This window comes from Hypomesus transpacificus, chromosome 22, assembly GCF_021917145.1.
Source record: "Hypomesus transpacificus isolate Combined female chromosome 22, fHypTra1, whole genome shotgun sequence".
Taxonomy (NCBI): Eukaryota; Metazoa; Chordata; class Actinopteri; order Osmeriformes; family Osmeridae; genus Hypomesus; species Hypomesus transpacificus.
In genome coordinates, this window is record NC_061081.1 from 6,869,288 (window position 1) to 6,930,235 (window position 60,948).

Here is a 60,948-nt window from a genome sequence, read left to right on the forward strand (position 1 = left end):
TGTTTAAGAACTGACACCAATTCCTACCGCACAAGTAAAATAACACATATTTAATGAAACTCTGATAGGAATACTGTCATTAGGAAATAAACAAACAAACATTAAGGGGGGGGGGGGGGCACAGTGGTTCAAATGTTCAGCATATTAGCTGGTGAAGAATATTTACATGGTTTGTCTAAGTAATGGAAACACCGATTGCAAAAAGAATGTACCTTGCATTGACAAATCAACAATGTGTTCTTGCCTAGTTATTAATCTAAAAATAAATACTTGTACTGTAAATAAATAAATAACTGTCATTGGTTCCACCAGGGAGAGCTCCACATACCACTACTGTTACAGTCTGAGAACCACTGTCCTGTGCAAATACTTTTAAGTTTGCTAGTCAGAGGCTTTTACTTTGATAGTTCATCAAAGGTTTTTACTACATCAGGGGGTGTTCACTACATCAGGGGGTGTTCACTACATCAGGGGGTGTTTACTACATCAGGGGGTGTTCACTACATCAGGGGGTGTTCACTACATCAGGGGGTGTTCACTACATCTGGGGGTGTTCACTACATCAGGGGGTATTCACTACATCAGGGGGTGTTCACTACATCTGGGGGTGTTCACTACATCAGGGGGTGTTCACTACATCAGGGGGTGTTCACTACATCTGGGGGTGTTCACTACATCAGGGGGTGTTCACTACATCTGGGGGTGTTCACTACATCTGGGGGTGTTCACTACATCAGGGGGTGTTCACTACATCAGGGGGTGTTCACTACATCAATGGATACATCTATTGCATGGCCTAGAGAGAGGGGAAATCCTGTGTGTTTACAACTTATTGCTATGGGGAGGTTGCCAACCAGCCTATAGTCCACTTTATAATGGAATGGAAATGAATACTAATCTACATGAAATGTGTCCTTTTATTCTGCTTGATTTGTATAGCTTTTTTAACATTAATTATCTCCATACAGCAATCAGGGAGGATGGGATGCCAGGAGGGAGAAATAAAACCATTGGGCCTGTTCAGGTATGTTTAGCATCCATATACTTTGAATGAATACAAATATATATTCCAGTTACCATACTTTTATCTTAATGCTTTACCATGCTTTGTCCTACTGGACACACCGTCTATGCAAGTATGTCCAGCTGACAACACTAGATCATTAGTGTAAGGGCAGGAAGGAGTACTGTCCACCTTGCAGTCTGAGAAGGCTGCATACAGTATGAACCTTATTGACTCCAAGGGCACTGCTACATATACTTATGTATTTATGTATTGCAACCAACCCTTAAGAGAAAAGATTCAGCTTTTGTCTTTTTTTTCTTTCTTTTTTTTGATATTTTTGTCAGTGCTTGAAAAACCTTCCCTGAGAGAAGACCTTCCCTGCCGAAAAACAGTTTTTGCTTTAGAAAGTTGATATCTATGTTTCATGCTTGTCAGGTGTTCTGTTGGAGTGTTTTGCCTCAAAATACATCCTTAAATACCTTGGATCTATTGAGATTACTTTCAACAACTTTCAACTTGAAACAAGTTCCCAAATTACACTACTTACTTAGTGGACATTAGACATTGATTGTAAATTTATATCAACTGATATTCAATTTAGTCAAGTCTTCTCCCGTGTTTAAACCTTTTTTTCATAAAGAAATTGCTGTGACATTCAGTAATACTTGAAATACCTCACATTTTCTGTTGACGTGTATCTGCCAAAAGGTTTAGATAACATTCTTTGCATATTAAATGATGACGCAAGAGCATTCTGATTTTGGAAGCTCCCGCCTCTATGTCCTTGCACTAGAGATTGAAATGGGCCCTTTCAAAACACAGCTCACTGACCCATGCCTGTATCTCATAATAGATGCAAAGTTAACTCATTAGGCAAAATTACGATTTTGCTTAGGTGGATATGAAAACACCTCCACTAAGTTGTGGGCTGTCTGTCAGGCGACTAAGGTTAGAACCTTCACAGAGGAGAGTCATTCATTACACTTCATTTGAAAGGGGTATATTCTGTATGTGTCCTCAATTATCATGACATGTAAATGCATGGAACAATATATGTATTGATATATTGTCTACACATACTAAATAGGAAATCATAAATAGGGGTCTACCAATTTAAATATTTTATAATGGTGGATATAAAATATTTGCATTTAGTAGTTGTGGATGTTAGAAGATTAGTAAATGCAACTTTTAAAAAGATTCATAATTCTCAGACTAAAGGACATGTTTTGAGATGGAGACAAACAGATGGAGACAGTTTTTCAAAGTGCTGAGTAGTTGGGCAAAATCTGTCATTATCTCAAAACTTGACCATCTCCATAATATTGAAATGAAGAAGTCATAGATTGTGATTTTCAGCATTGACTCTCCCTAAACAATCCATCAAAACAAAGTATTAAAGCAATGTGAAATATTGAAACAGTGTCAATTCATCATTTGACACCCACATTCATTGTAATGTTATCTTACAATTGGATACTAGGCTTTGTCGAGCTGTTAGTCAGTGTTCCGGAGTGAATACAATTGTTCCACACTAAATCTAATCAAAGCAATGTGAACTGCAATGTGAACTGTTGAGCTGCTGGTGACTCATCCTCCAGTCACATATTGTTAGTTGAATAGGATAAGTGTTCAGTGAATACATAGTTAAGTCAAGGACGCTGTGAATAGAAGTAATTTGTGCCAAAACAGTGTAGTTAACATTGGTAAGGTGTGTCAATTGCCAAAGGAATATGGATAGTGACCTCACTTTCCAGCTTGTTTGTTTCCTACAGATTTCACACCAAGAAATTGAACGCATTATGACAGGCCAAGAATTTAAGGAAGACAACCATATTCCAGAACACTCTTGGGGAGACAACATGGACAACGAGCAGAGTTCCCCCAACAATGGTGTCTCTGAGGTCAACCATCCTTCCCCAATGTCCACTCTGTCATCCAGGTGAGCTCCAGACACATTGCCATGACAGCACAGCACATGGAATGTACTAGAGATAAGATATTGTCTTCAGTATATTACAACAGAAAATAGTATAGTTGGATTTAACCTCTCCTCTTTAGAGATAATTTATTGTAACTCTCCTCAACATTCTAAATGATCTTGTTCTGGATAGAAATGCACTCACCCATTTACATGCAAGATTTTGAAGAATTGCGTTTCTTTTCACTTCTGCTTTTTAGCTGGGTTTGTTGCCGCAGAAACGACAGCCAATTGAAAAACTGCTGTGTCACAAATGCTGTCCTTAACACTTAGGGTCAACTTTCCCTGTATGACTTTCTCTCTGCATTTTGTTCTTATCTGCACCTTGAAGGATGTAACTATGTTTTTGTCTGGGTCACAGCTCACTCACCCAACAGATGAATGATTGCTCAGTTCTCACTAGTATGTATGAGGACCTGATGTTGTGTCTTTTCGGAACCTTAAGGTCATTTCAATAAAAACAATATTTGTTCATTTGCAGTCGATCAATGGACATCAGCAGCTACAATGCTACCTACCAGGAACAGTATGTTGGCACCCTTGTACCCTTGCACTACCAGTCTCTGCCGCACCTTTTTGGCTACATGGAAGAGTCTGGCCCTTTTCCCAGTCCTGCTCGCAGCCTGTATCCCAAATCCCAGACCCTGGTGTCACAGCTGATGGCTGCTGAAGACCTGGCGCCCCTGGGCACCCCCATGCTGATAGAAGCTGGGTGAGTCTCCATGACACACGGGTCCTGTTGCTGGAAGGTGGTTTCAAAGTTGTTTTCAGCACCATTGCTGTATTTTGGTGGTGTTTGATTGTGTAATTGAGCATTTTCCTTGGAAAGCCCTAAAGACCGGTAACCATTAACCTTTTTAGTTTTCTAGCTGGAAAATACTCTCACTTCTGAGAACCAGCTCACCTTTGTCTTCTCCCCTTCCTCTCCCGACATCTCACCCAGGTTCGGGGTAACCCAGGTGGAGCTTTTTGCCCTGCTGTGCCGTCTGGCAGATGAGCTGCTGTTCCGTCAGATCTCTTGGATCAAGCAGCTCCCCTTCTTCTGTGAGCTGTCCATCGAGGACTGCACCCGCCTGCTCAGCGCCACCTGGCAGGAGCTCATCTTGCTCTCCAGCTTCACCATATACAGCGCACAGATCTTTGGAGACCTGGCAGCCGTCACCGCTAAATACTCACCCTTGGATGACCAATTGAAGGAGTACGAGTTTAACCAGAGTTTGGGGGATTGAGGCAATCATGGTTTTAGACACTGGGGCTAGTAGAAGTCAGGTGCCGATCAAAGAGCTCATGGCTCAAGGACGTCACTAACATCATGAATTCATAATTACTCTGTTTCTGTCTATCCTACCAGGTTTAGCGAAGATGGAATGGATGTAATGGAGAGGTTGATTTATCTGTTCCACAAGTTCCATCAGCTGAATGTTAGCAACGAGGAATATGCCTGCATGAAAGCCATCAACTTCCTCAACCAAGGTATGTTTGACTCTCATTATCACTCATACACTGCATCCATCCTAGATTGAGAAAACACTTTAACAGCATACTGTATTGTTATGTTGCAGTGTTTAACTTGACAGCCATCACTCTTCAATGGAATAGAAGTTTAAAATTTTTAAGATAATGTCTCTTTTGAATATTATTTTATCAGATATCCGGGGCCTCATTAACGTTTCCCAGCTTGAACAGCTTAACAAGCGCTACTGGTATGTGTGCCAAGACTTAATGGAGTGCAAGTACCCACAACAACCAAAACGCTTTACAGAGATCATGATGTGCCTCCCCGAGATACGCTGCATCGCAGGTCAGTATGCCTCAAGAGATACTGCTGGGTTGGGTGTGAAATATTGGTATGAATATCTGTTCGTTCATAGAATAGGAGTTGCAAAGAGCTGAGCTGGGTTCTTAATTCAGTGCTCTTGTTGTTTCCTCCATGCTCCATCCATCCAGGGAAACTGGTGTATTTCCCAGTGGAACAACTCCCCCTACTGTTTAAAGCAGTGCTGCACTCCTGCAGATCAGGCCTCAAGCTCTGAGGAGGGACACTACCTTGCATGACAACAGGCCTGTCACTGTCTGCTGAAAACCCAACTGGTCACCTGAAGGCAAGCCGCAAAGGACAGGAACTTCCTCTCCCCAATCCTATTTGCCCTTTTATGAATGTAATGTGCAACGTGAATGTTTTTCCTAAATGTATTTATGACATGACAGATCTGAATGTATTTTCATCTACGCAAGGAACATGCCACACGCCTGCAAATAGGCTACACAAAATTAACCAATAATTCTTTTGAAGCGTAAGTGTAATATACAAGTGTGTTGATCCTTAGGAATGTAGCTATTTTCCCCATTTCATTTGTAGAAAAAATGTATATTTGGGGCTTCCACTTAAATAATGAATTTGAGAAAGTTGATCAAGTGTATGTTCTGTATTGGTAAAGACAACATCACTATTCATGTGTATTATTAACACAGCATCTGCCACACTTTGTATTATAAAATACATGTAACATCGTTTGCTATAGTGTTCAAGGCCAGATGATGTCCAGAGTGGACATGTCTTTGTTAACACATCTTCCAACATCAAATGAGTTTATTTCTTCGGTTTCCTCTTTTGCCCTCTCTATTAGAGGCATTAATATCAACATGCGCGTGAATCTGCATGTCTGTATTTTCTGTCTCATTATGCAAGTGAAGGGAAGAGATTAAGTTATATTTTAGGTGTATTATCTACAGTTTGGCATTTACTTGTATTCCTTGCATTTCAATCAATCAACTAACTGGTAATTGGTCCAGGCAGTTGTACTGTAGTTGATCTCTATTGGAGACGTATCTGTAGATGCCAAGGAGATCAGAGGGGAAAGATGCACACTGTCTCAGCCCAGGTGTGGGTAGGAGTGGATATATAATAAAGAATAAATGCAAAAATGACATGTAGTATGCGTACAGTGTACACTGCTCTTTGATAAAACACAGACATTGTTAATTCTTTATGTGCCAACAAAAAGCTTAGAGCCCAAAATAATTATGTGGTATTTTCTTACTTTGAGCCGCACAAATTTGTGTTCTTAACAGGGTAAATGTGAGTTTGTTGTACTCAGGAGTTACTCGGGAATCATGTTTAGGAAGTACATTGTAGTATGAGTAGATGTAGCTTTTAGGAAACTTCTTGAGTCCTTTTTAGTAGCCGTCTTGCCTTTTGGGAATTTCTTTTTCTATCTATTAAAGGAAAGTTTGGCATTCTTTGTGAGTGTTTAAACAGTATTACAAGTCAATTCTTTAGTTTTTTGTAAAAAATGATGACACTTGAGTTCTCAATGTCTTTGAAACTGGTTGGACTTGTATTATTTGGTGTCCTATACACATGGCAAATAAGGCCTGTCACTTGACCATTACAATTGCCCTCCCCCATAAAACATTCCAAATCATTTTCAAAATATTTGTTATATCTCTTGAATGTTTACATATTTTGCACCAGACAATGATATAAGAAAAGTTACTGTGCCAAAGTTACCATGTGTTACTGTGATTGATGTTTGATATGCTTTGGTTTTTACGTTCTTAGTCAGAGCTCGTTGTTCGGCATTTTGCTCAAGTCTAGAAGTGCCTCCATCTTAGCCAACTCCGTCAGCCTTGTGTGTTCATATAGTTCTTGAGGAAAGCTTATTCAGCAAATGTGTTTGTATACACCACATTTAACCATGTCTCCCACTGTTAGTTTTATTTGAATTTAAATGTTCTGTATGGATTTTTTGGCTTGTTTGATAAGAAAAGCTTCACTGTCTAAGAATTCTGTATTATTCGAACAGAAAGAGTTTTTGTTGTTATTGTAGGTTTTAAGTCTACGGTTTGGTCCAGTCATGTAATTGACAAAAGGTGTAGTCCTCTCGGAGCTGTAGATATTGCATGGATTCACTGTGAGTAATGCAAGTTACCAGTCTGTAGGGAGACTCTCTTTCTGTTTGTCAGTTAAGTTCTAGTTTTCAAGTCCCATGGCCACTCAGGGAAGTGAAATGGTTGAGTTCAGACCGTTGTTGTACCATGCACAATGTACTCCTAGAATAAAATATGTTTGATGCAGTTTCACAGTGTTTTTAGTATGTATTTTTTTTCAATGTGGTCGAATGGAAACTGCAATAATTTCACAATCTGACATAATGAGGTGAGGGTCAGGAATGATTTTATGTGTGTCTTCCATGACTGTGACAAGGTTGGTATGCATGGTCAACGTATCCTATTAAAGTATTTTTGAGATAAGCTGTCGGATTCTAGTCAGGTCTTAAAACCACAATTCTCGTACAAAACATTACTATAGTTATTCTCTACCACTAGATAATCTGATATACAGTATAGATTTTACACCAGACAACAGTACAGGACAAACATGAATAATGTCAAATTAATATAATTGATTATACAACCTGAGATTTCAAATGTGTGCATAATTAACAACACAGTGCTTACACTAGATTACAATATGATATCCAATGCTTGTGAACCAACTTTGTAATCATCAACTGTTGCTTTTATGAGAAAATATTCTAACCTTACAAAGTACTTTTTTAAATCATTTTCAAAGTAATGAGAAATGCTTAACCTATTGTGACTGAGATAGCTTGAATAAAATTCTGATTATCCCCAATGTGTGATCGTTGTTATCACAATCACTATTTTTAGTCAGTAATAACTAGATTTTGCAGTCAGTGATTTTTTTGTTTATCTTAACAGATAACAGATGTAATGCATACAAATCGACAAATAAGAGAACAATTTAATAACATGCCTGGTTTCCCCTGTTTGTACACGACTTCCCATTTTCCCGTCTACTCCGGTCACTTGGCGTTACTGAAACCTACATTTCCCCTGCATCAATGGTTGTCATCTAATATATTGTGAATTTGGGTTTGCATCTGGGATTGGAGTTGCCATCTCAGCAAAGACTTAAGTGTCCCACTTGATGTGTCCATGACCCTCTGCACCACTGCTAGATCACCAGAACTTCAAGATGGCATTTGGCCTGGTCAAAGGCTGATCACCCATCACACATGGTGCTTATTTTAAACTCTGTAAGAATAGTCCTTGCGAATATTGACGATAGTTGAGGTCATTGAAGGCATATTAGTGTAAACACTGTGTAATATTTACCCAGCGATAGCGTTGTTGACTCAACCACTTGAGAAGCGGCAAAAAAAGAGCAAAGTCATCTCAATAAATTAAGGGAGCCTGTTTGCCATGTGACAGCGGCATCCTGCCTCTGGCTCCTCCCTTTCCTGTGAGCAAGAAAGAGAAAGGGTGCTGTTTTTAGCTTCCATCTCTCATATACAGTAACCTATTTAGGTTGTGGACAAATGATGACTTCCCATGCAGTGTCAAATCAAAATACAAAACCATGGTCAAAGACAACGTCACTATGATCTACAGCTGCATAGAGCTAGAAAAAGAGATATAAAATGCCAAGGTCTCTTGTGACACCTGATTGACTGCAACTATTTTCATCCAAAACAAGGGTCTCTTAGAATTTAGCTCTGGGTCACACTGGAGTCTATTCTGGGACAGTATGTAATATTCAATTGTCTAAAAAATAACTATACATGTAGCAAACTAAACTCATATCATGATAATAGTGCTTCATGGACAGAATAACTTTAGCAGTTTCTCCTGGCTGATGTCTAAAGAAAAACGGGATCTACTCCTACAGTAAACCTTGGTAGTGAGGGCATGATGATTGTATGTTGGTTTGCTATGTCAGACCTGTTTGTACATTAGTATCAGCTTAAGAATGTCAGCTAAGGAGACAGATGTGTGATGCCGAAGGGGAAAATACTTAATGGAAAATGTGTAGGATTTGTTCAATACAAATACATTAGAGTCAGCATTTTCCGAAGTTAGACCTGGGCCAAAATGCTTTCAATACTACAGTATAATGCTTGCATAGCACAATCATAAAAAAAAAAAATCAACTCCCATATGCTCAAAATGTAATTCCCACTCAACACTCAAGGTCAGATTTTTGTTCTATGACTATTTGATTGGGACACCAACCCTCAACACTAACAGGTTTTGGTCAATCCTACAGAAAAATGGTCTGGAGGCCATCTGCTATCTAGGATTGCTCATTACAAGTTCCAAGATGAGGATGGATCTTACTGACTACAACTGGATTTTAATGTCTCATCAAATGTGTATTTATGTGTTTCTGCATTTGTGCTTGGTTGTAAAGGTCAAAGTTGGGGCTCAATTGAAATAAATATCTATAGTTTTAGGAAGACATTTCCATTTCAATACACGATGCAAGACACAGAGTTGATTGGAGCTATAAACATCCATTTAATTACTTACAAGGGTGACATGTTGTAAAAATAGCTCACATTAGGAGAAAAAAGAATTATAAACTATTTAAACATATTTGAGACTCCTCATAATTTACTTTTGTGACTATTCAAGGCACAGCAAGTTTATTTGTAAAGCACATTTCCACACACAATGGCAATTGTGCTTTACAGAGATACATAAACAATTTTAAAGAAATAAATTAATTGTACATTATAAACTGTTTTAAAAGAAATAGATATATCTATAAATTAAAATATGAGAAAAATAAAAGATAAAACAAGGGGCTTTGTTAGTCGTGAAGACATGGGAGAAGAGGTTGGTTTTCATTCTAGACTTGAATATGGCAACAGTAGGGGAGTGTCAAGTTGAGGCACCACTAGTTGGCCTGACTGTAATGGCCTAAGTCAGTGGTTCTCAACCCTGGTCCTCAGGGACCCCCTGCTCTGCATGCTCTGGGCCTAGTCCACACAAATACATTTTTGTAGTTCTGGGGTAAACTTCTAACTGCTGCATTCTGGATTAGCTGCAGTTACAGTGTTGGCCAAGGAGTTGAAACACTCACGTAAACACAATTGTAAAAGCACATTTATTCTGCTCCAAGGTTTCTGACGCAGTCCGAGGTGAAGCTAACCAACGTCACGCCTGCCCCATTTCAGGGACAGCAGGGCTGGTATCCTTGCCATGGAGGGTAACCCTGGCGTGCCACACATGTAGCGTCCAATTGTGGTGCAAGGGGGGCGGGTCTTTTGGGGGATGTTGGAAGCAGCATGCCAAGAATGCTGTGAAACAAGGTTGCATCTGATGGCAACAAGGGTTTAAAAGGGCAGAAGCAGAGGGAGGGACAGTCCTGGACTCAGAGTACACAAGATTGAGTGAAATTGTTCAGGGTCAGGAGATTTGAGGGTTGAAGTACAACTCTGTGTGTGTGTGTGTGTGTGTGTGTGTGTGTGTGTGTGTGTGTGTGTGTGTGTGTGTGTGTGTGTGTGTGTGCGTGCGTGTGTGTGTGTGTGTGTTTGTGTGTGTGTGTGTGTGTGTGTGTGGAAGAGAGAGAAAAGGAGAAAGTATTAGCGTACAGTATGTGCATGTGCGTGAGTGCATGATTGTGTGTGTGTAAGACAAAGAGAACAGAGTAGGGATTTTTTGTGTGTATGATTGAGTATGGGGGTGTTGGATTAAATAGCATTCAAAATAGTTTAAGTCTTTAGTGTGAAAATACAAGTCTGTTCAAATCCCAAACAGGCTAACTGTTTATGATGGAGGCTTTCACAGGTATTTTTTGCACAAGTGTGTTCATTTTCAATGTAAGAGTAAAGAAAAACATTACCTACGAGAGAGCTACGTCTAGGTAGATGCTTTGTGAAAACAAATATTCATTCCCACCAGCACCTGTTTTACATTGTATGTACCTGTTGAATCAATATTTTTGAAGACGTTCCACATTGGGGAAAACATTTTTGGAACCCTCGCTAAAACATTAATAACTCAAAGCACACTTATTGTTAATCAACATCTCTGCCTCTACTATGGACATAGTTTTTTCATTCAGTAAAAAGTAAATGTTCTTATTTATTGCAATGAAGGGCTGGTATGCCAAGATTTTACGACCTTGGAGCAAGTAGCTTTAATGAACACAGGGTAGGCAGGAGGATGGTTCCTTACGCAGTGTGCACCATTTATTTTAGTAGCAGGAAAATCCAAGGCAAAAGTATAAAACGGCAAGGCAAAATCAGAGTCAATCACACTGAATATCAAGGCAGATATGTACAAACACCCAGAGCAAAGGTACAGGCAAAAACTAGGAAAAGATACTTGATTGGTCAAAAAACAGCTACAAGGTCAAAACATGTAATTGCTATCTAGGTTACACGGAAAGAAACCTTCGTATGTTCCATAGACACAAAACAATACCTCACAAAGAAAATGGGAAACTGAGCTGGATAAATAGGGTGCTCTAACAAGCAGCAGGTGAAACTCATCAACCAAAATGAACAACCACACTGAACATAGACAATGGAGAACCCAGAATGTAACCAAGAAAAACTGTAACCTGGATCAGTAAAAGGTTTACAATAAGGTGGGTAAAAACTTAAAAAAACAAAAGCTAAGAATGAACACTACCTTACAATAGCAAAGTAATTAAATTTTGTCCAGGTTTATGCACATCTGTTCCTTTGGAGATAAAATATCAGTGAAGTAAAAAGTAAACCAGGACAAAAAAATACCAGTAAAGTAGAAAGTAAACCAGCCCATATTTATGAGTATCAGTGTTGGATATATGGCCATGGAATATATCATTTCATGTTAGGAAGTATTAGGGAAGTACAAATGATAGGCAGTGTAAAGATAATAGTCAAATGCATGATATATTCTGACACGAAAGGCAAACTGTGGTGTTTGAGGCCCATGAGGTTGTGGCTGTTTCAGCTTCAAGGTCATTGAAGCAGGCTAGCTAACTGGGTGGGTGCCAGTTGGCATCCACCAGAGACAGAGGACAACATTTAGTGGTGGACATTTCAACTGAAGCCTTGCTGGCATCAGTAGTTAGGCTTACAACCATTACACTTGTAACCAAGTATCCAGTTATTTTAATCTCAGATTGATTACTCTGCAGCGCTTCACTATGGCTGACCCATTTATCAAGTCACATGTGCATATTGAGTAGGTTGTGGGTAAGAACATATTTTAAGGTGATTGGGACATGATTAAGTGAGTGTAAATTACAAGTGTTTATGTTGTATGCTGCAACACACTTCTTCTGACACATAAATGTGCAAACAATTCCCCTAAAAAGATTAAAGATTGTTATCTGATAAGAAAGCATCAAATCACATTTCTGTTCAAGTTTGAAATATGTGGGATTAAGTTGCTTTTTTCCTCTGCATACCTGGCTGGCTATTTTTTCCTACATCAAAATGTAATGTTCTGTGCTGAAAACAAGAAAGGAATAGCTTTAAAAAGAAGTGGAAACATAATGAATTCACTCCTGAGTGACTCTGATGCAAGGACGAGGACGACCTTGTCAAAACCTCTCTTTGTCTGTCTTTTGTTGAAGTGTATAAAGAGGAGTTTGGTGAAGGGGACTTTATAGGCAGCTGTTGAATTTCTCTATTGCTTAAAACAGTGTCGACTAGAACCAATTCTATATTTCCAAACAATGCATGCAATGTGTGAAACACCAGCCCATAAACCGTCATCTCTGGTATGACGTTTTATTGTGCACTTCTTTTTAGAATGAAATGACGGTAGCCAGTTGTCTATTACGGAGGTCTCCAGCTATCAATGGTGCGTTCAAATGTTTGCACAGAGATGTGCTGCACTGGATAAAGCACAGGACCGTGATGTGATCTCGTGGCTTGTTTTGAATTGTAATCTTTTTAAAACAGGAACACCGAAGTCTAAACAGTGAAACAACCAGGGCTTACTCTCCTGTGTTTTAGCCTATTTATTCTGTAAAAAAAAAATACTACGTCATTGACAGACAGATTTTACGCCTCATCACATTTCATCACATTCGTAACTGAAGTTGCCTAGTTAAAAGTAAACTGATTATCACATTTCTTTTCTCTTAATTTACATATGGCCTGGTATTGCTCTTTCATGTAGGCCTGTTAGATTTAGAAAGATGATCACTGTTTATTATTCGTCTAATAATAAAGATATGGAATTAGGGCCACACTTATTGACTAAAAGATCAAAGTGCCGGTGTAGGCTATTTAAATGACGATGATGACTATAGCACCACATGAGCTACCAGTGAGACTGGGCTATTCTTAGCAGATGTATTTGTCAATCTAATTAACATTGTATTGAACCGTCTATTTAAAAGAACACAGTGTCCGTGAGAGGCGGGCCGGTGCGTGGTTTATTGTCCAAGCTGCGTGTTTTGTCAATTTAACATTTCGAGCATAATCAGAACGTCGTAACACTAATGTGGCTATCGAGTAGGCTGTCGAATACTTTAGAGAAAAATTGTTGGTTATAGCTAGACACACCATGTCAATACTGACAGCCTACACAATGGGCCAAGGGTGCAAAAAGCCATAGATAGACTTTATATAAACTAAATTGTATGTAAAAGGGCATTTGTATTTTGTGTTATTGTAGCCTGCATGAAACATCTTTAATTCTTAAATGCACTAGGTGGTTGGTCTTGCATAAGTACAGGATTTGATGGCCTGCACCAAGGACAAGAGGAAATTGATCGTGTGACAGGTGAGAAGAATTATGAAATGGGAGAACTGAAAATATTGAAACCAATGTTTCTTTGTTGGAAAGGGTGTTTTTGTGTAGTGTAGGCATAACTAAAACGGATCCTAGCCTATAGGCATGCCAGCATTAAAATAAATCCAAAGATATTGTCCGGGTTTCCCAGATTCGTTAAGAAGCTCTTAACGCTATCGTTAATCGTTTGGCAGCCTATGCTTAGGCTTATATAGCCTACTTTCTGAATATTCATTGTCTAGCAAGTGGGAAGGTTCAGGGTGGCAAATTCGTATGTGAGATGTTGTCCATAATCTGCAATAAATAGGCCTACATAAGTGTATAATAAATATATGTATTTCAGTGATCCCATGAGGAAATTATAGCCAAAGTTGTAGGTGTTGTAGGATACAATTTAGTGTAAGTATAATTATTCGTGATGCGTGTTTTTTTTTTACATAGGCCTCATGAATAAAGGAGAACTCCACAAATCTTTAGACTTATTCGTCCGGCGGTTGCTCTCGAACAGTTTTATTTGTAGCATTTTAACACTAATTTGTACATTTCATATAGACTATGTACCTGTAAATAATGGGCTATGAAAACGTTCCTTGTGGCGTAATTTGAATTAAATATGAATACGTTACAATGTGGGGAAAAGAAACGCTCTGTAGCCTACCTGTAGCCTACAGATGACCCACAACCACCACAACCACAACGATGAACACATTCTATGAAGTATAGGGACAATTAACCAGGGAGGCGTCTTATGTCACTCATTGGCATGACATGGGCATGGGTACTCTAATAAGACCCTCCCATCCATCCTTTTGAATCTCTAAATATGAGGAAATCAAGTCAGTGCACATGGTGTCGGCGACAAAGTGTACGGCGCTGCTCGTTTTCCAGTTACTCGGTTAACGTTAAACCTTCGTGGAATCCCCGTTTATAAGCAATTTCTACAGTACATTTCTACCGCTTTATTTTCATTTGTCCTGGATGCATATCCAAACAGACACCGAAAATTACAGTCATCACCTTGAGGAGAGCGCTGGGGGACTTGCAGGTATGATTTCTTTAATTAAAAGTTTCTGAGTGTTTATCTTTGATAATGGTAAATCTTACTAAAATAAAAACACAACATAATTTGTTTTGGAACATTTGGTATTTTAATTTTTATATATATATATATATATATATATATATATATATATATATATATCCTGGATTTAGGCATTCACGTGCATTTGATAAATACATATTTGTATTCTTATTTACAGGTGTTCCGTTGAACGGAATGGAGTACAGTTATGATGTTGATTTGGAAGAGCTATGTCCTGTTTGTGGTGATAAGGTGTCTGGATACCATTATGGTCTATTAACTTGTGAGAGTTGCAAGGTAAGCTGTGTGCTTTAGTCGTTTTCTAAATTGACACGACTTAATCCTAAATATATCGTGGTAACTATTTCGATTCTTCCCAGTAGGCTACAAAATGTAATAACTGAATAATTTCAGATATTCAAATATTGTTTTGTAATATAGATTTGTTCTTTCATCCACAGGGCTTTTTCAAAAGGACTGTTCAAAACAATAAGAGGTATACATGTGCAGAGAATCAGAATTGTAAAATTGACAAAACTCAGAGGAAACGGTGTCCATTTTGTCGATTCCAGAAATGTCTAAGTGTTGGAATGCGATTAGAAGGTAGGAAATACTCATATTATTCAGATTTTATTGACATCTCTTTGCACGTGGTGTATATACATAAGTTTCATTGTGTAACTTGCTCAGATCTGAAGTAGCCAGACTCTTCAGTTATCATAAACTGAAATAGTCTACACTTTAATAACTAGCCTAAATAAACAGATTACTACTACAGATTACTAGGCTACTTTTCTGTATAAGGGTATTTCGGGATTCTTGAATTTCTTCATTTAATAAAAGCCTCAATATGTTTCTTCAAATTCTGTCTTAAAATCGTTAATGGAACATTTCTCCTTTTTGTTTATATTGTTTGAAAGTTATGTTCACAATGTTTTCAATAATAACGTTTTGGAAAGTCATGGCAAAAATGATTGGAAGATTAATTTAGATTTAAATTGTATGAATAACACTGAAATAATAATGTTGCATTTGTTACATGACAGTAATACTTGTTTTTTTCCTCTCATATTGTCACAAGTCAAGACTGATTGTGATGAAAAGGGCAGCAATGAGACAGCTGTCAGTTGACTGATCATTTCTTCAACCTCATCTTTCAGCGGTTCGTGCAGACCGAATGAGAGGTGGCAGGAATAAATTTGGCCCCATGTACAAGCGTGACCGGGCCCTTAAGCAGCAAAAAAAGGCTTTAATACGAGCCAGCAGCCTCAAGATGGAGACCAGCACCCCTCTGGTTTCTATCAGTCAGGTGGACTACAGCTTCACCAGTAGCCTACCAACACTGCACCCGTTGCCCAAGGGCATCCTCCAGACCACCCCCACCTCCCTCCCCCCAACAGACTACAACCCCAACCTCTATGGACCTCCATCACTGGGGGTACCAGTGCCCACCAACGCCTCCCAACCAGTTTATTACCAGTACAGCTCCTTCCCCAACCGGGTGATCAAGTCAGAATACCCAGACCAATATACAAGTTCTCCAGACTCGGTGGTGGGGGGCTGCGTTTACCCTGAGCAGGTGTACTCAGTACCAGGCTCACCTCAGGCTGTTGGGGTGCCTCAGTTGGTGCTGGAGATTTTGCGCTGTGACCCTGATGAGCTGCAGGTGCAGAGTAAGATTGCTGCCCATCTCCAGCAGGAGCAGAGCAGCAGAGGGAAGATGGAGAGGGCCAGCACCTTCAGTGTCATGTGTCTGATGGCCGACCGGACGCTGTTCTCTGTCGTGGAGTGGGCCCGCAGCTGCATCTTCTTCAAGGAGCTCAAGGTAGGACATCCAACCATCCTGAATATCTGAGTTTGTTTTTGTTGTTATGAGGAATCCTATGGGGTGTTTTTTTCATGTTTACAATATGTATTACAATACTTTGCCTCAAAACAAGTCTTTCTGTTTTAGGCACACTAAACCATGATTTAAATGGTCTTTTGTATGACTGTTCGTTACTTCCTATTATAGTTGTGGTATTTTGTAGTTGTGCTACTGGACAATAATATACATTAAAATAATAATTTGTGAGGGATGGGATCTTATGAGCCTAACTCACTATTCTCATAGCTGTACATGCATTTTCAAGGCTCTCTCTCTCTCTGTCTCTCTGTTTCTCTCTCTCTCTCTCACGCACATACACACATATGTAGAAACACAACCTAAACTCTAAACATTTACCAGTTTACACCTAGACCTGCATGTTTGCTTGCGACTTCCTCCCTTCTGAGGTGTCAAACATGATGAAAACATGTTGACAGGTAGAAGTGAGCTGACACAACACCAGTCAAACAACTGCTTTTATTTCAACCTGAAAAGCAACTCAGCAGTGAAATACATAGCATAAATTAATGTAACTTAAATTAACTTAAATTAACTTGACTTAACCAAAAAAAGATCATGTAAATAATGGAATCTACTTTAGTATATTAATGTACCCCTCATATGTACTTTCAGAGCAAACTAATACTAATTCAGGTTTTTCAAATATCAACTGAGGGAGGTGAATTGCTAATCAGCTTAGCACCCACAATTACCTTCACACGCTAATGAGACATTGTGATTTGGCATGGGTCTGTTGTTAACAATGATACACTGGTTAACTGGTTCATAAACTACGAGTTAAAATCAAGATATGATAATCCTGTCAAAATATTCAAGAGATGTTCATGTATTAATGTAACAATACCAACTATCTGTTAAATAATGAAGTAACTATAGATAAACCATATCTTGTTTTCTACTTCTGATCAGTTACATAATTTGCTTCTACATGGCATGTGTAATAAAGTTGCACTTATGCAATAATATTGACATAAATATACAATGAAGATGTACATATACAGTGCATTGTCAACTACATATATTAAGACAAAAATTAAATGAATCCTGATTGCCGATAGTGAAGAAATACAGTCAATAGAAATATTCATTTTTCATGGTTTGAATAGTTAGAATATCCTAGCTATAACCCAAAGCAGACATGAAGTTATTGCAATAATGCAGCTTGACTTCCACAAGCTTGCACAATTGGATGATTAGCAAATTAGCTGTACAATAATTAACTGTAACAGGTGAAATCAACCATCACAACATACTGGTATGGTGTGTTTAATTACCCAGTTTGACTGCTCTTTGTACCAGAAATATCTTAATGGTGTGCCAAACTGTAGAATGATGATGTTTTTAAAGCACTGCAAATATAACTTGCATCTTTAGACCAAAGGTGTATTTCACTGTCAACTCACCAAAAGAAACATTAAAACCAGTGAATTGTGAAAAATAAGCCTTGTGCAAATCTGCTATTTGTGCTGGTGCAAAAGACATTCCATAAAATAACTTTCATTACTTTCGATCATAGCTGATACTTCTTAAAGGTGCGACATATTCTAGACTATAGCCAATAACAAGGTTCAACAAAATGTTTACAAAATTAACATAGGTCATGGGCATAGACAGATTGATTGGTTATTGATGGCATGTTCTGGGGCTGATGCAGCTTCAAACTTTGTGACTCACATTTTAGATTAAATTCGACATCAAAGTTGTTTTTTACCACCATGAATCATAACTGCTAGCATGCTGCCATGTTTTGTCCATGTTTACCCGGTGTATTTGTGATAGTTTATGGGACAATATTTACTCTCTAAAAGAATGTGTTGATGGGTTGTTTCCAGGTCTTTGTGTCTTTCATCCACATAGACAGGTGTGTGTGCATGTGTGCCTGTGTTCACCCGTTTACAATCAAATAAGACTCTGTAGTGACCTATGTTACATTTACCCCGGAGGAAAATTTGAAAATGTACAACAAGGTTATATTACAAAGATCTGGTATGAGAGTATCTGAGATAAAGGTTAAAAAAAGTTAATGACTTTATATTAAGTTATCTTACCTAAGTATAGAATTAGACAAATATAAACTGTTTAATGCAAACTGTTTCTCTTCACTTGCTTACAGAAAATAGCATGCACCATGCTTTTCAGCAGTTTTACAGCTTTGTCATAATAAAAAAAATAATAAAAGCTGTACTGTATAGGTATCCACTATTTGATACTTTCAATACAAAATTTAGGCAGATGTGGAAAGAGTTGCAGTAATATGCAGTGCACAGTTATACACCTGCACTTACAATGTCTATAATGAGATAAGTCCTATCCTGCAGAAACTGTAGAAAATTGGGTTGTCTTGCATCCACAAGTGGCCTGGTTGCTTAGCAGCCTCACAATGTCAATTTTCACTCTGTCGTTTTTCTTCTCTGAACCTTTTTGTGTGCAAGTTATCTTCAAATGCACGTTAAAGGTATTACGTCTGAGAACAATTTTTTTACATGCAGTGAGTAACATGAGTAATAACCATCTTGTGCGAGAAAAATGCAATAATATATGTAGCTGTTCTAAAAATCCCTTTAACCTTTAATCTAATAATGTCTAATCTAATAACCTGTGCTGCTGTTATACCACACAATTCCATTTCAGTTCATATGCAACTACAACATTGTTACAATTAAATTTGTCAAATTAAGATCAAGTGTTATTGCAAGGCTCATTCATAGGAAGTCAGAAACGGGTTCTGCATAATAGCATGTAAGTTGGACAGCATTTGACTTGTTATGTTTTAGCCATCAGCAAATCTGATGCTAATAAGGATTGAGCATGATACGTGAGGACTACTATGAACTATGCCACTGACCTTTAAGACTGTAGTTTGAAAATTAAATTATCTCCTGGAAAATACACCTACAATAGGTCTATTGTTGATGGACCACTAGGTGTTGTATTACATTCATGTCATTCATTTAATTACTGAATACAAGTCAGACTACAACTTTGCTTTGCCTTTAGGTTGGAGACCAGATGAAGCTTCTTCACAACTGCTGGAGTGAGCTATTGGTGTTAGATTTCATCTCCAGACAAGTCCATCATGGGAAAGGGGGAAGTGTTCTTCTGGTCACCGGACAGGAGGTGAGTTCAGGTGCAAATATCATCCTCAGCATCATCATCATCTCCAAAGTTAGTGTTGTTACACAAAAAGAACCATGGATATTTGACCAGTCTCCAACAAAATCCAATGCATTACCAATGTATGATTACAATGATTCTCCGAAATAATTATACTGCTGTATGTACTATTGTGTTATGGCACAGATCAGCAAACTATTCCCTAACTGTTACGATATACTTTTGTACTTAGCGGCACACATACATGTTCCAGCTAAACACATACAGGTTCCAGATCTTTCTGACTATATTTATGTATATCAGGTAGAGCTGGTGTCCATAGCTTACCAGGCAGGAGCCACACTCAGCAGTCTGGTCCAGAGGGGACAGGAGCTGGTGGACAAACTGCAGAGCTTACAGGTGGACCGCCGAGAACTGGCCTGCTTAAAGTTCCTCATCCTCTTCAATCCTGGTAAGTTGATTTATGTAACCTGTATAACTTAGATATACTGTATATATTTGCAAAAGCTTCACTAATTTTTTACAGTCTGAAAGCTAACATATCATTGAACAACGGTTTGACTTTTAAAATTTTAATATTTGTTACTTGAAGAAATGAAATGGCAGATTTTCAGTTTCCCAACAACGTTCTTAAGATCTAACAAGAAAACTGCTGCAGAGAGTTTGGGCTCTGATGTGTTTACATTACATTTACATTTATGCATTTAGCAGACATATATTTACAGTATACATGTATTTATGTAATGTTTATTTTTAAATGGCTTGTTAAAGATTATTTTTGTGCGATTAGTAGTGTTTACAGGGTAGAGATTTCAATATGGGAGTATGATTAGAGCCACAAGTGAAACAATTTCAGGGTTCAGTATAAGATAGGCATTGGTCTTGAATTCGAACTCACATTATTACAATGAAATTGCAATCTTTAGCAACAGCCTTTAAACCATTCCCATTCATTACATAAAAAACCCATTATGAAGTCCTTCCATTTGATTCAGATCCAGAGCAATTAATTTGAGTGTGATACTGCATTGACTCAAATTTATGTTATTGGGAGTTGGCACATTGGTGCTTTGTCACTTTTATTGGAAAAAGCTTAATGATTTACTCTAAATAGAGAAAAGATTTTTGCACAGGTAATGGGCTTCATTCGAATCAGGGGCCACTCTGAATAGAGTTGTGTTTACAAAGGAAACGATAGGAGTCCTTGTTCTGAACCATGCTCAATAGAATCTTAATGGATTGACCCTAGCATCAGTTGATGGTCCTGATGGACACACAGAGAGTCTGTAGCTCTCGGAGATGGGAAAATGGCCCTTTTATCGTCGGCATTCCCTTAAGCGGTAGAAATTTAGTGCCAAACCACTGTGAACAAAAGCTGCTTTTAATAATGAGAGTGCTTGAAGCCTCATGCACTGCGCAGAATATGGATGTTTGCGTGGGCTTTGGAGGTGCTTATGTGGATCTCTCATCTGCCTTACCCAAGCCAGGTAGTCTGTCACTATTCTTCCATTCTCCTTCTTCGATCCCCTTCGCGTTCTTATTTGTTATTTATTTTTATTTAGCACTGTTTATTTTCCAAGGCAATTTTCGCTTCACCTTTGAGGCTTATACAGGGCTCCCCCTCCCCTCAATGGGAACTCATCCAAGTAGATGGGAAACTATTGTCTTTCTACAAGCATGCCTAATGTCAGACATTTTGAATTTTTGGTCCTCAGATATACCCACAGTGAGTGTGTCAGTATTTTTATGTGTAACACATGTACATTTTTCTCCTGTATTTGTTTGAGCGTTCTATATATTAACTACTGACCATATACAATATACCACTTCAGTTTAATATCCTCAAACCCCTTCTCTCTCATTCCTTCCCACAGATGTAAAGCTTCTGGAGAACCAGTCATTTGTTGAGAGTGTTCAGGAACAGGTGAATGGGGCTCTGCTAGAGTACACGCTGTGTGCCTATCCACAGTACCTCGAGAAATTCAGCCAACTGCTGCTGCGACTCAGTGAGCTGCGCCTGCTCAGCATCCAGGCGGAGGACTACCTGTGTTACAAGCACCTGAGTGGAGAGGTGTCCTGTAACAACCTCCTCATTGAGATGCTGCATGCCAAGAGGGCGTGAGGGTGAGGAGAAGGGGGGAGATCACATGGGGTGTCAGTGTTGCTCAAATGTTGTCTGTAGTGGTAAAAGGGAGAATGTGTGTTGAGAGAGGGACTGGGTTTGCCTTTGCGTGCGTGCGTGTGTGTGTTTGTGTGTGTGTGTGTGAATGAAACACAGAGTTAACTCAAAGCTGGCTAGTTTGGACATTGTGCCGTGGGTTATTACTACAGTTTATTGCTTTAGACTGGTTTGGATTGCTTTCATTCCTGTTCTACAATATATTTGCAGTATGCAACTTATAGACACTTCCAGTTTAACATCTCTTCACTGTGCAAACCACTCTCTTCACCCTCTCTGCTCTTCTTTTCTTTAGATAGAATGGTGTACAAAACTAAAAATGTTTCAATAGTGAGTCGGCCAACACACAAACAGACACATGGGAAAATCTTAGATGACACTTGAAGCTGAAAATGTTTGTTATATAATTTAAATTTGGTTGTATTTAGTAGGTAAGTGTAGAAATCAAATGTAAACATTTTTTAAATCTATTTTGTATACATTTTGGGCAAAAATAAATTGAAAAGAAATGGCAGTTTACATGAGTGCCTCAAAATATGTAATCACATCGTGTACATAAAATAAATTCATTGTTCCGTATTCAAACTACACTGCAGCTACAGAGTATTTCAGTACATTTTACATTTTTACACTGTACACATGCGATTACACTTTAACAAGAGAAACTGCAAAGAAATCCAGAGCTAAAATACATTTTATAGTGTTTTTAGGTGATGAATAGAATAGTTGTGCAAAAATATCAACTAAAGTATTGCAACAGTAGAGGCCAATGACATGTGGGTATACAGCAGTAACAAAACACACACACATACACGCACACACTCTGATGATACTCCCTCAGCAACAAAATTTTCTGAATTGAGCATGAACCTGAAAGGTTCTAACAGTCATGATTTGTAAACATAATACAAATGCCATGTTGAAGAATGAATGTGAATTGAGACATTTGAAACATTGTTACATAATGGACCTAATGGACCTTTTTGTTCCTCACACTCCCTCTCCTTTCTCTTGCTGATGGTACACTTTAATGATAACTCATACAAGCACTATGTTTACCAAACAATATGCCATTACTATGTGAAGTCCAAGTAGACTTAAGGAAGCAAATAATCCAAATCAAATCAAAATGTATTTGTATAGCCCTTTTTTACAGAGTCACAGAAGGCTTAATACACATTGTATTTGTTTTTCCATGTAACTCTGCAATTCTCAAAAAGAACAGAGATTGTGTGTGTGTGTGTGTGTGTGTGTGTGTGTGTGTGTGTGTGTGTGTGTGTGTGTGTGTGTGTGTGTGTGTGTGTGTGTGTGTGTGTGTGTGAGATAAATAAATAGTTTATTTTATTCAGACTATTTGAAATGTTGTTACGATAAACATTCTTACTTTGACCTTCAGAATGTCATGGGCCAGTCGGTTATCTTGGAATGTTTTCAGAAATATAAAAACTGTTGGATTTTATCATAGGATTTTGAATAACTGCCATACTTGATAACCTCAAGGAGCTTCTTTGTTGTTTTGTTAAGTTTCCTTTGCAAATCAGTGAAGTGCAATTTTAGAACCACATTAAATGAAGGTAAGGTACAATTTGTTGCCACAAATTGTAACACTATTCCAGAAGCAATGTGGTTAGGAGAAATGTAATAATATACTGTATGCATATGTAAGTAAGAAATGTCTCACTTTTACAATTTTTTTTACATTTGGTCCATTGACACCATAGTCCTATATATTTATCTGAATTTCAGTACACTGTATGATGCTAAGAATGCATCCCGGATAAATGGAGGCCAACTGCTGTGCTGTGTGCAATCTTCGATTGTGGTGACACTGGAATCACATTTCTGTTTCTTTTTTGTCTGTACAGTATACCAACCTAGGATATTATAATTGTGTTAGTTTTGTTTGCATTGTTTGTATTGTGTAACTGTATGTGTTTCAAATTCATACAAATAAATTATTGATGAATTATTAAATACATTATGATTTGTTTGACTCCAAGTGTGTAAACGTTGTAACATGTAATTAAGATTGGGACAACAATTATTGAGAGAATGTTAGGGATAAACATGCAATTCTGGTATAAGATTTTGGAGAAAAAAATCATTATTTGGGGTAGGTGTCGTTTCTGGAAAACACAGGACGCAGTAATTGCCTGCCCCAACATGTTACTTACAATTACTATCGTGTTCTGTAGACATGGGTTTGTACAAACTCGTGCTTCATAAAAACATTTTACCTTAGAAGACCTTATTTCCTTTTGCATGACATGTATCATTCCATATCTCAGACCTCCATGCATCTCCACCACAGATGGCAGAGACAGCTGTAAATGGGAAGATGTTTTGGGTGGCAATTCCATTATTGATCTGGCAACTCTCGCCTGTAACTGGCATTTTTCTTATCTTACCTCTTCATACTGTGCCAACTGTGTCCAAATAAAGTAAAGCATATTATACCCTTTTCTACCTCCACGGTGCTCCGCGGGTAGGGAACGACAGTCATTTGAAAAAGGCATTAAAAACTTTGAAAATACTGCAGGGACATTTGTTTGTTTATGAATCCCTCTGGAGTTCATGATACGTTCTGCAGGTGAAGCCTTTAGATGCCTTGTTAAAAAAATAGAAGTTTCAGTTTATAAACATTTCAGCCATGCATATCAATGTGTCAAAGTTAAGTAGTAATAGAATGTGCCAATATGTTTTAATAGATCATAAAATGCATTTATACTCTGAAAAGTTTATTTAATTTCAATGTATTTTGCTGTATTCAATGTACAAGAATAACAGAACAAGAGGTCACAAAATCAGTGTTAAGCTAAATCCACCTCTTTACACTATTGTAAGTGAGTATTTTCTAAAGTTTTAGGATTCAGATGAAGGATGCAGCCTTATACCTTGAAAGTAGTGAATAGGTTGATATCTATCATTAACTTATTTGATAAGGCTTGCTTTTTAATATGGTTTAACATTGTTCAATAAAATGACACAGGGTGGTAAGAAATTCAACAACTTAAACGGCTTGGGTTTCGATTTATAGAATATCCCATACTGCCTCAATAGGGTTATGAAGTGCAAGGAAGTGAATGATAACAATGTTAACAGCTTAACAAAAGGCTAGCTGGATGGACAGAGTCGATTAATCACAACAACATGAAGTCAGGGTAGGCAAGGTAGATATTCCTTTTTCCAGTTTAAACCAGATGATAAAAAAGAGGAATGTAATAAGGAGATAATGTGAAATAGAGAACATTTTATATGCTGTTCCTATTTCTCTTATACAGTATGTGCTTAAAAAATCGCTTCATGTGCTATTTCTATAGTACTCCTTACTTTGCATAATGATGTATAATCATATGCAAGAGGAAGTATTAAAACCTTGAAACTGTTTGTGTGTACCTTGAGGTCAAAGGATAGATAAATGTCTATAGATCTTTGAAAACTTAAACATGGTAAATGAAGACACAGTCTTTGAATCTTCCTTAGTGATGAAGTACATGAAAGTCCTGCCTCAATTTGTTTTTATAGTCTGCAGTTCTACACTAGTGATGGCAATGTTTACAAAAGCTCGGCGGCCAAAATGTGATTGAATCATCAAATACACAAATCAATAAGTTAAAGATGAAACTTTTGTCTGTTTTGCAACTTTGTTACAATTGTTGAGTTAAAATAAAAAGATTCTCAAAGTTCCACATTCAGTGTTCCGGAGGAAGCCGCTGTTCCTGTGTGTTAAAAGGAGCCGGTGGAGGTGTTTAGGGCATCTGAGTAGGATGCCTCCTGGGCACCTTCCTTTGGATGTTTTCCCTGGGGGTCTGGAATCCCATGCTTAGCCTGTCACCACCGCTACCCCACCCTGGATGTGTGGATGAAGACGAATGGATGGATGGTCATTCCACACTACTGACAATTTAGAAATCTATATTTTTCCTAAACAAATTATCTGACTCTGTAAAATAGTTTACTTGCATCAAAGCAAAGCTGAATCCACAATACCATCACTATCAAAACTGTCAACTTATTTTTTATTGAAAAACTCAAAGACACAGGGGTAGTTCATGGAACTGAAAAAGATTTAAAGTTGTGTTATGTATGAATACAATTGTTATATATACATAAGTATATTTATATACATTCTTTTTTTAAAGATTGATCCTTGTTTATTGAAACTGTGACTGACATATATTGTTAAAAAGTTTTCCTGACCTGACACATGTTCTTCAAAGCTTGATTGAAGGAAGACCTTTCACGTCAAGAAGCTAAATAATGACTTTGGAGTGGTCCTTCAGGCTGCCATGTTGTTGGGCCAACAACCTGGTTTGTGCTGTCAGGAAGCCCAGTTAAAGGGTTCCATTGTCTCCGCCAGGGGATTGCTGCTTTCAGGCCCCAGGAACTCTAGCCACTCAAACACCTGCTCCCAGTGCTAGACCCCCCCCCCCCCCCCCCCACGAACCCGACCACTATGCACACACATACACACATGCTTTTCCTCCCACTCTCCCTCGAGTTCAAACAGGCACAATGACAGAGTGATAAAGGACACTCTCTGCTTAATTGCTTGCCGACTTTCTCTCTAGCTCTCTTTCTCGTTCAGGTGCAACATTTGAAGGTTGCCTTAAAGAGAAACGTGTTCTTTCCTTTTTCCTGTATACCTTCTCATTCTGTGTCTTTCCAAAAGTCCCATCTGTGTTGATTATTGTCAATTGTGTGTGTGTGTGTGTGTGTCCACGTGTTGGAGTGAGGTATGTGGCATTCTGTATTTTATCCTTTTTCATTCTCAAAGAAAAGCATTTTAATTGTGATGGTGTGTGCTTGTAAGACCTGTCCAGTTTGTAATTGGGGAACTCGACAAGCTGTTGTGACTGCAGGTCAAATGTGTACACACACACACAAACACACACACAAACACTAATGCACAAAAACCGAAACACCAATCTCTACTGACCTGCAGTTTTGGAACTCAGTGTTCCCAGAGGCTGTTCATGTGGTCATGTCTGGAACCCATAACCTAGAAGGAAAAATGGTTGCACTGTGAATAAAAAGAAAATAAATAAAACATGTTTCGTCATTTGATAGAAACCTGGAAGTTGGATGACTAATCCTTAATATGTTGTAAAAATATATACATTGAAATGTACTCATGGAATGGGATATGTTATGGTGTTTATAGAAGTCTGTAAATGTCCTAGGTAGGAAACCACAGGATGATGTGTCACAGACTTCAGAAAGTCAATGCATTTAAAAATGATTTAGACTTAAAATGACTTACTTTTGTACCTGTACTCAGGGCTGTACATATACATGTGAAAGGTATTTTACTGTCTATATTTTTACCTGACACTATATTAAAAGTCTAGGTCAACATCAGTGTCATTGTTGACATACTTAGAGTGTATACATATTACAATAATAATCTTCTTGCTAACTTTTGAAACGTTTTGTAAATTCATATTTAAGCTTTAGGAGCTCATTCAACCAGTCAGACAAAATGAATTGCTTACTGTCAATATTATTTTAAATTGTTCAACTTTTGATACTCTTTCATCAATCACCAAGGTCCTAATCTTTATTTATTTTTCAAAAGCCCAGTGGATTCTTTATAAACTTGTATTTAGATTTTCCTGAGTAAATAATTCTTGTGACTTTTTTGGGTTGTTCTTCAGTGGTGGAAAAGTCTAAGACTCTTGTCAAAGTCACAGTGGAAAAGCACCATTAGTAAACAGCAGTTAGCTATGACCTCATCTACATTTACCCTACACATCCATTGTACAAAGATCAAGAGATTCAAAAAAATTATGAGGATGAGCAAAGAGTGATTAGTGTGATAAGAGATGATCCCCTTGACACACTTCCTGGATTATGTTGAAATGCGGTAACTCTTTTCTATCCCACACTGAGATCTCTCTAATAACATTTAAACCCTCTGTTTTGCCCACTCCCCTTTAATTACGCAATGAGTCAATGGGAAGCCCTCTGTATGTTTTGATTTGGCAAGCTCTATTTGATCCAATACTCCTGATGGGAATTGGGTTTTTTCTAAGCGACCTCGACCCTCCAGCTGGCACCAGGTTGGCACAGATTCTGTCCATGGCACAACATTACCCAGGTCACCAGGACAACGGTGATGCACTTCGGTGTAGGATTACTCCACAACCCTAAGGCTTTCACGACACCTTCCTTTTGGAACAGTGTTATTGCCACAAATTCATTCTGTTTCTCATCATAAAAACTAAAAACATAATTTTCGGTGCCGTTAAGCTCGAAAGAAGGAGGAGAAGAATCCTTTATTCATCTCACAAATGTGGCACACCACATGCTGTGAGCGGCAAAACATACAAACACATGCCAGGGCGTCCACTAGAGAAATGTGTCTCTGCTTTCGTCCTATCTGTCATTCCTCCCAGGGCAGCTAGGAGTCCATGCCAGGGACATGGGCAGGATAGCAATCTTATGTACAAGTTTTATTGGACAGTTTAAGAGTGTGACAGGAAAGGCAGGGAGAGAGAGAGGGGAAGACATGCAGCAAAGGGATTTGAACGTAGGCCACTGCGGTATGGCCTCAGCCGACATGATACGTGCACTTATCCGGTGTGTCATATTACATTTAAATCTAACTTGAATACTTGACTGATACAGCAGTGTGATTTACTGTTGTCCGAGGCTCAACTGTCCCTTAGCAAAATCCACTTCCTGTGCACCTGGGAGGTGTGGGTGTAGCTGGGACACTGTGACCGCAGAAGAGACAATCTGACACAAGGTTTGGGGACAATGTCTGTGTGTTACTTGTTACAAGTCAGCTCTGAAAATCAGTCCGTAGCTCACCTTAAAATATTACAATTGGTACTCAGTTGAGTAAAAAGACAACAATGTATAATCTTAGATATTACTTAGCTCAGACAAAATTCTCATATTTATTATTATGTAGTAGATACATAATAAAGAACATTGTTTCCAACTGCTCAACTTACCCACATGGACAGTTTCTCAGATTCAAATTAATTTTGCAGAGAAAAAATATTATAGAATGGATAATAGTTGGTGTTTGTTTAACCTTTAATTTCAACTTTGTAGAACTTATCTTTATAGACAAGCCAAACCATCAAATCATCTGCAATAACCTATTCTATGTTCATGTTGCTTAATGTTAAACCAATTGTTGCTAACAAATGCCCTAAATCAGCTATTAGTTACTTTTCCTCAATGTCTGTCAACATAAGTCCACAAAATTCATAATATTTCACACAATCTCTCTGGACCAGTTCAAACTTCAATGTAATCACCACCTCGGTCCTTAAGGCATTTAAAAAGAATAATAAGAAGAAAAATTTGAAGCACCACAATTGTAAACACACATTTGGTGTTTGGCATTTGTGCAGGGAGCAAATACCATCCTAACGATATCTCCAGAGTCTGTTTATCTCAGATAGCTGGTCTGTATTTCTCTGCAGTAAATCTAAAATGACAAGCACATGGGGCCAAGAGGCCAGGTCAAGCTTGTTAACGAAATGTGTAGGAGAGAGAGGAGATGTGGAGAAGAGAGTACACAGGGAGTATGTATAACCCCCCCCCCTCCTAGATTGTGTCCATGAGGGTGTGTATGTGGGTGGGGGTTCTAGCAACATAAGAAATCAGATTGATACAAAGAAAACAATACAGCGTACAATAAATGTAGGAGGAAAATGTCTCAACTTTCTTTATGGAATCTTATGGTAAAATTGTGTTTTATTGTCAGATGCACAGAACAACACAAGGTCAGACTGGGCACTGAGGCACTGAAATTCTTAAAACAAGACAACACAAGCACCTGGTATAACATAACAGGACCTGGCATAACATAACAACACCTGGTATAACATAACACATATCATTCTGTGATGATTGTGCACATATTGCAATATACTCTTCTCATTTATAACCTGTGTTAATTAATGATGTGAGCCACTGACTTGCACACGTATGACCAAACAATACAGTTATCAGTGCAAATGGGTATCTGTGTTAGTATGTCTGATCCATCACCAGCATTAATTCAATTATCGGCTCATACAAATTCCTTTTGTATTCTTTACAGGCCAAACAATATCTAAAATAGTTGTTTTAATTGTTTCAACAGAACACCACAACATTAGGGATTGGGTTGGATAGTGTAGGGATGGTTATACGCTTTTGTGGTGGTGACCTTTTTTCTCTGACAGCAGAAACTACCTGTTTCAGACATTTCTGCATACTGTCCACCTTCAGACACTGTTTAAAAAGCTCCCAGCCTTGCTTTCCTTCAGGGATTTTTTGCAACAACACATACAGTGTTGTATGGAGTGAAGCACTTGGGTGGATACAGGGTTATTTATTTGTGCTTTTTGCTTTGTTTAACACTCGCCTGGGGTCACAGAGATTTTCTATATTCGCCATACTTCACATGGACAGAAAGACCTAATCAACGCTTCCATGGCATTTTAACATGATTAACGTTTTTTGTGTGTTTGTTTTGAAAAAGATTTAAGTGTATTCAATGAATTTCCAGTTATAATGTAGATACAGTGTCAATTTGTCTTGTTTCCTTTTTTTAAAGCTCAATTCTTAAAATTCTGAGCCTAGTGTTTAGTACAGAATGCCTTTTCCAAATCTAAGCTTACAGGTGTTGGACAGATGAATTGAGAAACTAAGATGGGAACCAATGTCATTCCCACATCTGTATATAGACTGTACACATACTGTTGTGCATAAGTACAGCAAAAATATAGTGCAAATATAATGTATTTACTCACTACTGGGTATTACATTTATTCCACCTGGCTAAGTGAACCAGTCACTCCAAAAATGGTGGAGGAATTTCTCCAATAAAATAATTCTAATGATTCCAATGCACAGCAGTTAAGAAGCTTTAAATGAGTGTTTGTGTTTGATTGTGAGCGTGTGTGTGTGTGTACATATAATTGGGGTTGAGTATGTATAGTACATTACTTTGAGGGAAGTGTTCACTAAGAGAAATTGAGTCTTTATATTGGATTCTATCTCCATGACAACCACCCATGTCCTCATAGTTAAGGGGGGTTGTCAATCAAGATGAAAGCAGACAAGAGGCATACAGACTGTAAACAAAGTGCATGAAGAGCATTCAGACCCCTTCACTTCTTCCACATTTCGTTACGTTACTGCCTTACTCAAAAATGTCTGTTTTCGTGTCAGCTACACACAATGCCCCATAATGACTAAAATAATTGGTATCAACTGTTTTTTATACATTTTGCCCAAGCCTCATCAGACTGCACACAGTAGGCTAACCACAAAATCAAAAATGGGCTGTAAACTGCAGCTTCTCTCAGCATGCATTTTATGTTGATTTTACCAACCAATCATTTACAAATGTGTACTGTAAACTTTATTTTTCTACAAAGGCCCACATAGGATACTTTTTCTACATTTGCACATAATTAAGATAATGTTATTAATCGAACCTTCTCGTGTAATATTGTATTGAATAATTCTAATTCAAAACTGGACGTCCCCACCCTTAGCTTCTCAGCTTGAAGCAAAGGCCCCTGATTTGTGGCACCCTGCTCGTTCAGGTGATTTCATTCCATTAACTGAAGTCAAAATTTCCCAAACTATCTTCCCCAAAATGTTTTTTTTTCTGTTCTCGAACTTGGCTCAAAATAAATGAAAGTCTTTGCAAAAGACTAATTTGTTTTCAACTAATCCAAAAAGGGGGAACTAGGGGGGAAAAGGGGGAACCACCCCTATTTTTGCCTTCGTTAAAGATGGCATTGACCTATCATTGCGTCGGGAGCACATCGAGAAACTCTAATGCGCAAGACCGGACCAGCCGATCGCTTACATGGCGCCGATCAAACCTCGGTTTTGAGATGCAATGCGCCACTGACCACTTGCCACAGAAACAAACGTGACACCTCTACAGCTTTGATGCTTGGCCAACTTAATAGTGTGGTTAAAGCTTAAATGATTGCATCTTTTTGAATCCTTTAATATTGATTGTCAGTCTGTCTGAGATACTACTTAGCTTTTCATTTTTAAATAAATCATTATGTCTTCATTTATGATGCCCCTGACGTTTTCATTGCTTTGTACTATTTATTCTGATCAATAAAAATAAAAATAAATCCACCATTCAAATTCTTACATATTTCAGACTATGCTCTTATTCTGACAACCAGAAATGCATGCCACATTTTGACGAAACAATAAACGGCGTACTTCTCCCGGAAATAGAAAATAGTACCGAAAAAATGGCGACCCTGTCAGTATGCCAGCCCCAGTTCGGAGGTTTCAGTTTCGAAAATTGCAAGAGGTAAGAGATAGATGTGAATTAAAATGGGTGTCTCCATTTGGCTCAACATGTATTTATAGCGGACTTAAAGGTTCCTCAAAAGTTGTATTAGCTTTGAGATGTATTTGATTGTTGTTCATCGTTGGGCCTGCTTGAATGACTCAGGCATTTCCATTGGATGAGTCAGTGCAAACTTAAGGCCATTGTTAAATGAATTACAAAATGTATTTTAATTTAGAAACAGGTAAAGTAAAGGTAACCAACATTTTTATATTTGTTATTCTGGATCATATTGCAAAGTAACAGCCAATCTGAGCAATACAACAGTAGCCTAGCTGCTTGCTAGAGCTAACGGGTCTAACGCGTTTACAACGTGAGCAGTAACTTGAACTAATTTTAGTTAACTATAGCTAGAGCTAGTCTAATTGTTTTTCATTAGAGTTTAACTAGTCTAAGTAAGAAAGGGACTAGAGCCACAGGTTATTTGAAATACAGTGAAAAAATAGATGTATGTCATTTCACAATTTGAGGCAGCTCTACAGTAAATTGTCAGCGAATAGCCTATCATTACATTGTCATCCCTGCGTCTCGACTAAGTCCTTACCGGAAAACAGTATAGGTAGTTGGACGATAGTGGCAATATTTAGTTTTAAATTATTATTATTCAGATTTATGACCAGCGACACTATCAACACTTAATTCAAATAAATCGTGCGCTGGAAAAAAGATTTAACACATTTCACACACGCAAAATATTTCATACATACAAAAACAATACATATTTAATTAATAATACATTATTACTGTCTTATTAACAGTAACAGTTTGTTGTGTGAATTTGTGTGTTGATTGTTGATGAAATTGTATGTAGTTACTGCTGGCCGTGCAACAAATTGCCCTTTGGCATAAAGGATTAAAGATTTCCATACCTTAATTGGCTGAACTGGACGTCAACAACAATATTGCATTTATTTAGTTAACTCTGTCGCTTTGGATAAAAGCATCAACTCAATTCATAAAATGTCAAATCTTTTTCAGAAATGCTGTTTTGGAGGCAGAGATGACCAAATTAGGATCTAGCACACCAGCGGCCCGCAAAACAGGAACTACCATCTGTGGTATTGTGTTTAAGGTAAAATACTGTTGAAACACTACATCAAGAATATTTGTAATTTTATAGCATGCGGTTCCAGTTATGTATTTATACAACATTCTTGACTTATCTTTTCACATGGGTTTGTTCCAATTTTGTGGAATTGATAACCCAAGTGTCTAAACTTATGGACCTATAATTTTGGGCCAAACCATTTCCTTAAACCAGTCACCATTCTGTTCTCTCTTCAGGATGGGGTTGTTCTGGGAGCGGACACCAGAGCCACAGAGGGCATGATTGTGGCAGATAAGAACTGTTCCAAGATCCACTACATTTCCCCCAACATCTAGTACGTTTAAAAATAGTTGAGCTTGAACCTTTCTGTTAAAATATAACTGTATAGACCTAGGTGGGAACATAATTGTGTGTACACGCCCTTTACTCACTTTGTCCAGTTGCTGTGGTGCTGGTACGGCCGCCGACACCGAGATGACCACCCAGATCATCTCCTCCAACCTTGAGCTGCACTCCCTGTCCACGGCCAGGCTGCCTCGTGTGGCCACGGCCAACCGCATGCTCAAGCAAATGCTCTTTAGGTGAGTTTACCCTCATCAGCAATAATTGAGTCAAAATATTAGGACACCTAGAATGGCACTCCTTAATTGAGATTGCATCTCATACATGCTCATGTTAACTCATGAAGTTCAACTCCCATATTGTTAAGATGTCTGTTAGTTTTTCTCAAATATACCAAGTTCATCTAGTGTATAGTGGTACAAAGTATAATGCAGGGGTCTCCAACCCTGTTCCTGGAGAGCTACCATCCAGAATGTTTTCACTTCAACCTCAATTTAGCACACCTGATTCTACTCATCAGCTGAATGATGAGCTGAATGAGGCTACATTATTTGCAGTTGAAGTGAAAACCTACAGGATGGTAGCTCTCCAGGACTGGAGATGAAGACCTCCTGGTTAAATGCAACGTTTCCGAAATAGTGTTTCATATAGGCTGTCTAGATGTTTTTCGCTGGCCAGTATTGGTGTAGTGCCCATTACAAGTGGTGTAATTTGTGTAGGCTATCACTCACAAAACCATAGCATTGTTAAGGTCAGGAAAAGTTATTGAATCAATACCTATATTATAATTTTCAACAAAGACATCTTCTTGATAAAAAGGAATAAAGACGGTTTCACTTAATGCAATTCAACTGCCCTGTGATAACCGTTTGCCTTTCCACAACTTTCCACTCAGATACCAGGGCTACATAGGTGCAGCACTGGTTCTGGGTGGAGTAGACTGCAATGGCCCTCACCTCTACAGCATCTACCCCCACGGCTCCACCGATAAGCTGCCCTACGTCACCATGGGTGAGTTACACAACACGTTTGTCTTGTTTGTATGAAGTCAAATGTTCAGTACTGCTGCCATGCAGTCTTACATCACTAGAGAATTGCCTGTGTCACACAAGTTCCTTTTACTACTTGTATCACCACAATATGTATTTGAATAAAAGACAAATAAAAGCTGTCCCCAATTAAAAATTTCACACTTCTGCCAAAATTTCAGTGGGGAAGATAAATGGAAAGGTGTTTTAAGAACTGGGCCTAGCACTGCAGACAAGGCTGTTTGAGATTCCCAAACACTGCTCCAATCACACCGTGGTTCTGAAATGGCTTGAGAGATCCATAGAGATCCTTCAGGAGCTTGGTCTCTGAGCCTGCTGGTTTCTAGGTTATCAATACTTCCTGAATTGACTGGATGGAATTACCACTTAATTTGTTTTGATTTTCCATCATGCAGCTTTTTAGTAATAATAAAATGTATGTTCATTTGGCAGGTACTTTTCTCTACAGCGATGTGCAGGAGTTTGAACCTGCTGTCAAATTCTGTACCACTGAGCTATACCCAGTGTTGCACTGTTTTCAGAGATCAGTGTTGGTTGCGTGTGGTGTCCTATCCTTGACCGTTGGACTTTCTCCATTGTCTAGGCTCTGGGTCTCTGGCAGCCATGGCCGTGTTTGAGGACCGCTACAAGCCTGATATGGAGGTGAGTTTGACCTGCTGCACACACCATCTCAAGAATTACACAGATTAAAGATGGAAGAGAAAGTTAGTGTCTTGATGACAGAACTTTTAAAGCCTTTTCTCCAAACAAGACCAGTCTTATACTTAACTCTGTTAACCATAAACATCTTGAATGAAGAACCTTCCTGAGAACAATTTGGGGGGACTACAATACCCGTATGGACCACCATTAAACTGTTCTGTACCAAGCATCTATAAACTGTTTATATTTCTGTATCACAGAATGATTTAGAGCTTAAAAAAAGACAAATGTAAAACAAAAAGCAGTTTCTATAGATATCCAGCAGGGGGAGCCCTTGGTGGTCAAATGGGAATGTGGTCTGTCTCTAACACTGTTGATCTTGGCACAGGCATATGTGTGACTGACTGGATAAGGACCCCTTTCATGCAGAAACTGCTGCAAGACAGAATTTTTGTTGAAATGTGGTTGGTGGAGATGCTGACCATAAGTGTCTCCTGTCGTCCTTCTTCCCAGGAGGACGATGCCAAGCGGCTGGTCCGGGACGCCATTGCAGCAGGTATCTTCAACGACTTGGGCTCTGGTAGCAACATTGACCTGTGCGTCATCACCAAGGGCAAGGTGGACTACATCAGGCCTCACGACCAGGCCAACCTGAAGGGCGTCAGGTAAGACTCACTGACCGACTGGTCCTCTTTGGATCCATGAGTGCTACTGTTTACACCATTTTTGTGGTTTCAATTTGGTTCCCCTGGTTTACTCCAAGTCCCCGTTTCCCCCCCCCATCGGTACATATTATTCTTATAACATTTTTGGCTCTGTTTTTGGACCCAAATTGTACGTTAATGTTCTTGGTAATGTTGCCTCACACAAGTCCCCTCTGACTAAAGCAATTATAGTTTCCACTTGTCTCAACAGGGCTCTTATCAAAAGTGTTCAATGCCCTGTACTGTACTTGTACTAAATCAATTTTATGCATGTGAATTGTAAACCCACGCACACTTTTAAGGCAGTAAAGCCACAGGCAAATGCTTGAATAGAAGTTGGCCTCAAATCCCAGGGCACTCGAGTTGATACATAACAGCATTGCAACATCTAATAGCTGTCTACTCATCTTTAAATGCCAGGACTAGTATTCATTAAATTAACACTTATACCTTTGGCCTGTTTTGTTTAGACTAGATGAGCTTGATGCCTTGTTGGAGTAAGTAAACCTGGGTGTGTGTTAAAAGAAGTAGATTACCTATTAGTTTTCCTTACCCCACCTTTACTCAGGTGAACGCTAACACACTGACCCTGGGAATGCATTGTGGCCCTGTTGCCCAACATTCCCTGTGTTGTATTTCACACATAACAACTAATTTGCATGGTTTGTACTGATTCTTGCAAGGAATTATGTAAAAAAAACAAAACAAAAAACAAAGATTGACTGATTGATTTAAAAATCATTTTTACTTCCATCAGAACTGGTAGCTACAAGTACAAGAGAGGAACAACTGGAGTTCTGACAAAGTCTGTGATCCCCCTGGACCTGGTGGAGGAGACTGTACAGACTATGGACACTTCTTAAAGCCCTAATGCGTTCTCCTGTGGTCTTTGTTGTCTCTCCCCTCCCCCCTCTCCTTAGCAGAGCTGTTGTTGCATGTTTTTCCATGGTTTACAATAAAATATTTCAGTTTTTCCAGTTTGAATTCAGTTTGGATATGCTTTCATGGCAATAATTGGATCAATAAAATTTGTTTAAGAAACATTTGTCTGTGAAGTGTAATAGTAAACATCAACATGTGCTTACCAACACGTTGCCTTTTTACCAAATCATGTATTTTCTTTAAAAAACATTTAGCCTACTGCAAATGCAAAAAGGAACACTGGAACGTCATTGCATAAACTTAAGGATACACTGATGAATACATTTAAATTTAAGGCTTTATAACGTCTTAAAAACTGCCATATTTTCATCCGAGGTATTACATTTCATTTAGTCGGGTCAAAAAAGGTTATACCCTCGGTTAATTTCCAGAAACGCTGTCCGCAGAAAGTGACTACAAAGTAGCAAAATAGTTGAATTAAAGGGGGGCTTTGACCTCCTAATTAAGACTTGGACCCCCCCAAAGTAAAAACCACAGGTCAGGGGGATCGATACATTTATATATTGTTCTTACCTGTAATCGTAGATATTACTTTATACGCCTTGGAGAAGAAGCTGACCTCCCCAATTATCATTGTATAATTTGCACTCTGTTTCTAACCAAACTAAAGATAATCTTCCTGAGTTAACAAGCGTTTGGCGGAGAGGAAAGACGATATTTATGAAACTGTGAAGGTGAAGTCCCACATCTCACATGACCACAATGTAACTTAAGTTCAAATAAACAATTTGGAAAATTGGATTAGAACCCAGGCTACTACAGTACTGCCCCAGCATGTCTGAAAGAGCATGCACACTAACCCAGTGAACTAACAGGGGAGCCCTGCTAGATAGACCTATCGATATTAAATGTTGAGTGGAGATTGTCATGATCCCTGACAGCTCAGTGGTAAAGGATGTGGGCTACTGTTTGAGGGGTTTTGTGTTTAAATCTGGCTGAAGGATCTTCTTACAGCTCAATTTTAGTTCTTTGGCTTTATAAACTGATAAAGGTACATTTCTTTTTAGACCCATGGTTGAGCCTTTCCTGGTGGGAAAGTTGGGTACCTGGAAAGACAGTTGGGAGAGGGGATCTGACCAGTCGGGGAGTGAGCTGCGGTTACAAGGATCTGGGTGTGATCTGGGTGTGTTTGGCACTAGGCTCTGTGCTGGTTTTGAGCCCAGGTTGTTGTGGTGTAGGCCCTTGTTCTAATTTAATATATGCTTACATAAAATAAAAAATAAAGTGAATCGATGTGAATTGCTAGAAGACTGAATCGCAATTCATATGTGAATCGATTTTTTCCCCCACCCCTAGAACTTAGTGCTGAATGAAAGTAGATTAGGTTACTAATGTGATTGCTTTATCTGTTAATTTAAATGAATGCTTTTTCAATTACTGAATTCATTGAAATACATTTCAAATGAATAACATTTCTTTTTTGCGTTGTGTAGGTCTTAAATTTCAATCTTTATGGTCTTAAAATGTCTTAAAAAGGTCTTAAATTTGACTTACTGAAAACTGCAGGAATCCTGAATTTAAGTTAGCACTTCAGTACAGAATTATCTAAAACAAAGAAAGCTGGACTAAATTCTTATTGTCTTGATTAAACCATCCAATGATCAAGGTAACTCAATATATAAAATGTTTCTTTTAATGTTTTCATTATTAAGGCACTTTCCACTGTTGATGGTTTACACAATTTCACAGTTCAAACTTGTCTGGTTTGATTTCTATATCTACATTCTCCAAATCAAGCTGTAAATGGACAGTCAACTGAATTTATATCTAGAGAAAATACTGGTAAAATATTGTTTAAAGAAGCATCAAACAAGGCCCCTCTCACCAGTTATAAAAAAAAAAGGATTGAATCCCAAGTTTGAGTCAGACTAATATTTGAAAAGCCTTCTACATTGCTTATGTTGATTCAGCATTAGGAAATGAGATGGCAGGTTAAATAATCTCAGAGATCCTTGAGATGGAAAATACCATCTCAAACCAGTGTCCTCAGTTTATGTCTTTTTTTTGTTTCACATAAGTAACTTGTGACCTGGGACACAAGATTGCGATACGACATCCTTAGGGTCACAATCAGCACTGTACACAAAACATATGCAATATATGTCTGAGGTATTTGACGCATGTAAAAATGAGCATTATTTCTAAATACAAGACTAGCAAACAAATCTCAAAAAGGAAAAAAGCTTTGAGTTTTATTTATCCACACCTTCACTACATAGCATAGAAAAATTGGAGAAAGCACACAATTAACCTGTGAGACAGGGAATCGATTTGGAATGCAATCCCTGTCACATCAAAAAGTCCACCATGATGATGTACCCCCTGTGACGTCATGTTAGTGCTACGATACTCTTTCTCTAGCTAGAAATCCAATCACTACCATCACTTCCTCAAATTACTGTGACACTTGGCCTGAAAAAGCTGTTTGCCGTGACCACCATAGCAGTAGAGACTCCACAGGCTTTTGACAACAAATCCCAAGCAGCTCTCTTTATGGTCTCCTTGATGTCCCTGTGTCTTAATCACTGAGAGACATAGGCTGGAAGTACAGGCTCCAGTGAGACCAGCAAAGGCTGGAGTCATAGACCAGTTGACAGAATGGAGACCCAGATGGAGGGATAGCCTTATATTCAGGTGCTGGCAGTCCACAGCTGCATCTGTTTGGCAATCTGCAGAACAAAGATGATGTCTGGACGTTCGTCTGGCTCAGGGTTGATGCACATGCTGACCAAATCTCGCAGCTGTTGACAGAGTTTGAACAGGGTTATTCTTGCTATGGCATCACATTAGTCGTCACTTTAGTACATGTAAATGAAAACCAGTAAACTTTTACTTTGCATTACTTCTTGTCCTCCTTTGATCATTAAAGGATCTCACAGAAAACTAAGAAAAGTCCTTTCCTCTACACAATTTCACTGTGAAAGCTCTGGCTTTGATTCTACATGTCTCTGAATCTTGAATGTCATAAAAAGTTAACCATTGTGTTATTAATATGAATTAAAAACCAAGTACACCGTTTTGGACATGCTGTAGTTTAGATTGTCGACCAGCGGACTTCCAATGTGGCTTTAAGTATCAAGCCTCACAAAATATTTGTACAGATGAAGGTTCCAGCTTGTCGATGCAAGTCACAACTGTTGTAGATCACCACTCCTCCTCTGAACCACTCCACACACAGTGAACCGCTCCACACACAGTGAACCGCTCCACACACAGTGAACCACTCCACACACAGTGAACCACTCCACACATAGACCCCAGAGTCTTGAAGGGGAAGTGTGCAGCTGAGTCACACACGTAAAGACCAGTATTCAGAAAGCTGTGACACTATGACCTTTTTATCACATGACATTTTGGCATTTCAGCCCATGGCATAATATTGGGATTACAATGGCTGTCTCTGTCAGCTGTGGAAGTGTCGATTAGCGATGCCTACGAGAAAAGTTTCAGTCAGTGCCATGTTCCATCAGCCGTTCGGAGAAAGTAACTATCTGAAGCCAATCAGAGTTGGTGAAAAACACTTCTGTATGTCTGCACGTCCCCCCATGCTTGTCATTAAACCTGATTTTCTGGAGTGACTCACTGAATGGCGACATGAGCTGTTTGAGTCCTGACCTTTACAAGCCAAAGCAGCCTGTCACATGAGCCTGTCACTTAAATCGTTGAGGAAAACAAGGGAAGAAGAGATTCAAAACAAGATGAGGGCCACTGAAAAGATGAGGGGCTTTATCCATCTGCTCTTTCTATGACTGAAGTTGGAACAGAGCATCCGTTAAACTAAAATGTAATGCGTCATCTGAATCTAGAAGGACAAGAAGAAAACATCTCTGGAAGTGTACAGTACATTCTATTGGTGCCTTCATAGCTAAAGTTGGTTGCAAGATTTTCAACAGTGATATAATCCTGTCATTATTTGTGTATTGTAGGATCTTGTTATACCAGATCATACTGTCAGTAATTAGCAAGCTTCAGCCAGCAGAAGACCACGTTACCCAATAGTCTCAATAGAATTAAGCATAAATGACCTTACTGAAAAGGAGCTAGGGGAGGGAGACTGTTGTGGGTAGCTTTTACCTTTGCAGAGTATTGGTCGGGTGGTAGTGGAGGATAGTCACATTGCTCGATCTTCTGGCACAAAGAGAGAAGGTTCATCTTGTCCGCGTAGAATGGACTGTGCAACGCAGCCATCTAAAAACACAGGGAGAAAAAATAATTGTCAAGGTCTGAAATTGAAAGAGCATACACTCTTAAATATAAGTATAAGAGAAATAATTTGCCCTCTTGTCAAGTGCCACTTGAAGCTACATTGCATGTATGACCATTTTTAAGAAAAACTTAAGCAATTCAGAAATATTTACATTCTTACGTTTTCATTCCTTTTCTCCAAGCATAGACAATAATGCAGTGAGTCTAAGATTTACTTGGGGAGATATATCATCCACATAATCAGCCAACACCAAATAAGCAGAGGAAAGAGAGAGAGAGTGACTCTGACACACACACTTTGGTGAGTATAGAGAGGAAAAAAGAGTCAATTGGAGGCACAGTTGGTGCTATGGAAATTGCAGTTGTGTATGCTCCTACCATCGCTATGGAGGTATCTGATAGATAAACAAAATGTCTGTGTAAATAGCATGATTACTTCTAAGTTCTCTATAGATGCAATACTTTAATGCTAACCATAATAGTCAAAGCTTTGCTGATGCCTTACTCCTGATCAAATGAATCCATTCACAGGATATTATTGTAAATATGAAACCTGATTTATTTTCAAAGCAGTAGGGAAGAAGAGAGTGAGTCAGGGCTCAATCTATCAATTTAGGAGATGGCATGACTCTTACTTACTAACTTGGTGTTGGGAGGGAATGGTTTTAAAATGAAGAAATATATATACAATAAGGATGTGTTTTAGAAGAGTTCCATAGCAAACATGACAGAGAGGAGAGAAAACAAGATAAATTGGGTCATTTTCTGTCAAAGCTTTCTGAAAAGATGAGTAGGGAGAGGAAGATACAGTAAAAGGAGTGAAGGATGAACAGGACAACATCCTGGATTGAGTGGCATATGGAGAAAGAGGAACAAAAAGAAGATATATTGAGTGCAACATTCCATGTGGTGGACTGCTGAGACATCCACGGACGTGAAAGGGGAATAAAGACAGTCATTCAGACTCCTACCCTAGACGGCACAAAGACTGTAACCCCAGGGAAATAACCAGACTGAATGTCAAGCCCATTACAGACTAAGGGAGTCATTGTTGAAGACAGTTTAGTATCTGTGGCTGATGAATAGACATTCAAAAAATGGAACTGCGTGAGTTGTGTTGATAAGATGGTTCTCCAACTCTCTCTCTCTCTCACACACACAGATGAAAATATGTTTATTTGATATACACACACACATACAAAGAGTAAACAGAAAGAACATAGAACGTCCGCATAGACATCCGCGTATTTTAGAGACAGCATGCTTTAGACCTGAGCTAGCACAGTTTTTCCATGTTCTTACATTAGAAAAAGATTTATCAGGAGTTGAGAGGGGAAATAGAGACATGTCTCACAGTATTAGTGTTTCACAGTAAAACAGTGCTTATATATATATATATATATATATATATATATATATATATATATATTCTATTTGGTTTCCTATATGAAGTCCTGCAGCTCCATAACACTGTACATTATACTGTATATGCTCATTACATTTTAATATATATAGTATTTGACATGTTTACGTAGTGATTGTGGAAACCACAGTGGGCCTACCTCATACAACAGACATCCCAGGGACCAGATGTCAGACTTGAAATTGTAGCCATTCTCATGGATCCTCTCTGGAGACATGTAGTACGGCGTACCCACTGTGTCAAAAAAAGATTTGGATCTGATTTGGATCGGGAGTCAGATGATAAGCGGTTAAGGAATCGGACTAGTAATCTGAAGGTTGCCAGATCAATTCCCAGCCGTGGAAAATTACGTTGTGTCCTTGGGCAAGGCACTTCACCCTACTTGCCTCGAGGGGAATGCCCCTGTACTTACTGTAAGTCGCTCTGGATAAGAGTGTCTGCTAAATGACTAAATGTAAATCTGTCTAATACAGTCATCTAAATGATTTTGTACTAGACTATAATGGGAGAATAGAGAAAGAAGGCAGGAAGTTATGATTGTATATAAGACAACCAGTAAAGTACATGCTGATAGTGCACAGAATATATATATTTTTTTTTCATTTGTATGTCCGTTGTTGGCTATGGTCATAGTGACGTGCATCTGTCTATCTGACAGCAGATCCACAGAATCATTGGCTTCTTGAAGAAAACAAAACAAACATTTGACGTGTTTCCTTATTGGTTGATGGGCGTTAAGAAGTATGTATTACCTAGTGAGTGAGCTGCAGTATGTATTACCTAGTGAGTGGGCCTGCAGTATGTATTACCTAGTGAGTGAGCTGCAGTATGTATTACCTAGTGAGTGAGCTGCAGTATGTATTACCTAGTGAGTGAGCTGCAGTATGTATTACCTAGTGAGTGAGCTGCAGTATGTATTACCTAGTGAGTGGGCTGCAGTGGTCTTGGAGCTGAAGAAGCGTCCTAGTCCCAGGTCTCCCAGCTTCACCTCTCCAGTGGCTGTGATGAACACATTGGCTGGTTTGATGTCTGGAGTGAAGAGAGGACAAGCAAATCACACACACACACACACACTTACAGTCAGAGCGTTCAGGCTACTTCATCTTGTCCATTGAACAAAAGCTAAAGCAACTTGTCTCCGACTCCCATACAAGGTAACCTTGTATTCATGTCTTAAAGATAACATGCATACACTGTTGGATGGCCCTGTCTCCTTGATGATTCAGAGTCTTGGCAATCAAGATTCTTGGTGTACGTGTGCTTTTTTGTGTGCTTGTTTCAAGTGTGGTGTGAGTGTGTGTGTATTTGCATGTCTGTGTGTGTGTTGGGGGGGGGGGGGGGGGGGGGGGGGGGGGGGGGGGCGGGGGTTTTGAACTTATGTATGTGACTCCTTCAGTTGGGAGATCTGTGTGTGTGTCACTTCTGGCCAGTGCTAATGTTTGCCCTGCCACTGAACCGGTCTCTTTCCCGTGAGAGCCTGAGCCACAGCAGCGTGGCAGACCACTGTCATGACAGCTCCACTCACAGACACACGTTGTGGAACCTTTTCTTGACAGCCATAAGAGGGCATTGGATGACTGACCAGGGCATGGGGTAGAGAGGACATTAAAAGAGGAGAGGAAGAGAGTGAGGGCGAATGAAGTAAGCATGCAGTAGGGAGTGAGCGGAAAGTAGGTAGGAATCTTTAGAAAAAGATCGATGTGAAGGAGAGTGAGTGTGAAAGGGGACAGGGGCAAGGGAATGAATGTGGACATGAATGAAATTGTGGACAAAGGTACTGAATGAAAATCAGTGAGACACACAATGGGTTGTGAGACACATACTGAGTTGTGGAAAAAGGAAAAACATTTAGGTGAGTGTGAACAGGAGGAGGAGAAGTGGAAGAAAGGTTGTTTACCACGGTGCATTACTCTGCGGGAATGCATGTGCTCCAGGGCACTGCACAGCTGGACAAAATATTTCCATATTGTCCTCTCTGGAATCAGCCGTCGCTTTTTCTTGAAGTACTGTATGGAAAAAGAGTCAAAAAGGATGGTAAAAAAATATACAGTTTACTGAGGTGGCTCTCTTACATCAACACGCTTTTTATATAATATTTTGTGCAAATAAATAAACAAACATCAACACGCTAACTTAATTTTTAGTCTTGGAGTTACCATTTCACCCTTTTGTTGCCTCTGTTTCAGTCGTTAATTACAATCCACTTCAGGAGGCTGCTGCCTTACTACTGTATATATGAATTACCCCTGAACAGAGCCAAGCACCTAATTTAGACTAATATTGCTTATTAACTGGCGAAAGTTGTGACCAAAACACTGCTTGTATTTTTGCATGTTTTTTCTCTACATTTCTTCATGTTTTTGAAGAGAAATATGTTTTAATGATAACTCTGCCACCAGCAGGATATTGGTGGACAGAGACACACATTGCGGTTTAGGTAGGGATCAGTGGGATTAGACACAGGAAACACAGGAAAAAACAAGTGACAAGAAAGAACATGGGAACGAACACAAAGGAATGTGTGGAAAGTAACAAAATTGATGAAAAAACTGAAAAGAAAGACATGGAGGGAAGTAGGGAGGAGACAGAAAGAAAGAAAGAAACCAGAAAGGAAACAGAGAAAGAGAGACTCTATAAAAGAACAACTGTATACATACAGATCTTATACATATATTTTAGTTCCAACTGATAGATACACACTCCTGGTCCTGTCCTTCAGTGTCGCATGGTGGGAATGTGGGGCATGACCTCTGACCTTTATCATCTGAGAGAGGTCACCAGCATCGGCCAGCTCCAAAACAATGTTAAGTTTGTTGTCCTCGATGAAGGAGTCCAGGTACTTTATCACGTTAGAGTGGTTCAACTGCTGCAAGTGACCACAGAGAGAGAAACAGACAGAAAGAGAGAGAGGGGAGAATATACATGGATTCAGCTCTGGACTTTAATTCTCTGTTTAGTTTACTCATAAATATATGACTTGCAGTAATGGATTCAAAGAAGTATAAATTAATAAAACATGTATTAAATACAAGGGGACAGACGTAGATCTCTGAATCTCTGAGGAGATTCTACTGACATCTGCTTGTTCTACTTGCAGAACAGAAAACCATTATGGTTCAGGAGCATGTTAGGTCTTCCTCTACTTTGGTTTTAGAAGCACTGTGTTTGCACTGTATGTTGAAACACAGCACTGTATGTACTTGTACTGTACATTGTAACATGGCATGGTGAGACAATACAAGCAAAGGCACGTCTGATTGTGAAATTCTGATGACTATATTAACCAGGATCATTACACATTCTTGCAAAGCTCTTACTGTAAATCCCCTGCAGCACATACTGCAGGCAGGACAAAGACACAGTCCCAGGCTGTGTATGCTTGCATGTTTTAACTTGTACGGGCAAATAAGTGCAGACAAGGTAGAATAAATGACATTGTCTAAACGTTTTTGAGTAACATATAGTATACATGTTTCTATGTCTATTTTGTGCAAGCAATAATTACGTTTAGGTATGAGTTTCTGCATGTTTCCAAATATGCGTTTTTGCACAAAGCTACTGCATGTAGTGAATACTATTGTTGAGAAAGAGGGGGACTCAGTGAATTACAATGTAGACTTTCCTACCTGTCTACTGTGACAAACCTATGTGTTTGTCACAGTATAATGAACAGTATGATTGTCTGCTCCCACAGAAACAATCTATGGGGTTTAAAACAATGAACGTTCCATCCGGACACCTGGTCTAGGGCTGTGAGGTATGGGTGACTTCAGTGTACCGTTCCACCCCTACTGTGAGGTACTCATAAGGTAACAGGACTGCCTCCATCCTGACAGGGGTCCTCGACTACCAGATGCACCTTTCAAGTCCTGTCATAAACTCATCTTTACCGCCTCGCTGACTCGCTGACACAAAAAACAAATGTCTCCTGAGTCTCTACCACTGATAATGACAATGAACGTGTCCCCTTATAAGAAAGTGACCTGTGAACTAATGTCACTTGTAAAAGAAAGAAGAAAAAGACAACTGTCAGCCGAGCTGCCAGTCAGTGGATAGGTTGGAACTTGCGGCAGATGGGGCGAGCCTGATTTAATTTGCTCGTTAACACGAAGCGACCCTGACAGGTGGGCGGGATTGAGAAACTGACTGGGGGGGTGAGGTGGAGGTCACTACTCCATCTCTACAACTCCGCCTTCCTCTCACAATGATTCGGGCACTCTACCTTTCTAAGCACTTTATAAAGGCAAACACGCATAGCTGTCCCCCCCCCCCCCCCCCCCCCCCCCCCCCCACTACCACCACCACCCCCACAAAAGATGAGTGATGTGGGTATGTGTGCTAATTTACAAATAACTATACATTATTCTATCTACCGAACTCACACACACCACAACCTTCCGCTGCGGAGCACACACAAGACACCATCATACAGCACACATGTTGAACCATTTTTGACAAACTCTCTTTTAAGCTCTTTCCTAATCAACACTATGAGTATGTGAACGTGTGGCTGCTGGTTGATATGGGTTTATGAGGAAGCAGGGAAGATTTTGGGCTGGTGTCCGTAATGACATACCTTCAGCAGATCAATCTCCTTGATGCAGTCCTGGCGCGCCTTAGCGTCCATCATCTCAAAGATCTACAGAAAACAAAGACAATGACGTTGGCTCAAGTGTATAGTTGAGTTGGGTGCCATGCGTTTGAAACAAATTACTACGAATTGCAATGCATCCATATCCATCTACTCATTCATTGGTTAACACAATATTGTACAAAGGTGACTTTTTAAAATGTATTTGTTATCTCTGATCGTCGTGACAAGAACTCCCTTACCGCTCAGATAATTGACCAATTACAGCAGAGAGACACACCCAATGACACGTCCACTATCTAGTACCTGGACTTTCTTCAGTGCCACCTGGTGTCCCTCCAGCAGGTAGGTGGCCTTGTACACTTCACTGAACTGGCCCCTACCAATCTTTTTTTCGATACGGAAGTTGGCCAGTGTGCAGCAGTACTGGTAGCTTGGCATGTTTCTCTGAGTGGAGAGGACATACAGAAAACCATGTTAAAATCAAAATAGTGACATGCTATAATGTGTATCGGCCTGCCCTAACTTGGTGTGTGTGTGTAGTCTTGTAAGTGTTGGTATGTCTTTTGCAAATTGGCTCCAAATATTGCTCTCCTTCTCAAAATTACCAAAGTGAAATATGTACATCAGTTGCTAGCAGGGCCGGACTGGCCATAGGGGATACCGGGAGAATCCCTGGTGGGCCGACGGGGTTGGGATGGTCCAAAACACCGGCCCACTTCCATTACCAACCGGCCCTCTGACATCGCCAGCATCTCATATTATTTCACGTCACAGCTTGAATACGTAAAAATAGTTCTCAGACCTTTTGAGGTCTAGATTCACTGACTGATAATTATACTGCTCCTTGCGATCTGTATTTACACTCATGGTGCCGATTTTTCAAAAATGTTCTGACCTGTCTTCTGAAATGTGTTCTTACGGACTTTACGTTAAACGGAAGTTTAACGTAAGAAATTCAACATATATGATGTAATTTCTTTGTAATCATCCAAAATAATGCTAAGTGTATATGGGTATTTTTCCAAGTAGGGCAATGACTGGTCGACACGTGCGATCGATGCATTTAGTGGACAACGTGTTTTGAGTGGGCCGCGCACCGTTTACTGAGTGGGCCGGTCTGACAGTAAAACTCCCGGGCCACTTTTTCCCCCCAGTCCGTCCCTGGTTGCTAGCAACAGATTAAAAAGGTTCAAAGGTTTGAGCCTAAGGCACATCTAGTGGTAGAGCACAAGGCAGCATGCTCAACTTTCAAATGGTCTTGTGATAAGCTATATCTCTGCTCTTGGACCTCATCATGAGGGCTATAAAAGCAGCCCTAGTTTCTGAGGGAAATCTGTAGGTCATGGATGGGCAGTGGGAGAAGTGTCGAACAGTGCTGGTAACTGGTGCCAATCGTGGTATTGGTCTGAACTTGGTCAAGGCTTTGGTAAATGGCAAGTTTACACCAGAGATCATTATTGCCACGGCGAGGGATCCCGGAGGGGCTGAGGTAATGAAGATGGGACAGTTGAACTGAGATGTACTGCAATATCTCTCATAGACACAAGATGCTGTATGTCATCTTGAATATGTTTTTTATTTATTTTAATTTAGGAATTGCAGGAGTTGGCGAGTAAACATTGCAGTATCCACATTGTGAAACTAGGTAAAATCGTTTTAATCTTGAATGGGTAGCTTTGTGGACATTCTAATCAAAACTGACCTAAACAAATGATCATATTTTTCTTACAGATGTCATTGATCAGCAGGCAATATTTCAAGCAGTTCAGTGCACATCATCTCTTGTTGGGGAGAGAGGACTTAACTGTCTGATTAACAATGCTGGAATCAACCTGAGAGATTCCCTAGAAGAGGTCACTGCAGACACCATGATGTCCAACTACCAGATCAATACTGTGGCGCCACTGATGATAATAAAGGTAAGATCTGGCACCAAACAATCTTCTAATGAAAGACATTTTGTACATTTAAAGGGGGAGTTATTGGGTAACAAAGCTAGTTGAGCCCCTCAAACTACAAAAACAAACTTGGATGTGACTTACGCTAAATGTATGCAATTCTATAAACGTAAATGTTACATATCTGTCAAGGCTTTTCTGCCCCTACTGAGGAAAGCAGCAAAGCAGACTACTGGCTTTGGGATTGGAAGGGCGGCTGTGGTCAACATTTCCTCTTGCCTGGGCTCAATACAACAGACTTGGGAAGACGGGGCTGAATACAGATGCTACCCTTATCGTGCATCAAAGGTGTGGTGACTACTCAATTCATTATGTGATCCTAATGTAAATTAACACTTAATCGACATATTGGTCCATTTGTAAATTTCCCCAGAAAACCTGCAAACATTGATAAAATACAATAACTAGTTTTTCAGTGAAATTGGTAATCAACCATTTACTTCATTGTATAAGCCTGCCACCTTGATTGTCCAATATATTGTATGCCATAGTTGTTTTTGTATTGACCACCTGCACATTGATGCATCTGTCTTGCTGACCATAAAAGGCTGCCCTGAACATGGTGAGCAGATGTGTAGCCTTTGACCTGGAGCCAGAGGGCATTCTGTGCTGCTCTCTGCACCCAGGCTGGGTCCGCACTGACATGGGTGGCCAGGAGGTAGGGGACGTACTCCAGAAACTGCCCTATGAGCGCCTTTACTTGAGTTATTTGCATGAAGCTGTCATGACCCGTCGATTAACAGTGATTAAAAGACTGTCTGCCTTCTCCTCCCTCTTCCTTCTTCCCACACTTGAAATTTTTTATTGTATTTTTCGTAAGTCAAATCTTTGTGTCATGCCCACAGACTGTGCTGGCTGCAGTGTCACGTAATTCTTCTTTCCTGTGCTGTTTCCAAGGCCCCTCTAGGAACAACAGAGAGTGTGGAGGGGATTCTATCAGTTCTTGGTGGTGTTAACAGAAACAGCAACAGTCTGCTTTTGGACTGGACAGGCCAGAAGTTACCCTGGTGATGCAGATGTCATACTGAAACCTCAGTTGCTCCCAATGTTTTGGTATCTGGAATGTTATTGGCAGCAAATAAATGTCAGAATGCTAAATAAACAAGGGGTTTATGGAATGACTAGCCTTGACCGTGTGTTCTTGGAAATACTGGCAAGATGTTTCCCAAACCTTCTACTGAATGCTAAACAGCGTCACTGTGTGCTCTGGGCTCTAAGGAATCTCTTTTCTCCTGTCAGATCTTCTTAGAAATAAAAAATGTGTCTTGTCTACTCCAACGTAATTTTATTGTTAATTATTACAGCTGCATTTAAACAAATTGTCCAAACAAGTTGTATTATCAAAGCTACAACAGTACACACACACACTTAAAGCCTTGTCCTCACCTGATCCTCTTGTCCAGGTATCTTGTATAGCTTGTTGTAGTTGTCTAAGTTGTGCTGGTGTGGGCTATTCTGTGCCTCCATGGTGGCATACCAAGCAGGCCACCTCACCACTGCAGGAGAGACAGTGTTTTAGTCAAGTGCAACTTCATTTGTGTATGAAGTATAGTACGCTTCTGTTTGTGTGTGCAGGCTGTGTGTAACTTCAATCAGACATTTTACCATGGGGGTATAACAGGGCTTTAATGTCAGATAACTAAACCAGGAGGTTCCACAAAATCCAAGTTCCATGTGAAAGGTTTTTAGAGGTAATACATTGAACTCATTTGCAGGTGCAGTTTTCGGTGGTTCATAAATGTTACTAAAAATATCTTGCTAACAGCACCTGGTAGTACCAGAACCTTCAAGTTGGGACTTCTTGCTAGTTCAATGATTACTTCCATTCATTTCAAGCTTTCCATTCCAGTCATTCCAATTCTTACTATGTCAAGTTGAGAGATAAAATTAAGTCTTTGTAATATGACTTATCTTTGTTTACTAACATTTCTTGCTCTGCTGCAAACCAACAAAGCTAATTGTGATAGCCATCACTTCCCTTTCCTGTTTCCCCTCTAGCCACCATGAGGCTAGTGCCTCACATCCTTTCCAGCAGGCAGCTTAACACGCATGCACATCCACAAACTTCTTAGAAACTAAAACTGCTAGGATAAAAAAGTAACCAAGTTTTTTTCCACACACACACACACACACACACACACGCACACACACGTTTCTTGGGAACTACATCTGTCAGATTTACTGTGTGTGCACTCTAGATTCTACAGTGCACACACATTTATCTATTCTGGAACCCTGCCTTCTGGTCTGCCAGCTATTGTATTCCTCTGTTGACATTCATAGGGGCAGAAATGCACTGATCTATTCTCTGACTATAGTGGACTGACTTGAAGAAAGCAAAATAAAGTCCCACAGATTTTATTATGTAAAAAGTAAAAAGTGATTAAATGAGGAATTACAGTATTTTGTCAATTGTTGTGCAGTGTAAATATGTTAAGAATTCTGCTGTTTGCACTATGATACATTGCGTGCAGTGGTTTGGCTTGAGGTTGGTGGATGACGACAATTGAGAGGTGGATGGTTCAAGACTGAAACCATTCACAGAACGGCACACGCATACTAGTTTTGTGTGGGGTTTTACCTCAAGCCTGAAGTTACACTGCCTTTGACAGAAACATAATCTCCCAACCACATTACCATAGAGATTTTAAGCACACACATTATAACATGACATTACAGCATAATTAGCAGTCAAAATGAAAGAGAGGGAGATGTCTTTGATAAGCAACTTCATCATTTGATTCAGTATGTCAACCCCAACGGTTGCTCTTTCTAGGAGACATACTGGGAAACCAGAAAGTCAAGTACTATAATACAGTATCATTAACTATTAAACTACCTTCAAAAGAAGCTATATAACGTCTCTTGAAATGTGTTGTTACTGTTCTTTACAGTGTCGTGAAGTAATGTAACTTGTATGAAATGTAGAAGCGTTTTTGAACTGACAAGTTTTTTCGCCAAGTGGTGCACGCTTGATCCTTCATGCATCAAAACTGTTAACATGCCTATGCGCAAGAACACATAGACACACACATTCTCTCGTATCGCCATACACAATGTCAACAGTCACGACTGCACAGCTACTCTCCATAAACTGCCACACATCTGCCCTCTATGGGCTCAAACGGCCACCATTGAGCAGGAAACATTTCCACATGGATCTTGTTAAAGTCTGCCTAAGTCAGATGATTGCCAGACATCCCTCTCGTAGGGTTAGGTATATCAGAGAGGGATGGGGAGGAAAGTCTATCTTTTTTTTCTGCGTATTCATCTTGTGTTATTCGTAAACGATGACTAGCGAGAAGAGGGAGGGTAAGAGTGTCTCTTGTTTCTTTCAGTGTTTCCAGTTACATTTGAGCGACAAATGACAGCGCCAAGCACAGAGCTGCAGAGCAGGCTTGGCAACCGCACAACTGCAAAGGGTCTCTCCTCATTTGAGACCGAGTAGTAAGCAAGCCCGTGCTGCGGTGGCTCAGAGATGAGGTTGTTCATTGGCTGGCTGTCTCATCAGTGGGGAGCCTATAACCCCCACCCCCTCTCATGTTTCCATTATTTCGATATTATTCTTTATAAACTGCAGTTTTGACTGCTCTCAAGACATGTTTGTTTTCTCGAGATGATTCACTATGATTAGCATTTCCAGATACTAATCTAGATCCACCACACGCACCACAGAACATTTGCTACAGTATGTACTCATATTACTATGCTTACTCCTGTGGACACATACATGCCTGTGACTGTTTTGGAGCAAACAAATAGGCTAAACAGAACGATCGACTCAGTGCTATGCAGGAGGCAAAGCAGTGCAATGGGCATTCTGGGAGCTCTCCTACCTTCCACTAAAAGAAGATCCAGCCTGTTTTCACTACCTTGTAACAAGAGCTCCCACCACAGGCAGACTCTCACAGCCAGGCACACCCAGCCACATGGCCATAGAAAAGGCAAACTGTAAATGCATTTGAGGTCAATGGCGAACAGACACATGAGCATGCATACACTGTTGCTAGAAGAAGGGTTGCTACAGTCAATGTGACCTTTGATAAACAGACAGATATACAGAATGACTCACACAAAGACCAGTGACTGGCTTAATTACACATAGCACTCCTAATATGACACACACATAGGCCTAGCCCTTCCCATCCCCATGTATAACATAACAGGCCTTATGGGGGAAATATAGATAGGGGTAGGGTAGATGGGTAGATAGGGTTTAGCCTTAATGGGGGCCACTCCCTGTTGACCAAGTACAGCAAACCCCCAATTTCACTGATTTAACCAGTTAAAGGCACTGGCCTGATGTTTGCTGCCAATAGGCTGGTACTGACCTAAATCTCCATTACCGATAGGGCAGCGCAGGGCCACACACAGAGCTGATAGAAAAAGGGACACCAGTCATGACCCTCTCACAGATCTGTCAGTGTTCAACTCCAGAAGATTCTTTAACTGATGCTTTTCTTGTTCTTTGCCCTCATACGTTCTCTGATAGCTGTGAGTGTTTGTCAAGCACAGAATGGAAACAAATCTATTCTTGCAGAGACTGATAGTGGATCCTAAACGGGTGAATAACTACCACTCTGTCTTTCCGAACATGAAAAAGCATTATTTTACATTCAACTAGTCTTTCCCTCCTTCCTTCCCTCTTGTCCCTTCCCTCCATCTTTGATGAGTCAGCCCTATGTGGTTATACTGGAGCTTTGCCAACTCACAGAGAACTTAACTACATTCTAACTCTCCAACTGAACTAATAGCCATTAATACGTTCTAAATGGCTACCAGAGCATGTTGAAGGAGATGTATGTGTAGCAGGGCACAGTGTTTTTATATGGATATCACAACCCCTTAACTGAGTTGATGACTTAATGGGAATAAACACATGATTGGTAAACTTTCTTTAGATGAAGTTTTGTGTTTTCAATCAAAGATATTTAGCTGTTCTCCTCCTAGCATCTCTCGGAAGTCTGAGAGAACAACATGACTAGAGTCATTTGGAGTGGTTTCTATCCTTGGTGGGCTGAGGGCCAAGTTGAGGCGGAGCTATATAAAATAGAATCGCCTTTAAGAGGTGCCAGCTGAAGTCTCCCATTCTTTCCTTAACTAATCGAATATAAATAATACATCAACGAACAATCGTGTCATCAGGGTGATTTTCCGTTTCCTCCTTTCATCCCCACTGAAAACTGACTATTGTGTTTGAAAGGAGAACAGCTTTAAGCTACAGTATAAGCTTGCACTAGTGACACAAATATGTGACATTGTGTCAGCTTCAGCCCATGCAGCTGTTTCCCCTTCTCCCTTCAGCAATGGAAAACAGCTCTTGGTGCACACCAGTCTCCAAAGTATGTTTGGGAAAGTTTTAAGGGGGAGAAAAGGGGAGGGGAAAACAGTGTAAATTCTAGGAATTACAATGATTTTGCCAGTTTCTCTAACTGCCACCCTGAATTGTCTTGTATTTTGATTTAAGTGAAATATAACATGTGATCGCGCATTAAAAATTGTCTTGATGAGCAAAACACACTTTTACTCTGAATAAATAACCATGGAGGTTCTGGGATATTGTGCCCCTTTATATTCTGCTTTACCAGTAAGCTGGTAGAGTAACAACTCTTCAGATGGAAGATTTGACATGATTGAAATTATTTCACATTTTGAACCATTATATTCTTTAATTATTCTTGATGCCAACTGTTATCTATAGAGTAAGTTTTAGCACAGGATGGGTTCAAGCTGTTGAACCTAGCACATGGTCTGTGTCTGTGAACAGAGATTACATAGATTTACCTCCTTCAACAATGATCAGTGAAATCAATATAATTAATACTTTTGACATCTTGAGTGATAAAGAACACTTTACCCATTCTTCATTGAGAATGGACCAGGTAAAGCAAGTGCTTATGATTGTGACTTGACCACATGAAATTATGGAGTCTTGGGCAGTCGTCTATCACAGTAGCTTTGTGATGTAGCCAGGACATTTAAACAAGAGGATTTACAAGATGGGTATTTTTAGTGTGAGACCATTCACCAAGAGCAGAGACAGAATTTAGACTGCCACCACACAACACAATATGTTTTGAGTTTCACAACTCAATCTGACTACTGCCCGGCTTAGAGTGTTTAGGGCCATTTTGTCAATAAACCACAGACTGGAGGATTGTAAGGGGAGAGATATCAGATTACCAAAGAGGTCCAAGATAGCCATGAGTTAAGTATGGGCGAAATGGACTAAAAATACAAGCTGATGGCTGTGTCTAAATTGGGTCTTCGAATGGTTCACTGTGCATGTATATAGTATTCAGGGTGACAGCTGCGTTGCGTCTGGTAATGTGGATGCCTTTTGTCCAGAGCCTGGTTTCTATGAATGACCCAGGAGGATGGGTCTGTTCTCTTCTAGTCACAAGGGAGATTTTGGTTAGTTGATCAAAAACATGTATTTTAGATTTGCACCGTTGGTCTACCTACACGAGTAGATAGACATGCTTGTTGTGAGTAAACCCCTTGCCAACACTGGGGATCCCACTGGGCTTCTCCAGACTCACACACGCAACAACCACCTCTTATAAACAACACTTCAGCCAGCTACGATAAAGACTAAGCTTAACCAATACAACCGGTTACACCAAAACATTCCACTCAGAACTACAATAGAATTTCTCTGGATGAGCTTGACAAGTGCAGAGTGAGGAGACATTGACTACTTGGGTACACTGGGCATATTGTTGTTGTAAATTGTCATTAGAAAGAATTTCTACACTTGTGGCTTGGCTTGTCGAGTACATACTATCTCATTTCACTAATAGCCAAACTGTCACCAAAGAGACAAAAATCCTAGCTCTATTCAGACAGAGAGAGGGACAACTCTAGATAGCTACATGATGGTAGGTGTAGATATTTACAATGTGCAAGGAACTAGCTCCCTAGTGCAGATTACCTATGGCAATTATTTGCATGGCATTTGGTCTGGTATGCCATGCTATGGCATCCTAACAATCTCTAGGCATCACCCCTCCAACCACCCAATCCTCATTGGTATTCAGCCTCTGTTCTAGTTTCACCTCAGAAAGTGTGTCAAGTTCATTTATATCACCATATCATTGACATGTCTACAAAACATCTCTGTGACGCAAGTCACCCTCAATGTTCACTATACGCTGACCACAATTTCAGCCTCTTACATCAACACCTACGATCACAGATGTGTATGATCATAGAGACTAGAGATAAAAGGTGGTATGGTGATTTGCCATGTTATTATGCATTCCCATGAGAAACAACCTTGGGTGTTTTGGGATCTGGAGCTTCCTTGTATTCTGTTTTACCTGTGAGCTAGTGGAGAAACCGAGTCGGAACCCCATGGGAGGCACCAAACCCGTTTTTTGTTTGATTACATTGAACCAATCTGTTGAATCTGAATGGAATACCATACAGTTGATAACCAGACATACTAACACTCCTGACATATGAGTCAGTCACTCATGATTTCCTGTTTTGATCCATGATATTCTGTGAGCATTTGTGATGGTAACAATACCCAGTGACATTGCAATGCAGTTATAGGTTGCACAAACATTTGATCAAAACACAATCACATTGACAACCAGAACCAATTGTTAACATTCATAGAAATATAGGATGTACATATGATATTACATTATATGATAGGGAATTTCACTTTACAGCTCCATGTAGTTTGTTAGAACTTTTGATGTTTGATAAGTTACTGCGTTTTGTTAAAATTAGCATGAACAAATTCATAGAATTGTTTCAATTATTGTCTACCATAAGGTTGTCCTATGGCTTGTACCTGTGCATGTAAAACGGTTGAATTCTGCTGTACTTATTGCTTTTGTAAGAACGTAAACGTTCGTTTCCCAATTCTTACGAACTCAAAAGGCAACCAAACTGTACCAACCTTGATTTTGTCTGAGGTTTGACGTTTTTCTCAAGTTGTTCGGATCCGCGTCGCTGTTTCTATTCTTATCTAGATTTAAATTATTCTTAACAAAACCTTTCTAACTTTACAGTGGAGACGGTTAGCGTTGGCAACTACGTAAGACCAAAATCAGACGTGCACTTTGTAACTGTGTCCAACTAGCCTATAAAATAAATCATTGAAGCAGGCAATTGAACATGTTTGTGTGCGTTACCTGAATTCGAATAATATCCTTTTCACGGGGAAGTTTTCAATATGGAATACGTAAACAAGAATTACATTAGTCCGTGTTGTAGCCTGTTACCCCCCCCCCCCCCCCACCCGCCCCTTCAACAGCTCCAAAGTTCATCTATCTCTCTTAAACTTGTTTTACTGTTGCATGCCACGCAGGCCACTCACGCGAACTGAAATTACCACCAACAGTTCCTTCAGTGGGAGGAGAAACTGTAAAAGTTAAACTCAAGGAGAAACGCTCGTGGCTTTCAGGCAATCAACTGCATGTGTACGACATTGTATTTTTGTAGGCCTAAAGAAAATTGTAAACCTCAATGCATTATTTATTTATTTAGGCCATGGATAAATATAAATAATAATAGTGCATAGATATGAGGATAACGTTTTATAGTAAATTGTATAGCAAAAGCTAAACTAATGATAGTGATGGGTTAAAATACGTGTTTTCACTCTTAATGCAACGTCCAAGAATGTCAAATGTAATAGTCATAGTTAAATGTTATTGTTGGAAAACTATGTAAATATATCAGTGGACGTTATTCCGATGTTACACACAGGGTTGTAAATGTGATGTAAGTGGGTGCAGCTGACGACTTGGCCAAATGGTTGAGGGAGGCAAAGAGGTGACCTCAATGCTTTTGGCATTATAATATTGCACTAATATATATATATATATACATATATATATATACAGTTGTACGTTTGTACAACTACACAGCTGTAGTTATATTTTGAGTGTGAACACTTCTTTCAATTTTTGCTTTTAAAGGCGTGTGATTTCTAAATCAGTTACCTTAAGTCATACTGCAATAAAGGTATAGAAACATTGTCAGTTCAATTTGTGTTATAGCAAAGGGTCTGAATATTTAATTCAATTATTTAATCATCATGGGGCATTGTGTTGAAATGTATTGATTATGAAAATGATGAATACAATCTCGAGTAGAGTAAGACTGTAAAGTAACATTCAATGAAAAAATGAAAATAACTGAATAATCCTGAATGCACTGTGTAGTTAATGTTGTTAAAAGTAAATACTGTGTATTGTAGTGTATGTACACTACAGTAAATTAAATCAAACTTTATTTACATAGTGCATTTCATACCAGGAAGAAACACAATGCTGTCAAAGACTGACATCTTTGTCTATTTATGTGTCTGTCTATCCCCACAGGCAGGCATCGCAGGCAGGGTCCTGTATAAAGCATGTCACACAGACCACACTACACAAATAGGATTAACACAAAAACACTTAAGATGAGCCAGTAATAGATGTTTTGCTATACATCTATTAATTGAATACTGTATGTTGTAGATTATGTGGAAAAAGTATGTGTTTAACGTTAGAAGTGTATAATAAATTAATGCTTTTAATTGCATAGGTTCACAGGTGCAACAAGACTTTCCAATCTGTCCATCCTTGGAAAGCATAAGGCTGTAACAGACCCACATTATAGTTTCTGAGGTTAGCAATTGAACAAATTGACACTTGTTCATTGTTTGTCTGATGAATTACTGCACATGGTGGGCTGCTCACCCTATACACTAACAGTATGCAATGTACAGTAAGAATTAAAAAGGCACTTTACTAAGTTTTCAGCTGTAAACTGATACCAACGAAAATTGCAGTGAATTTATGTCCATGTTTGTGTGCTGACATGTTCACACCTTTTTAGAATCAGACAGCATTTTTGTCTGACATGTGTTTTGCCCGTGGTTGCCTTGGAAAGTCCTTCCAACAATGGGATTTTGGAATCCAACTTTGTCACACAGTTTTGTATGCAATGTTATTTTACTTTCTTTACTTTCCCATACTGTCCACTGTAAAAATATTTGCAATGCTAATCAGAAGCACCTACAGTACATCTAAATGCCACTTCAGAGAACTAATATGTGTAACAAGCATAAATAAATGTTGGCCCTCATTTTGAAAACACCAACACCCAAGACTATTATGTACATCAACTGTTTGTGAAATCAACCTCCCTGGCCTCAATAAACACGTCTCATAACAACTCTTGGCACCTACATAGAAAATACCCCATATTAATGTGAGCAATTTGTTTACCAATAGACCTCCCTGCTGAACCATCATGCACCTTGAATTCAGACCAATGGCTGGGTGATTGGTCCAAAACAAGGTAGGACATGGTTGTCTTCACAAAAACTTTAGGGTGCAGTTTTTCAGTTAACTAACAAGTTTTGTAACTGTCCAGAACTAGGCTAGAAGCTTTCTTGACAGTCCGATTAACTAAGTAACCAACCTCAATCATAAAAGTAGCTATAGCTTTCCTGAATTGGGGTAAATAAACTTCAATCTAATCTAATCTTATCCGTAGGATAACTATATCTATAGCTGGGAAATGTTAATGTGGTTCAGTATTTTCTTAACCCTTGTGCTGCCTTCAGGTCATTGTGACCCACCTTTTGCACCATGACGGTGGGTCACAATGACCTGAAGGCAGCGCAAGGGTTTTAGATAGCTCACTATCGCCATCTTCATATCCCTAGATATAAAACTCTCATGTGAACAGGATTTTTGTTATCAGATACATGCAATGTTAGACAAAATGATCTAATATTTGATGTAAGTTATATGAGTTCCTGTATCATGCTACTTACATAAAATAAAAACAAAAAAGTTCTAAACAGTTGCCAATATCATTCATCACTAAGATACTTAATATTGAGTTGCCAGGCCAATGTAAGATGATACATTCAGGGGCTGCTACACAGCTGTTTGACTGGGAGGTTCCTCTTGTCAGATCAGGATATAACAGGCCTTCAATGCCTTTTTACTTTCTTTCCCAGATGTTCAGATCAGATATTCCCCATTGATCATCCTGACATACATCCAATTACTTTTGATAATAGATAAAAGATTCATTCAGATCTGGTTTGTCTCAGCCACACTTTGATGACAAACACGTATTTGTATAAAATGTTCTCCTTTGTTAGAATGCAGTTACATCTGTTATGTTAAATGTTCATATGAATACAATGTAAACTATTCATAATTATTTGTTGTGATTAATCATTGAAGTTGGAATAATGTTATTTTATATGATAAAGACTATCAAGATAATGATATCATCTAAAAATCTACTTTAACAAAGGGATTTTTATAATGTTGTATGATTCAGTTGCATGTTGTCAGTTGTCATTCAACACAATTAACAATACACTATTTAGAATGCACCGAAATAAGATACAGATTTAAATTAAAATAGAATGAACCTACATAAAGTTGCAAATCTCACCTTTGAATAAAATGACCTCTGTTTTCTACCCAGTGGTATTCTACTGGCAAGAGGACTTTATCTCTGGAACATACAGATGTTGTACATTGCATTGACCAGTAGAGGTCATTTAAACACAGCTCAAACCTAATACTAGAGCCAAAATCCACCCCTCTTGGCAACTGGAGGGACTTATTAATAAAGAAAGCCTTAAAATGAAAAGCAACCCAACTGTCTTTATAAAGAATACATATTCTGAACAAACTGAACAATTTAAATCATTTTTTTTAATTTAAAATCTTTACGTTAAATCAGATGTTAGAAATGTTCAAATGTTTAAAAGAAGGAGATTTGTATTTTTGTCTTCCTAGTCAGTGCTTTCACCTGTCAAACCTTTCATTAGGCAGTATCGGTGGGTAAAAGGTTTTCAAACTGGTACACATAGTACCTACTATTGTAAGTATTAAGACAGGTCCTCTGTAGTGTGTGGGC

The 60,948-nt window shown here is 39.2% G+C and overlaps 5 protein-coding genes across 6 annotated transcripts in view; 4 read left to right on the forward strand and 1 right to left on the reverse strand.

Moving 5' to 3' along the window:
• Nucleotides 1-7,023, forward strand: part of LOC124484509 (nuclear receptor subfamily 6 group A member 1-A-like) — a 17,046-nt gene extending 10,023 nt beyond the window's left edge. Inside the window, exons 3-9 of the mRNA XM_047045437.1 lie at nucleotides 969-1,024; nucleotides 2,782-2,948; nucleotides 3,469-3,699; nucleotides 3,931-4,185; nucleotides 4,339-4,460; nucleotides 4,636-4,788; nucleotides 4,935-7,023. Coding sequence (XP_046901393.1) covers nucleotides 969-1,024; nucleotides 2,782-2,948; nucleotides 3,469-3,699; nucleotides 3,931-4,185; nucleotides 4,339-4,460; nucleotides 4,636-4,788; nucleotides 4,935-5,020 — 1,070 coding nt within the window. The 3' untranslated portion in view covers nucleotides 5,021-7,023. The remainder of the gene's footprint in view (nucleotides 1-968; nucleotides 1,025-2,781; nucleotides 2,949-3,468; nucleotides 3,700-3,930; nucleotides 4,186-4,338; nucleotides 4,461-4,635; nucleotides 4,789-4,934) is intronic.
• A 7,454-nt stretch (nucleotides 7,024-14,477) lies between these two features.
• LOC124484315 (steroidogenic factor 1-like) lies at nucleotides 14,478-22,211 on the forward strand. Its single transcript, XM_047045193.1, has 7 exons — nucleotides 14,478-14,583; nucleotides 14,798-14,916; nucleotides 15,081-15,222; nucleotides 15,780-16,444; nucleotides 19,505-19,624; nucleotides 19,925-20,072; nucleotides 21,496-22,211. Exons 1-7 carry the CDS (start codon nucleotides 14,517-14,519, stop codon nucleotides 21,741-21,743), a joined length of 1,509 nt encoding a protein of 502 aa, XP_046901149.1. The 5' UTR covers nucleotides 14,478-14,516; the 3' UTR covers nucleotides 21,744-22,211.
• Nucleotides 22,212-31,993: 9,782 nt separating this feature from the next.
• On the forward strand, nucleotides 31,994-36,961 carry psmb7 (proteasome 20S subunit beta 7). The gene is made up of 8 exons (XM_047044887.1): nucleotides 31,994-32,100; nucleotides 33,118-33,211; nucleotides 33,424-33,521; nucleotides 33,628-33,768; nucleotides 34,425-34,540; nucleotides 35,162-35,220; nucleotides 35,734-35,885; nucleotides 36,682-36,961. The coding sequence occupies exons 1-8, from the start codon at nucleotides 32,039-32,041 to the stop codon at nucleotides 36,785-36,787; spliced, it is 828 nt and encodes a 275-aa protein (XP_046900843.1). The 5' UTR covers nucleotides 31,994-32,038; the 3' UTR covers nucleotides 36,788-36,961.
• Nucleotides 36,962-39,033: 2,072 nt separating this feature from the next.
• On the reverse strand, nucleotides 39,034-57,311 carry nek6 (NIMA-related kinase 6). Of its 2 annotated transcripts, none has more exons than XM_047044885.1 (10): nucleotides 57,198-57,311; nucleotides 50,434-50,543; nucleotides 47,393-47,533; nucleotides 47,072-47,134; nucleotides 45,251-45,361; nucleotides 44,393-44,501; nucleotides 43,417-43,524; nucleotides 42,635-42,729; nucleotides 40,941-41,054; nucleotides 39,034-39,607 (listed from the first exon to the last, which is right to left on the reverse strand). In XM_047044885.1, the coding sequence occupies exons 2-10, from the start codon at nucleotides 50,512-50,514 to the stop codon at nucleotides 39,497-39,499; spliced, it is 933 nt and encodes a 310-aa protein (XP_046900841.1). In that variant the 5' UTR covers nucleotides 50,515-50,543; nucleotides 57,198-57,311; the 3' UTR covers nucleotides 39,034-39,496. The 2 variants fall into 2 exon arrangements, with proteins under 2 accessions (XP_046900841.1, XP_046900842.1); XM_047044886.1 differs by having other exon boundaries at nucleotides 56,963-57,310.
• Nucleotides 47,558-50,165, forward strand: LOC124484138 (C-factor-like). The gene is made up of 6 exons (XM_047044888.1): nucleotides 47,558-48,578; nucleotides 48,683-48,734; nucleotides 48,821-49,008; nucleotides 49,180-49,335; nucleotides 49,595-49,705; nucleotides 49,945-50,165. The coding sequence occupies exons 1-6, from the start codon at nucleotides 48,432-48,434 to the stop codon at nucleotides 50,056-50,058; spliced, it is 768 nt and encodes a 255-aa protein (XP_046900844.1). The 5' UTR covers nucleotides 47,558-48,431; the 3' UTR covers nucleotides 50,059-50,165.
• Nucleotides 57,312-60,948: the final 3,637 nt, after the last annotated feature.

Coding starts and splice junctions, on each gene's coding strand:
- LOC124484315 (XM_047045193.1), top strand. CDS start 14,517: ATGCATATCCAAACAGACACCGAAAATTACAGTCATCACCTTGAGGAG. Junction 14,584..14,797: donor GAGCGCTGGGGGACTTGCAG/GTATGATTTCTT, acceptor TCTTATTTACAG/GTGTTCCGTTGAACGGAATG. Junction 14,917..15,080: donor TAACTTGTGAGAGTTGCAAG/GTAAGCTGTGTG, acceptor TTTCATCCACAG/GGCTTTTTCAAAAGGACTGT.
- psmb7 (XM_047044887.1), top strand. CDS start 32,039: ATGGCGACCCTGTCAGTATGCCAGCCCCAGTTCGGAGGTTTCAGTTTC. Junction 33,212..33,423: donor TCTGTGGTATTGTGTTTAAG/GTAAAATACTGT, acceptor TTCTCTCTTCAG/GATGGGGTTGTTCTGGGAGC. Junction 34,541..35,161: donor GCTGCCCTACGTCACCATGG/GTGAGTTACACA, acceptor TCCATTGTCTAG/GCTCTGGGTCTCTGGCAGCC.
- LOC124484138 (XM_047044888.1), top strand. CDS start 48,432: ATGGATGGGCAGTGGGAGAAGTGTCGAACAGTGCTGGTAACTGGTGCC. Junction 49,336..49,594: donor ACCCTTATCGTGCATCAAAG/GTGTGGTGACTA, acceptor TGACCATAAAAG/GCTGCCCTGAACATGGTGAG. Junction 49,706..49,944: donor CTGACATGGGTGGCCAGGAG/GTAGGGGACGTA, acceptor GCTGTTTCCAAG/GCCCCTCTAGGAACAACAGA.
- nek6 (XM_047044885.1), bottom strand. CDS start 50,514: ATGGAGGCACAGAATAGCCCACACCAGCACAACTTAGACAACTACAAC. Junction 47,135..47,392: donor TGGCACTGAAGAAAGTCCAG/GTACTAGATAGT, acceptor TGTTTTCTGTAG/ATCTTTGAGATGATGGACGC. Junction 42,730..43,416: donor CACTGCAGCCCACTCACTAG/GTAATACATACT, acceptor TTTTTGACACAG/TGGGTACGCCGTACTACATG.